Source organism: Rhinoraja longicauda, chromosome 18, assembly GCF_053455715.1.
Source record: "Rhinoraja longicauda isolate Sanriku21f chromosome 18, sRhiLon1.1, whole genome shotgun sequence".
NCBI classification, from domain to species: domain Eukaryota; kingdom Metazoa; phylum Chordata; class Chondrichthyes; order Rajiformes; family Arhynchobatidae; genus Rhinoraja; species Rhinoraja longicauda.
The window spans coordinates 40845037-40904704 of NC_135970.1; the positions used below are offsets into that span (position 1 = coordinate 40845037).

Here is a 59668-nt window from a genome sequence, read left to right on the forward strand (position 1 = left end):
TCGTTTTAAACCAGCATCTGCAGTTTTCTTTCACAGACACAAAGTGCTGGAGTAACTCAGCGGGTCGGACAGCATCTCTGAAGGAAAAAGATAGGTGACGTTTCGGGTCAGGACTTTGATGAGGGGTCCAGACACGAAACATCACCTATCCTTTTTCTCCAGAGATGCTGCCCGACCCACTGAGTTACTTCAGTGCTTTATTACCGTCTCCGGTACGCGGTTGGCATTGATGGCACTGCCCTGAGCTGGTTCGCTTCGTACCTCAAAGATAGGAGTTTCGCCATCAACATAGGCAGTTATTCCTCTGCTCCAGCTAGCCTCTCCTGCGGAGTTCCACAAGGCTCCATCCTAGGCCCCATTCTCTTCTCTCTATACATGCTCCCCCTTGGCCAAATCATTCAAAGGCACGGCATTTCTTTCCACTGCTATGCCGATGACACTCAGCTTTACCTCCCCCTGAAACCCAACAACCAGTCAAATTTAAACAGTGTCTTACACGGTAGCGCAGCGGTAGAGTTGCTGCTTTACAGCGAATGCAGCGCTGGAGACTCAGGTTCGATCCTGACTACGGGTGCTGTACTGTAAGGAGTTTGTACGTTCTCCCCGTGACCTGCGTGGGTTTTCTCCAAGATCTTCGGTTTCCTCCCACACTCCAAAGACGTACAGGTGTGTAGGTTAATTGGCTGGGTAAAGGTAAAAATTGTCCCTAGTGGGTGTAGGATAGTGTTAATGTGCGGGGATTGCTGGGCGGCACGGACTTGGTGGGCCGAAAAGGCCTGTTTCCGGCTGTATATATACGATATGATATGATAGAACTTCCTCCAATTAAATGAGAGCAAGTCTGAGGTCATCCTATTCGGCCCCCCCGACTCCATCAAATTGATAACAGGCAGTCTTGGAAGTCTATCCTGCCTAGTCAAACCGCATGTCAAAAACCTCGGCATGATATTTGACTCTGCATTAAAATTTGATAAGCAAGTCAACGCTGTGGTAAAAGCCAGCTTCTTCCAACTTCGAACCATAGCTAAAATCAAACCTTTCCTCCAATTCGACGACACAGAAAAAATCATTCACGCTTTCATTTCCTCCCGCCTAGACTACTGCAACTCCCTATACACTGGGATCAGCCAATCTTCCCTGTCCCGCCTGCAACTGGTCCAAAACGCCGCAGCGAGACTCCTGACGGGTACCCGTAAAAGGGACCACATCACCCCGATTCTGGCCTCTCTCCACTGGCTCCCTGTACGGTACAGAATCAACTTCAAGCTCCTCCTATTCACGTATAAAGCCCTAAATGGACATTCCCCCCCCTACATCAAAAATCTTCTAACCCCCCTCTCTAACTCCAGGTCCCTCAGGTCGGCCGACTTGGGGCTACTCACTATCCCGCGGTCTAGGCTTAAGCTCAGGGGTGACCGCGCTTTTGCGGTTGCAGCTCCTAGACTGTGGAACAGCATCCCTCTCCCCATCAGAACTGCCCCCTCCATCGACTCCTTTAAGTCCAGGCTCAAAACCTATTTCTACTCCCTAGCGTTTGAGGCTCATTGAGGAGGCGCTGTGAACTGTTTGCGTGCTACTGTATGTTTCATTTTTTTTTCCATTGGAACCTAATCAGATGTACAGCACTTTGGTCAACGTGGGTTGTTTTTAAATGTGCTATACAAATAAAAATTGACTTGACTTGACTTTATTCCAATCTAAAATAATGTAGCTGGTATCAGGTGAGAGTAATTGCAGGGGGAGGTGGGTGGGAGGATGTTATTTGGCAGCTCTCAGTTTCGGGCAATGGATATTACACCTAAGGACTGTCATGATTGTGGAGCTGGCACAGTTCATGATACATTTATAGATTGCAGGTGGGAAGGATTAGCGCTGAGGATGTGAAACAAAAATGATGTTGCAGGTTCTGAAATTGCTGCCTTTAGATTTAAGTCCCCATTGAACACTTGCATTTTGTCTGATTTTTCTATAACAGGTTGCTTTGGCCCATCAGATGGGGCTGGACTGTATGACATGGTGAGGGGCAGGAGGGACATGGTGGGGGGCAGGAGGGACATGGTGGGGGGCAGGAGGGACATGGTGGGGGCCAGGAGGGACATGGTGGGGGGCAGGAGGGACATGGTGGGGGGCAGGAGGGACATGGTGGGGGGCAGGAGGGACATGGTGGGGGCCAGGAGGGACATGGTGGGGGGCAGGAGGGACATGGTGGGGGGCAGGAGGGACATGGTGGGGGGCAGGAGGGACATGGTGGGGGGCAGGAGGGACATGGTGGGGGGCAGGAGGGACATGGTGGGGGGCAGGAGGGACAGGAGGGACATGGTGGGGGGCAGGAGGGACATGGTGGGGGGCAGGAGGGACAGGAGGGACATGGTGGGGGGCAGGAGGGACATGGTGGGGGGCAGGAGGGACATGGTGGGGGGCAGGAGGGACAGGAGGGACATGGTGGGGGGCAGGAGGGACATGGTGGGGGGCAGGAGGGACATGGTGGGGGGCAGGAGGGACAGGAGGGACATGGTGGGGGGCAGGAGGGACAGGAGGGACATGGTGGGGGGCAGGAGGGACATGGTGGGGGGCAGGAGGGACAGGAGGGACATGGTGGGGGGCAGGAGGGACATGGTGGGGGGCAGGAGGGACATGGTGGGGGGCAGGAGGGACAGGAGGGACATGGTGGGGGGCAGGAGGGACAGGAGGGACATGGTGGGGGGCAGGAGGGACATGGTGGGGGGCAGGAGGGACAGGAGGGACATGGTGGGGGGCAGGAGGGACATGGTGGGGGGGCTGGAGGGACATGGTGGGGGGGCTGGAGGGACATGGTGGGGGGCTGGAGGGACATGGTGGGGGGGCTGGAGGGACATGGTGGGGGGCTGGAGGGACATGGTGGGGGGGCTGGAGGGACATGGTGGGGGGCAGGAGGGACATGGTGGGGGGGCTGGAGGGACATGGTGGGGGGCAGGAGGGACATGGTGGGGGGCAGGAGGGACATGGTGGGGGCAGGAGGGACAGGAGGGACATGGTGGGGGGGCTGGAGGGACATGGTGGGGGGGCTGGAGGGACATGGTGGGGGGCAGGAGGGACATGGTGGGGGGGCTGGAGGGACATGGTGGGGGGCTGGAGGGACATGGTGGGGGGCAGGAGGGACATGGTGGGGGGCAGGAGGGACATGGTGGGGGGCAGGAGGGACATGGGACGAGGTGAGGGGTTTAAAGATCGCCGCTTTATTCATTCTATGTGAAAGGATTAGCAAGATGGTTGGTGTGAAAAGGAATGAGCCACACACTGTTTAATAAGAAAATAACTGCAGATGTTGGTACAAATCGAAGGTATTTATTCACAAAATGCTGGAGTAACTCAGCAGGTCAGGCAGCATCTCAGGAGAGAAGGAATGTGCGACGTTTCGGGTCGAGACCCTTCTTCAGACTGAAGAAGGGTCTCGACCCAAACATCGCCCATTCCTTCTCTCCTGAGATGCTGCCCGACCTGCTGAGTTACTCCAGCATTTTGTGAATACACACACTGTTTAATAGTTTGATAGTACCTTAAAACCTGATTTAGGGTGTTCCAGTGTTAATATCACCTCACCGCACTGCTCCCTGAGACCACTCTCCAAGGGTAACTGGACGAGGAAGGGTCTCGTCCCGAAACGTCACCCATTCCTTCTCTCCAGAGAAGCTGCCCGTCCCGCTGAGTTCCTCCGGCATCTTTGGTTTCCACCAGCATCTGTAGTTCCTTCCCACACAGGCCAAGGAAGGGGGTTCGGGCTTTAATTTAATCCTCACGAACACAAACGCTGCTGTCCATAACCAATTATCAAGCTCCAAGCCCTGTTCACGCCCTAAACCGTTGGTAAAAGCTGTCCTCAGAAAGATCGAATGTAAAGTGAACGATGCAACATTAACGCGGTTAGCCATGTGGTTGCTTCTGTGAGATGAGGTAATTGATATATAATACAGTTTGCAGAGTGGAGCACCTTCAGAAAAGCAAGAAGCAGGTCATTACCTTTGAGTGAACATTGCAACTGTCATGCTGTTTGCAGGAGAGTACACTAATACACGAGCTTGGACGCAATCCAGTAAATCCTGACCCCCCAGGCTAATAAATATGACATGTCAGCTGGGGAGAGCCCGTCCTCCCACCCAGAGTATTTAACAGCAGCAAAGCCTCAGCCACAGTGAAGGTTGGATTGGATGCACGATCTCCAGTTAGTTTAGTTTTAGTTCAGAGATACAGCGGCGGGCACAAGCCCTTCGGCCCATTGAGTCCGGGCCGACCAGCGATCCCCATACCCTACTAGCACACACAACACACTCGGGACAACTTACAGTTTTTTACCACAGCCAATTAACCGGCAAACCTAAACGTCTTTGGAGCGTGGGATACAATAGACAATAGACAATAGACAATAGGTGCAGGAGGAGGCCATGCGGCCCTTCGAGCCAGCACCGCCATTCAATGTGATCATGGCTGTTCATTCTCAATCAGTACCCCGTTCCTGCCTTCTCCCCATACCCCCTGACTCCGCTATCCTTAAGAGCTCTATCTAGCACTCTCTTGAATGCATTCAGAGAATTGGCCTCCACTGCCTTCTGAGGCAGAGAATTCCACAGATTCACAACTCTCTGACTGAAAACGTTTTTCCTCGTCTCAGTTCTAAATGGCCTACCCCTTATTCTTAAACTGTGGCCCCTTGTTCTGGACTCGCCCAACATTGGGAACATGTTTCCTGCCTCTAACGTGTCCAACCCCTTAATAATCTTATACGTTTCGATAAGATCCCCTCTCATCCTTCTAAATTCCAGTGTATACAAGCCTAGTCGCTCCAGTCTTTCAACATATGATAGTCCTGCCATTCCGGGAATTAACCGAGTAAACCTACGTACAAACTCCGTACAGACGGCACCTGTAGTCAGGATGGAACCCGGGTATCTGGCGCTGTGAGGCAGCAACTCTACCGCTGCGCCACCGTGCGCTACCTACCCCCAAATGTAAACAGGAAAACAGGACCTGAGAGGTTTAATCAGTAATTTATGGCACAGGGGTTGGACACGTTACAGGCAGGAAACATGTTCCCAATGTTGGGGGAGTCCAGAACCAGGGGCCACAGTTTAAGAATAAGGGGTGGGCCATTTAGAACGGAGATGAGGAAAAACCTTTTCAGTCAGAGAGTTGTGAATCTGTGGAATTGTCTGCCTCAGAAGGCAGTGGAGGCCAATTCTCTGAATGCATTCAAGAGAGAGCTAGATAGAGCTTTTAATGATAGCGGAGTCAGGGGGTATGGGGAGAAGGCAGGAATGGGGTACAGATTGTGAATGATCAGCCATGATCACATTGAATGGCGGTGCTGGCTCGAAGGGCCGAATGGCCTCCTCCTGCACTTATTGTCTTTTGTCTAGAATGTGGCCCTTTGCCCCACCATGCCCCTCCTGGTCAAAAATAGGTGAATTTCACTTCTGGGCTCTTGGTCAGTGGTACTGCAGCTGACAGCTAATTAAAGGTGGCAAAATATCCTGCACGATAATTCACAAGGCTGTGTTCTCAGCCCCTTACTCTCCTCCCTGAACACTGTTGGCAGCACTGCCACATTCTCCTCCATCTCCAGTCAGGGGCGGCACAGTGATGTAGCGGTAGAGTCGCTGCCTGACAGCGCCAGAGACTCGGGTTTGATCCTGTCTACGGGTGCTGTCTGTACGGAGCTTGTATGGTCTTCCTGTGACCGCGTGGGTTTTCTCACGGTGCTCCGGTCTCGTCTCACACTCGAAAGACGTACAAGTCTGTTGGTTTATTAGTTTTGGTAAAAATTGAAGATTACCCCTCGTGTGTAGGATAGTGCTGGAAAGAAAACTGCAGATGCTGGTTTAAATCGATGGTGGACACAAAATGCTGGAGTAACTCAGCGGGTCAGGCAGCATCTCTGGAGAGAAGGAATGGGTGACGTTTCGGGTCGAGACACTTATTCAGTCTGAAGAAGGGTCTCGACCTGAAACGTCACCCATTCCTTCTCTCCATGGATGCTGCCTGACCCGCTGAGTTACTGCAGCTTTCTGTGTTTACCTGTAGGATAGAGATTGCTGGCTGGTGCAGACTCCGTGGTCCAAAGAACCAGTTTCCACGCTGCACCGATAAAGTCTAAAGTCCAGTTCCTTGCGTCTGCCTTATTTCATTTGGTTGTCAGGGATGGAATGTTGAACTAATCAAGCATCTGAGGAGGAAGAAACCAGAGTTACTATCTCAAGTCAATGATTTGGCCCTGGTCTTCCTGTTGACAGATTTGTTGTGCCTGCAAATTATTTCTGTGTGCACTTCAGTTGAAACAAAAAACGGAAAGGTTGGATTTTTTACCTCAAATATGAATTCAGTATTCCTTATTTTAGTTTTGATTAGTGTAGAGATACAGCGCAGAAACAGGCCTTTTACCTCACCGAGCCCACACCGACCAGCGATCCCTGCACACTAACACTATCCTACACACCCTCAGGACAATTTCATGGGAAGAACGTACAAACTCTGTACTGTACAGAGAGCACCCGTAGTCAGGATCGAACCCGAGCCTTTAGCATTGAAGGGCTGCAAGTCTACCACTGTGCCACCATGCCACCAACATTTATTTATGGACAGGTACATGGATAGGAATGGTTTGGAAGGCTATGGACCAAATGCAGGCTCTTGGCATGATCCCAGTTTGGCAATGTAGTCGGCATGGCCGAGCGAGGTTGAAGGGCCTGTTTCTGTACTGTCTGACGTCATAGTTGTGGGGGGGGGACAAGGAGTCACATAATTATCAGCAGTGGAAGACACGTTGACTGGTGAAAGATTAAATGGGCCTCGGGGAAGTGCAGAGTGAACCTTTCTGGGCGGATTAACATGTGAGTGTGACCAGTGGAACCTGAATTGGAAGTTTCTCACCTGCTGCGGTAATTCGAGCCGTTGTACGCCTTATTCAGCGAGGAGTTGATCAACAGGATTAATGGTGCACTGATAATTAAATGTGGGGATTCAGGTAAAACCACCCAGTGCAGCTCCACTGGTACTTGGAGGCGGACGGTGATGAACTGAGCTGGGACCGCAGGCTTGACCGCGACTGTTATACGTTTAAATGATCAACCAAATGTGAGGATCACAAAATGCTGCAGTAACTCAGCGGGTCAGGCAGCATCTAGGAGAGAGGGAATGGGTGACGTTTCGAGTCGAGACCCTTCTTCAGACTGAAGCAAATGTGAGTCTGGGTTGAGCACCTCCAGAGATGCTGCCTGACCCGCTGAGTTACTCCAGCATTTTGTGAAACCAAATGTGAGGAAGGTTTGGATTTATTTTCACAATTTTCACAGCGGCAAGGTGTTTCAGAGCACTCACCACCAATGAAGGGGTTCTGATGCCCAGTCACATGTGGGAGATGTGGGAATGACACCCTGTGCCTTTCCATCCAAGTCTCACACAGCATTCCGACTGTACTCACAGTCAAGCACCATTCTGACTGTACCAAGAGTCACCCAACACCCTGACTGTACCCAGTCACACACCACCCTGACTGTATCCAGAGTCACACACTACCCTGACTGTCCTCACAGTCACACACCACCCTGACTGTACTCACAGTCGCACACCACCCTGACTGTACTCACAGTCACACACCACCCTGACTGTACTCACAGTCACACACCACCCTGACTGTACTCACAGTCACACACCACCCTGACTGTATCCAGAGTCACACACCACCCTGACTGTATCCACAGTCACACACCACCCTGACTGTACTCACAGTCACACACCACCCTGACTGTATCCAGAGTCACACACCACCCTGACTGTACTCACAGTCACACACCACCCTGACTGTATCCAGAGTCACACACCACCCTGACTGTATCCAGAGTCACACACCACCCTGACTGTATCCAGAGTCACACACCATTCTGATTGTATCCAGTTACACACCATTCTGATTGTACTGACGGAAGAGAGGTAGAAGGAGAGACGGGAAAAGAGGGAGGGTGGGAAGAAGGGGGGAGAAAAAGAGGTGCCCATGAAGCATGCATGCCATACGCTTTCTCTACCATTCTAAATATGGATACTAAAGAAGAGGCGTGCAGAGCGGTCCCTCAACAAGATGAATCATGTCTTGTCATTGAATGAGTTCTCTGAGGGCGCGGAATGACGATGGAAATTCACAGCAAGGTGAGAGCTGATTCCCACGGTGGAGATCAGAATGAATGGGGGAGCCCTGTCTCCGTCTCCATCTTCATGTTCACCACCCCCACTTCCTACACCCATCATCAGTGACCAGACCGTCTGTCTCCTGGGCCCTGGTTTAAACGGGTCTTTGACTCAGTGCCACAGTTTTGGGAGCTTGCTGCTAAAACAATGACTGCAATATTTTCTCCACAGAGCAAGAATCCATTACTTTTTTAAGGGTAGCAATTATTTTGAAGTTGAAATCAGCATTAGAAGATTCTTCAACAAATTCAACGTAGATTCCTGTGATCGCAGAGCTTGTTAATATGACATTGCCCTGTGGCAGGTTGGATCTTTAATTGGAGACCCATGGAGAATGTTTGTTGTAGAAATTGGCAGTGAAGATGGTTCTGTGCTGGGGCAGGGATTGAGGGAATTGGAACAAAGCTCATTGATGCTGACCATTTTCTTATCAGTCTGAAGAAAATCACCCATTCCTTCTCTCCTGAGATGCTGCCTGACCTGCTGAGTTACTCCAGCATTTTGTGAATAAATACCTTCGATTTGCACCAGCATCTGCAGTTATTTTCTTACATTTTCTTATTAGGTCGTTGCTTAATTTGGCTGCTGCTTGCCTTCAGTAAAACGCTTGAATTTGTGAATCATTGTCGCTGGGACGGTTGGTATCTGAGTTCTGTCTCCCAGAATCCTGGTGCTGGATCCTAGCATCCGTACAGGATCCTAGCATCCAGCGACTGGACTCCAGCGACCATCCTAGATGGAGTCATTCAAGAACAGGAGCCCAACATCCATGTGGGAGCCCAACAGCTGTGGACTGATCCCAGCATCCTTGGTCTGGATCCCTGCATCTGGACTGGAGTTCCAGCAATACTTTGGGGAAAAAAGGCACAAAGTGCTGGTGTAACTTAGCGGGTCAGGCAACATCTCTGGAGAACGTGGATATGGAATGATTCGGGCCATGATATTTGTTCAGGCTACTTTTCAACTTTCGACTCCAGATCCAAGTATCAGAGCCCAAACCTGAACACTGGATCATCTAGACTGCCAACTTCTATCCACAAACGTTCTCCACAGGTCAAAACAGGCATAAATTGGTGGAGTCATTCAGTGGATCATGCAGCTCTGCAGGAGTCCATGGCTAGGTGATGTTTCGGGTCGGGACCCTTCTTCAGATTCTTTCCGAACTGAAATGCAAGTCTGAAGAAGGTGTCCCGACCCGAAACGTCACCTATCCATGTTCTCCACAGATGCTGCCTGACCCGCTGAGTTACTCCAGCACTCTGTGAAACGTCACCTATCCATGTTCTCCACAGATGCTGCCTGACCCGCTGAGTTACTCCAGCACTCTGTGAAACGTCACCTATCCACGTTCTCCAGATATGCTGCCTAACCCGCTGAGTAACTCCAGCACTCTGTGAAACATCACCTATCCATGTTCTCCACAGATGCTGCCTGACCCGCTGAGTTACTCCAGCACTCTGTGAAATGTCACCTATCCATGTTCTCCAGGGATGCTGCCTGACCCGCTGAGTAACTCCAGCAGTCCGTGAAACGTCACCTATCCACGTTCTCCAGAGATGCTGCCTGACCCACTGAGTTGCTCCAGCACTCTGTGTCTTTTGTTGTAAACCAGTATCTGCCGTTCCTTGGTTCTCCGCAAGTCTCCAGTACTCCAATATTATGGATCCAATCTGCCCTGGGACTGTGTTATATTAACAAGCTCTTCCAGGGGACTTGCTACAACCACAGTAATCTATGATGAATTTATTGGACAGGCTTCAAACATTGATTTCAACTTCATTATAAATACTAATTTAAAAAATATGCTAGATATTTACCCTTGGGAGAATTTAATTTGCTTTTGAAGTTATGTAGTTTATTGTCATCCCTTAGGTTATTTCTGGCTGGTCACATACTCCAACATTGCAGCCAATGTTGTGGGAAGCTATATCTTGTCATGTGCTATCTCCTGGTCAGGCAGCATCTGTGAGGCAGCAGGATGGTCGATGACTCACTGTCTCTTGTCATAGGATCATAAGTGATCGGAGTAGAATGGGGCCATTCGGCCCATCAAGTCTACTCTGCCATGGCTGATCTATCTCTCCCTCCTAAATCCATTCTCCTGCCTTCTCCCCATAACATCTGACACCCGTACTAATCAAGAATCTATCTATCTCTGCCTTAAAATATATCCACTGACTGACTTTGCCTCCACTGCCTTCTGTGTCAAAGAATTCCACAGATTCACCACCCTCTGACTAAAGAAATTCCTCCTCATTTCCTTCATAAAAGAACGGAGATGAGGAGGAATTGCTTTAGTCAGAGGCTGGTGAATCTGTGGATTTCTTTGCCACAGAAGGCTGTGGAGGCCAAGTTAAGGCAGAGATAGATAGATTCTTGATTAGTACGAGTGTCAGAGAAGGCAGGAGAATGGGGTTAGGAGGGAGAGATAGATCAGCCATGATTGAATGGCAGCGGAGACTTGATGAGCCGAACGGCCTAATTCTGCTCCTATCCTTTATGACCTTATGACCTTATGACCAATATTGAGCTAATGAGGGAAACATGGGGAGTGCTGCTCTGGATTTTGCTGTGCCATTTCCTTTAAGGATAGTACTAAAGTACTACAGTACCAGGGCACTGGAGGTTAGTACCAGTGTACTATAGTACTAGTGGATTGTACCAGAGCACCATATTACCAGAGTGAGAGGCACTCAGAGTTGCTGCCTTACAGCGCCTGAGACACGGATTCGATCCTGACTATGGCGGCACGGTGGCGCAGCGGTAGAGTTGCTGCCTTACAGCGAATGCAGCGCCAGAGACTCAGGTTCGATCCTGACTATGTGCGCCGTCTGTACGGAGTTTGTACGTTCTCCCCGCGACCTGCGTGGGTTTTCTCCGAGATCTTCGGTTTCCTCCCACACTCCAAAGACGTGCAGGTATGTAGGTTAATTGGCTGGGTAAATGTAAAAATTGTCCCTAGTGTGTGTAGGATAGTGATAGTGTGCGGAGATCGCTGGGCGGCGCGGACTCGGTGGGCCGAAGGGCCTGTTTCCGCGCTGTATCTCTAAAGTCTAAAGTTTAAGGTCTACTCTAGTACCAGAGTACCAGATCCCCAAATCTGCATGTTAACCCCCGATGTGGAAGTCCTGTGCCAGGAGCTCGGTGCCCCAAAGTTCAAGTGCTGGATCTGAGCATTGTATTACAGCAGTGGACAATGATGTCCGATTATTGGGATCCGAGCACAGGTGTCTGATGGCCACCTGAGTACTGGGGCACTGGAGCCGGGGCATCAGATTTATCTCATCGTTTCAGCGGCCCACTGATATAATAACTCCAAAGGTGCCCCAGAGGACGATTTCTTCCAATCTCTTGACTTGACTTGACAATTTACAAAAGCCAATTAACGTACAAACCTGCACGTCTTTGGGATATGGGAAGAAACGGGATCACCCAGAGGCAATGCCTTCTCAGGGATCTGAAGTGGACCTCAGGCTGGCAATCACATCTCTTGTCATCTCATATCCTTCTACCAGTGGCTTGACATAGTCGGGGGGGGGGGGGTGGAACAGGACTCGGCGTGAGATCTGTACGCTGCCATTCATTAGGGCGCGAGTTAAATTGTCACCTCTTTTGGAAGAAAAATAATGAAAAGAGCATCCTTTAACATTAATATCAAAGGGCCTAATTAGCAAGTCTGCTGAAAAGCAGCCAGGTGCCTCGAGGGTGAAAAACAGAGTGTGTACTCATTAACCTGTACACACCAGGAGGGTTGTTGGCAATTTTGCTGAGAGCGGAAATGACATAATGCGAGCCTGCTAATGCAACATCAGAGATATATGCTGCTGTGAGCAAAGCATCCTGGCTGCCCCCTCCCCCCTCCCCCCGAAAGGCCACAGAGTAACAAGAAAAGCCCTGAGATGGGGGTGCACTCTGTGACAATAAACACTCTTGCAGCTAGTCTCGGGGCGGCTGGGTTAAGACTCACGGTTACCCAAACTTTAAAGGGGAATCACTCATTACTGCAGCTTCATAGAGACACTCACCATTCCAGGAGCAATCCACTGTAGTTGGATATTAATTAAATTTATTAAACAAATAACACAGTGGCCTGGGGAGGCGGGGGTCCATCTGTTTGCTTTGTGAATTGATCTCTGTGGAAATGGATTTTGAATGGTAGTTAAAGTTCAGATGCAAAGCTCAGCAGATGGGACTCGTGTCTCCAGTGAGGAGTTTTGGAGCCGGTCCAACCTCTATTTCTCCTCCAGGAGACTGTGAGACGGCATTGATATTCCCGTTTTGTTTATCTGAATGAGGTTTGAAGTCTGATTGATCTTGTTGGAGTGATGTGTCCTGGCTGATCCCAGTATCACCTGTTTGTTGAGAAGAAACATCAGGAGACTGTTAGCAGAATTCAACCCTCTTGACTTAATAGTGGCTAAATATACATACATACACATACGCACATACCTAGAATGTGTGTGTACATATATATATATGTCTATATATACCCACCAGGTGCTTATACATATGCGTGTGCGTGCGTGTGCAGGTGTGTGTATAAATATATATACACGCGCACACATCAATATATATGTGTGTACGTGTGTATATATTTATACAGGCAACTGCACACGCAAACGCACACACACGCACACGCACATGCATAAGCACACATATGTGACCCTCCTATACAACATGATCACTGTGTGTCCACACACAAAGATACACAGAGTGCACTCCATCTATGTTCATATCCATGCCCAGACTAAGGAGGCCCCTTATCAATACAGATTTGCATTAGGGTCAACAAGAGGGATGGACCTCGAATATATAGACAATAGACAATAGACAATAGACAATAGATGCAGGAGGAGGCCATTCGGCCCTTCGAGCCAGCACCGCCATTCAATGTGATCATGGCTGATCATTCTCAATCAGTACCCCGTTCCTGCCTTCTCCCCGTACCCCCTGACTCCGCTATCCTTAAGAGCTCTATCTAGCTCTGTCTTGAATGCATTCAGAGAATTGGCCTCCACTACCTTCTGAGGTAGAGAATTCCACAGATTCACAACTCTCTGACTGAAAAAGTTTTTCCTCATCTCAGTTCTAAATGGCCTACCCCTTATTCTTAAACTGTGGCCCCTGGTTCTGGACTCCCCCAACATTGGGAACATGTTTCCTGCCTCTAACGTGTCCAACCCCTTAATTGTCTTATACGTTTCGTATAAGATTATACGTATATATGTAAAAGCTCCTGGTGGTTGTGGGCGTGTGTGTGTGTGCGTGTGTGTGTGTGCGTGTGTGTGTGTGCGTGTGTGTGTGTGTGTGTGTGTGTGTGGGGTGTGTGTGTGTGTGGGGTGTGTGTGTGTGGGGTGTGTGTGTGTGTGTGTGTGTGTGTGTGTGTGTGTGTGTGTGTGGGGGGTGTGTGTGTGTGTGTGTGTGTGTGTGTGTGTGTGTGTGTGTGTGTGTGTGTGTGTGTGAGTGTGTGTGTGTGCGTGTGTGTGTGTGTGCGTGTGCGCGTGTGTGTGAGTGTGTGTGTGTGAGTGTGTGTGTGTGCGTGTGCGTGTGCGTGTGCGCGTGCGCGTGCGCTTGTGTGTGTGTTGTTCAATTCGGAAGTGATACCAAAAAGCTCCTTTCAGCTCATTGTGTGTGCTCTGATCATCAAGCACCATTTTACAGCGGCCCCACACTAATCCCAGTGTGAAGCAGGCCCCAAGCTTAAAATGACACATATTCATTTCTTCCAGAGATGCCACCTGACCTGCTGAGTTCCTCCAGCACTTTGTGTTTTACTGAAGAATCCAGCATCTGCAATTTCCCGTTACTCTAGTCCCATTTTATTCCTCCAATCGTTTCATCAACTCTTGCCACCCGCCAGGGGCAACATACACTGGACAATTAACCTCCCAACCTGCACGTGTCTGGGTTGTGGGAAGAAACCAGAGTACCCAGGAGAAACCCACATGGTTAAACGTAGAACGTGCAAATTCCACAGACATCACCGGAGGTCTGGATTGAGCCCGGGTCATGGGGGCTGTGATGTAACAGCTCTACGGTGCCTCACCAATTATATTTATGGTTTTGCGTTTCCCCATCCAAATGCAACTCAGGTCTCTTATTCAAACTTTCTTCATGGGATGTAGATGTAATTAAGGTCGGCATTTGTTGTCTGTAATATGGAGCAATGTGGCGTGTTTGTTCACCGAAGCTAACGCACCACATGACCCTCCTATACAACATGATCGCTGTGCGTCCACACACAAGGATACACAGAGTGCACTGCATGCAGTTCATATCCATGCCCAGACCAAGGAGGCCCCGTGTCAATACAGGTTTGCATTAGGGGTCAACCAGAGGGATGCACCTAGAATCTTAGCTTGCATAAGCTGGGTATGTCAGCCATTTTCCTATCCTAACATACCTACAATCATAGAGACAAACAAGTTGTTGACATGGAAACAAGCCTTTCAGCCCATGCCCATCAAGATGACATTCGGGGTGAGTCCCATTTGCCCACATTTGACCCAAAGCCTTCTAAAGCCCATGAATGAACTAGATGAATCTTAATGGTAATTTCTTGGTCATTATTATTAACATTAGCTCTTTATTTCCCCAGCCGGGCTGGTGGGGATATGTATGTACGGCCTCTGGACATCAGACCAGTTTTAAACCTGTGGCCTAGATTTCCCCAGTTTGTTCATTCCCTGATACCATTGAGGGATTTTCACCCGTGAACTCATCTCACTACTCTCCCCCAACACCAACCTGTATTGTGCAGCACCTCCACATAGCCACACATCTCAGGAACATCTTCACCCAAATAATGGCACCAAGAAGCAGAAGGAGATAGGTTTAGATCATATCATATCATATATATACAGCCGGAAACAGGCCTTTTCGGCCCACCAAGTCCGTGCCGCCCAGCGATCCCCGTACCTTAACACTATCCTACACCCACTAGGGACAATTTTTACATTTACCCAGCCAATTAACCTACATACCTGTACGTCTTTGTAGTGTGGGAGGAAACCGAAGATCTCGGAGAAAACCCACGCAGGTCACGGGGAGAACGTACAAACTCCTTACAGTGCAGCACCCGTAGTCAGGATCGAACCTGAGTCTCCGGCGCTGCATTCGCTGTAAAGCAGCAACTCTACCGCTGCGCTACCGCTAGGTTTTGGTTGATTATTGTCATGTGTACCGTGGTACAGTGAAAAGGTTTATTTTTGCGTACTATCCAAACAGGATGGTGCAGCGATAGAGCCAGAGACTAGGGTTCAATCCGGATTACGGGTGCAGTCTGTAAGGAGTTTGTATGTTCTCCCTGTGACTGCGTGGGTTTTCTCCGGGTGATCTGGTTTCTTCCCATATCCCAAAGACGTACAGGTTTGTAGGTTAATTGGCTTCTGTAAATTGTCAAGTCAAGTCAAGTCAAGTTTATTTGTCACATACACATAAATGTGCAGTGAAATGAAAGATTACCCACAATTGTCCCTAGTGTGTGTAGGATAGAACTAGTATATGGGGTTTAGATTTTTTTTTTAGAGATACAGAGCAGAAACAGGCCATTCGGCCCACGGGTCCGCGCCGCCCAGCGATCCCCGCACATTAACACTATCCTACACCCACTAGGGACAATTTTTACATTTGCCCAGCCAATTAACCTACAAACCTGCACGTCTTTGGAGTGTGGGAGGAAACCGAAGATCTCGGAGAAAACCCACGCAGGTCACGGGGAGAACGTGCAAACTCCGTACAGACGGCGCCCGTAGTCAGGATTGAACCTGAGTCTCCGGCGCTGCATTCGCTGTAAGGCAGCAACTCTACCGCTGCGCCACCGTGCCGCTCATGCGGGTGATCGCTGGTCGGCGTGGACTTGATGGGCCGAAGGGCCTGTTTCTACGCTCTATCTCTAAATTAAACTAAAACTAAAGATCAGATTTACCATACCTACTATATATGACTATGTATACTAATAATTTTACTGAACTCTATGCAAAAATGGAATCTCACTGTACCTTGGTACATGTGGCAATAAAGTACCATTAAACTATTGAACCATTGAATCATCAATATAATCAAATCAAACGCACGCACAACAAGTAGAACAAAGGGGACATGACAGATTTGGTTAAAATGGAAGGTAGACACAAAATGCTGGAGTAACTCACCGGGTCAGGCAGCATCTCTGGAGAGAAGGAATGGGGGACGTTTCAGATCGAGACCCTTCTTCAGACTGATGTCAGGGGAGGGGGCGGGACCAAAGATACTAGAGGAGCAAGATGAACCACTCCGTCGAAATCGCCTATACTGAAGTGTAGTACGCAAAGGAGCGTAACGTCCGCCATTTTAGTAAGCAAAACCCGCCGTTCGCTCTGCCTCTCGCAGTGTAATCAGTGTTTTGGGGGAACAGTGTGTGTGACGATACCATAAAAATGCAGAATATATCTCATCTATCAATTCACAGATTTTTGCTATTTTTCTTTTAAAATGTTTCTGCAAGTTTCTGCCTACTAAAATGGCGTCATGACATACTGCGGTTTTTAGGGTCGAGTGGTCTATCTTGCTCTGCTCTATTATGTTTGGGCGGGACAAAGATAGGATGTAGTCGGAGACAGGAAGACTAGTGGGAGAACTGGGAAGGGGGAGGGGATAGAGAGGGGAAGTAGGGACTACCTGAAGTTAGAGAAGTCAATGTTCATACAGCTGGGGTGTAAACTACCCAAGCGAAATATGAGGTGCTGTTCCTCCAATTTGCGGTGGGCCTCTCTCTGACAATAGAGGAAGCCCATGACAGAAAGGTCAGATTGGGAGTGGGGAGGGGGAGTTGAAGTGCTGAGCCACCGGGAGTTCAGGTAGGTTAAGACGGACTGAGCGGAGGTGTTCAGCAAAACGATCGCTGAGCCTGCGCTTGGTCTCGCCGATGTAGAGAAGTTGACACCTGGAACAGTGGATGCAGAAGTTGAGGTTGGAGGAGGTGCAGGTGAACCTCTGCCTCACCTGGAAAGACTGTTTGGGTCCCTTGGATGGAGTCGAAGGGGGAGGTAAAGGGACAGGTGTTGCATCTACTGTGGTTGCAGGGAAAAGTACCTGGGGAGGGGGTGGTTTGGGTGAGAAGGGACGAGTGGACCAGGGGGTTTCGGAGGGAACGGTCTCTGCGGAAAGCAGAAAGGGGAGGAGATGGGAAGATGTGGCCAGTAGTGGGATATTTTTCCAGAATGTTTTTCTCAGCATTGTAGTGCATCAGTTATGTAGATAAAGTCCAATGTCCACAAAGGGTTCCTTGTGTTTGAATCAGACTTATTTAATTTAATTCCTTTGTTGTTTAATTTAATTTTTTAATTATTTAGACTTAATTCCTAGCTTATGGAAGGACTGCTCAGAAGCCTGATGTGAGAGGGGAAGAAGATATTCGGGGAAGTCTGCATGGTGTAACAGCAAAGAGAGATGGGGGGAGAGGCTGAGGAAAGGGATTTTGGGTTCAGTCTGAAGAAGGGTCTCGACCCGAAACGTCGCCCATTCCTTCTCTCCCGAGATGCTGCCTGACCTGCTGAGTTACTCCAGCATTTTGTGAATAAATACCTTGGATTTGGGAGCGAGGCAGCTGAAGGCATGGCCAATAGTGGAAAAGTGTCAGAAGTGTACGGTGGCGCAGCGGTAGAGTTGCTGCCTTACAGCGAATGCAGCGCCGGAGTCCCGGGTTCGACCCCGACTACGGGTGCTGTCTGTATGGAGTTTGTACGTTCTCCCCGTGACTTGCGTGGGTTTTCTCCGAGATCTTCGGTTTCCTCCCACACTCTAAAGACGTACAGGTATGTAGGTTAATTGGCTGGGCAAATGTAAAAATCGTCCCTAGTGTGTGTAGGATAGTGTTAGTGTGCGGGGATCGCTGGGCGGCGCGGACCCGGTGGGCCGAAGGGCCTGTTGCAGCGCTGTATCTCTAAATTAAACTAAATCTCCCAAGTCGGGGACGTGGAGGCAGGGAGATTGGATGGAAAGCAGAGATCCTGCAGGGCTGCACAACCAGAGGAGGTGGCAGAGATTGGGAGGTGCACGGCCTTGGGGGAATGTGAAAATAATGATCAGGAGCCATTGTAGGTCAGTGAACTGAAGGCCGACTGACAATTGGGGTGAGTTAGGGAACTGTCCGCGGACTCTCGGTTGAGCTCATGGTTATGGAGGGACTATGCCATTAATCTGACCAAGGAGAAGGTTGGAATAGTCACGTCAAAACCCACTGCAAAATCACGCAATTCATCTGGGATTTATTTCAGTTCTGTTCCCATCACTTTCCTCTCAAAAGAAACATTTTGTTATCTGGGCTTGATGTGAAGTAATTACTAATTAACATTTTTGGCTCGGTCCCAATATTTACTTTTGCTAAAAGCAAGTCTAGTAATGAGTCAGTGTTCTGAGTCTCGGCTTGTGGCAACACTAATCAATTGTGTATGGATCGAGTCACCGTGCAGATTTCCTCCTGCTGTTCGAGGCATCACTTGCACTCAGTCGAGGGTGGCAGTCCAAGGCAATGTGCTGGAAAGGCATTTTGAATGTGGCAGCCTGATTACAAGCAGCGATCTCGATATCTGCAGTGTCAGTACGTTTTAAAGCAACGCTATTTGGCGCTTTCCACAACCAGTGCGCTGAAAACACAAAAGTCAGCTGAAAGAAAGGCAGATTTGAATCTACCTCAGAGGACGTATTTACTTTCAGGACTTAATAAGATCTGATTGCTGTTTTCTCCCTTTTTTTCTTTAGTATCACAAATCCCATTCAATGATACAAAAGCTTGAAAGCATGTGCCAATATATTTGCGAAAAGCTTCTTCCGCCCTGTTAGCAGACTACCGAACAGTCCTCGCATAAATTAGCGGGGAATCCCGATCTTCCAATCTACCTCATTCTGGACGCTGGACTTTTTCTCTGTAACTGTAACCAAATGGGGTCTTTCTTCTTCAGCCAGAGCCACTGGGTACTCCGCTCTGCCACCCCTGATGTGTCCTTGTTGGCCTTGCGTAGGGCTTGTCCGCTGATCCCCAGATCCTTCCTCAGTCTTATGGTAGATGTTGCCACGAATCCTCGACATCCAACTTCTACCGGGCAGATCTTTGCTCTCCAGCCCCGCCGTTCTGCCTCCGCTGCAAGCTCTGTATATCACAGTTTCTTTCTTTCGAAGGCTTCCTGCACAGCATCCTCCCAAGGGACTGTGATCTCCACAAGATACAACATGCGCTGAGAGTTCGACCAGAGGACAAGATCAGGCCTGTTTCCGCGCTGTATCTCTAAAGTCTTTCTAAAGTCTCTAAATCATATATATGGTTGTGGCGTGCCCTTGTTTAGTTTAGTTTCATGTAGTTTAGAGATACAGCACGGAAACAGGCCCTTCGGCCCACCGAGTCCGTGCCAACCAGCGGCCCCCGCGCACTAAGACTATCCTAGGGACAATGTACAATTATACCAAGCAAATTAGCTGACAAACCTATACGTCTTTGGAGTGTGGGACCAAACCGGAGCACCTGGAGAAAACCTGCACAGGTCACGAGGAGAACGTACAAACTCCGCACATACAGCACCCGTAGTCAGGATGGAACCCGGGTCTCTAGCGCTGTGAGGCAGCAACTCTACCGCTGCACCACCCCTTGTGCCTCCTGCACCTTTTCTGGGTGGTAGGGCGGGAGAGTTCGGGAGCTGCTGTCATGGCATACTGTGGACGACACACACTGTAAAACCACCCTATATTGCTGGCAGAGGGGGAGAATGTTCAGGATGCCATGAATCAGGTGCTAAAGAAATGAAAACAATACTGTTGGCACTCAGAGCAGTTGGCGCAGACGGACTTATAACGGACCTCTCAACCCTCCCAGAAGGTGCTGTCCAACGTTGTCAGTCTGAGGAGGAGCGGCAGGCAAAGGAGAGCAAGGAAATTGCCTTTGCAGGCAAGAGGCACATGTCTTCAGTGTAACCTCAGCTAATGTTCAGCAGTACTTGCATTGGCAATGGCGGAGTACCATGTTAGGAATCAGTCATCAGGAATCAGTCTGAAGAAAGGTCTCGACCTGAAACGTCACCCATTCCTTCCATCCAGAGATGCTGCCTGTCCTGCTGAGTTACTCCAGCATTTTGTGTCTATTTTCGGTGTAAACCAGCATCTGCAGTTCCTTTCTAGACATGTAAAGAAGGTCTGTTTGGAGGCCCTGTGTCCACGCTGTGTGACACAATGATCGGCATCACAATCTTTTCGTTTTATTCACCATCAACTCGATACATTTTGCTTGGTTTGCTTTTGTGCACCTTTCCAAACTTTCCTTTCTACACAATAGGACTCATCTGTCAAGATCATTTCCACAAGTGGAAACGTGTTGTCGCGACTAATTTACTGAGTAATTTGTTGATGCGTGAAGCATTCTTTCACAGCTAGGGGGTAGCTGTTATGTTAACGGAAACTGGGACTATTGATCCTGAGATTCAAGTCGCATCACACCAAACCAATGTGAGTAATTCAATGAATCTGGAATTGAAAAAGATACTCTAGCATCAATAATGGTTTTAACGTCCTTCAAGGGAAGCTTGATGATGTTGCCACGACTTGTGAGCCTGTGCTATAGGGAGAGGTTGGGCAGACTAGGATTTTATTTCTTGGAGTGAGGGAGGCAGAGGGGTGATCCACGGATGCTGCCTGACCCACTGAGGGGATTTTTTTTATTTTTTTTAGAGATACAGTGCGGAAACAGGCCCTTCGGCCCACCGAGTCAGCACATTAACACTATCCTATACACACTAGGGACAATTTTTACATTTACCCAGCCAATTAACCTACATACCTGTACGTCTTTGGAGTGTGGGAGGAAACCGAAGATCTCGGAGAAAACCCACGCAGGTCACGGGGAGAACGTACAAACTCCGTACAGATGGCGCCCGTAGTTAGGATCGAACCTGAGTCTCCGGCGCTGCATTCGCTGTAAGGCAGCAACTCTACCGCTGCGCCACCGTGCCACCCACTTTGTGTTTAGCTCAAGACACCAGCATCTGCAGTTCCTAGTGTCTCCAATTGATGAATTGATCTGTTTTCAGTATTGAGTGGGGATTAGTGCAGGGTGAGGAAGGAAACACTATGTTTTTTCATGGGATAGTTTGGGTCCGTCAAAGAGAACAGATACTTTAACATCTTGGTTAAAGGTGGAACGTCCAGCCATGTGATTCTCCCTCCAGAACATTCTGGCGTCTCAGCTTTGATTACCCAGCACACCAACCTTATGCCTTCTGACGTAGAAGGGCGACCAAACAAGCCAAGAATTTTTTTAACAAAGATATTCAAAGGCAATGCAGTAGCTGATAATTATTTTGTTGACTAATGGACGTTTTAACTCCTTGTTGCCTTAGGTGACACATCATGAGATTCTTGGCCCATCTCAGCTTGCTCCGGCCCTTCGCCACGGCTGTGAGGCGTAGTGGCGTGTCCCAGGCCACCGACTCCGAGAACCACTACCGGCTGCAAGGGATCTACCCTTACTTCCTGCCCATTCAGACACGTTGGCAAGACAACGATCAATACGGTCATGTTAACAACATCATCTACCATGAGTACTTCGACACGCTGGTCAACCATTATCTTTTGAGGTAAGGAAACACCACCATTCAGACACCATTCACCATTCACCACTTCCCTCCACCTAATGATGCTGAAGTAAAGGGTTTAATGTGACAATAAAGGGTTTATTGTTATCAGTGACATAGAAGAGTTAATTCTTTTGAACAGTTTATCTCTTATCAGTTGTAATTAAATGTGCTTATAATAAATTATTTGGTGTAATTAATGTAAAAATCTTCTTGCCTGTACTGTTATTAGAACCAGATGCTGAAGGATCAACAATATTACAACATGGCGGGGTAGCCTTGCCAGCTGCCTAACTGTAATTACTTTAATCTCAGCTTGTTATCTAATTATCACCTTTGTAAAGGGAATACTACCCTCTATTGCATGCTGATTGTTTCAGATGATGATGAAGAGTTTAAAACAGCTGTCAGAAATCTGGGGCATAACTGGATATCTCGAGTACAAGGAGGCTGTGTTGAGGCCTAGCTCAGGCCTGCCCTGCCTCCCATATAGGGTTGCCAATTGTCCCGTATTAGCCGGGACATCCTGTATTTTGGGCTAAAGTGGTTTGTCCCGTACGGGACCGATTTGTCCCGTATTAGGCCCAGACAGCGATGTAGGCCCAGACAGCGATGTAGGCCCGGACACTGTAGGCCCGGACACTGTAGGCCCGGACACTGTAGGCCTGGATACTGTAGCCCGGGGCCCACTGTAGTCCCAGACAGTGTAGGCCGGGCGCCGCGTAATGGAGGTTGCATAGCAACCCGCCTCCCTGCCCGGGCGGCCGCCATTGGTGGAGCGGGAGCATGTGGCCGCTGGCTCGGTGAGGTCACGTGGGCTGCGGGGCGGTGCCGTCACCTTGTCCCTTATTTGGGAGTGAGGAAGTTGGCAATGCTACCTGCCTCCCATAGGAGGCCTGCAGGCTTTGAGCAGCCTGGTCTCCTCTGATCAACAGCGGAAAGAATGTAGGCCTCAAGGTGGAGCAGAGTTTAGCTCTTGTAGAAAATGCCCTTGGCTTGAACCAACCTGAATGAATGAATGAATGAATAAGTTTATTGGCCAAGTATGTACACATATAAGGAATGTGCCTTGGTGCTCCGCTCGCAAGTAACAACACGAACATACAGTGAACAATTAAGTAACCTTATCACCAGCCTCGTGTGGCTGATGCCCTGTGGATGTTTACTGGGAGTGGAGTGAAGGAAGATGGTCCAGAGAGTAGGAAGATCAAGCCTCAGTTACTGCCATTGATCAACTCACACACAAAACACTTTTGCTGCTCAATTTAATGTGGAAACTAGATATATACCTGTAAATATGCTTTTTTTCAGCTTTCTCCCCCCACCAACTACAATGAATCTGAGAAAAGGTCCCGATCTGAAACATCATGTGTAGGAAGGAACTGCAGATGCTGGTTTAATCTGAAGATAGACACAAAAAGCTGGAGTAACAGTGGACGCAAAGAGCTCTATGGGCTAATGGAATCAAGGGATATGGAGTGAAGGCAGGCACAGGTTACTGATTGTGGATGATCAGCCACGATCACAATGAATGGCGGTGCTGGCTCAAAGGGCCAAATGGCCTCCTACTGCACCGGTTTTCTATGTTTCTATGTTTCTATGTAACTTAGCGGGACAGGCAGCATCTCTGGAGAGAAGGAGACGCTGCCTGTCCCGCTGAGTTACTCCAGCTTTTTGTGTCTATCTCCGACCAGAAACATCGCCTGTCAATTCTCTCCAAAGCTGCTTCCTGACCCAGGGAGCTCCTCCAGCACTTTGTGTTTGCACAGAATAAACACGCATGCCACCTGAAGCTGGACAATGAAAACTGATATCCGTTGTTACACGGCTAGAAAAAAAACACAATAAAAATGATTTGAACCAAATGTTTATCAGTGCATTTTCTCTTTCATTATTTATACTTTGGCTTCAAGCAAAGTCAAACAATTATACAATTGACTGCAAATAAACAGCTTTTCTCATTTCCAGCAAAAAGCTGCAATAACTCAACAGGTTAAGCAGCATCTCTGGAGAACATGGATAGGTGATGTTTTGGGCTGGGAGCATTTTTCAGACTAATTGTATTCGGAGGAGAAAGGTGGAAGAGCAGGGAGAAAGCTCCCCCCATTACAATCAGTCTGAAGACCCAAAATGTCGCCCATCCAAGCTCTCCAGAGATACTTCCCGACCCGCTGAGTTACTCCAGCATTTGGCTTTTTCAGCACGAGATTCCAGCATCTGCAGTTCCTTGTGTTGGCCATTTGTTCTGACTCCAGTTTTGCTGTACATCAGGCAGAGCCAGGCTGAAGTTAACCAGATCTCTGTCTCAGCTGTGGTCAGCATCACCTGCACTCTGTTTCAGCGGGCATTAATACTTGAAAGGGAATGCCCAGAGTGTCAGCTGAATTAAAACACCTTCAGTACTTCAAACTAGAAAGCACACTTTGCAACTCAGAGCTGCAATTCGTTTGATAAGGATTACTTCTGTCACTGAAGATTAACGTACAGGTGCAGCAAGCTGTTACGAAAGCAAATGGTACGCTGGCCATTATTGTAAGAGGATTTGTGTACGAGAAGTAATGTCTTGCTGCATTACAGAGGGCCCTGGTGAGTGTGCACGAACGAGTCTGGTCTCCCTACTGAAGTATGGATACACTAGCAATAGAGGGAGTGCTACAAAGAGTCATCAGATATTCCCCTGGGATGGAGGGTTAGTCCTAATATAAGGAAGTATGAGCAGGAATAGGTCACTCGGCAACTCGTGAGCCCCTCTCTTCAAAATGCTATTAACATGTCTCCTTTCCTACTAGAGGCTCAAACACCTTGACCACAGCCATCAAAGATGCTTCCCACTCCAACAGTTGTAAAATCTGGCCATCAGGTTTTGCTTCCTCCCACTGCCTACAAGTAGAAACTGAAGGATGAGGACCTGGTGCAAAACTTCATGCAGTGCTGGACTTAGGAAATGGTCCTCGTCATAGGAGCTCCTGCACGACTGCTTTGAGTCACTGGACTGGTCCATATTCAAAGACTCAGCGGCCAACCTAAATGAGCACACCACGGCCCTCCCAGGCTTCATCACTTTGTGCCAAACTAGTCCGACTAGGGCTCCACCCGAAACAATAGACAATAGGTGCAGGAGTAGGCCATTCGGCCCTTCGAGCCAGCACCACCATTCAATGTGATCATGGCTGATCATTCTCAATCAGTACACCGTTCCTGCCATCTCCCCATACCCCCTGACTTCGCCATCCTTAAGAGCTCTTGAATGCATTCAGAGAATTGGCCTCCACTACCTTCTGAGGCAGAGAATTCCACAGGTTTACAACTCTCTGACTGAAAATGTTTTTCCTCATCTCCGTTCTAAATGGCCTACCCCTTATTCTTAAACTGTAGCCCCTGGTTCTGGACTCCCCCAACATTGGGAACATGTTTCCTGCCTCTAACGTGTCCAACCCCTTAATAATCTTATACGTTTCGATAAGATCCCCTCTCATCCTTCTAAAAGCCAAGTCTGAAAAAGTGTTCTGACCCGAAATGTGGCCCATCCATGTTCTCCAGGGATGCTGCCTGAACCACTAAGTTACTCCAGAATTTTGTGCCTTTCTTTGCTACAAAACCAGTATCTGCAGTTCCTTGTTGTGACAAGTCAATCCGAGCGTTACCTAACCGGAAACCATCGAGCAGGGGTGGGCAACCTTTTTGTTACTGTGGGCCGCATCATGAATTAATGAACATCATTTAATCAATCAATTAATTAATTAATTAAACATCATTCTGAAGAAGGGTCTCGACCCAAAACGTCACCCATTTCTTCTCTCCGGAGATCATGCCTGACCTGCTGAGTTACTCCAGCATTTTGTGTCTACCTTCGATTTAAACCAGCATCTGCATTTTTTTTCCCTATGAATTATTGAACAAGCAGCGGGCTGGTTAGTTTACATAAAAAATAAACAGTATACTTATTTTATTAATACACAACTTATTATATTTTGCATTAAAAAATTAAAGGTTAAAACTTATAAAACGATTTGTCCTTAACCAAGGTTCACCATTTGTGATTAAATACATATTTAATTCATAATTTATTTCTATTAAAAATCTTTTTCATTTGTAAAAATACAAAAAAACTTTACAATGTAAACATTTTAAACATTCATTATTGAAAAGTGGAAAGTCCACATAAAAAGGGAATAGTTTGTTTCAATTTAAATATTTAATAAATCCATTGAGAATGTTTTAAAAGCTTATCAATGTTGGGGGTTCACATTTGCTGTCAACATCGTTCCCTCCCAACTCTGAGGCTGAGTGATCAGAGGCAATGCCCATCCCGTCCGCGATCGCCCGGACTCCGGTCCACGTGTTGGAGGTGGCCGGGTGGGGGGGGGGGAGGGGAGTTACAGTGGATGTCGGGAGTGTATTGCAGACCAGTGGGCGACCGCTTCCCCTGTGAGTGGCCGGATCGCTGGCAGCTCACCCCCACCTCACGCACGTGATATAATATTCTTCATTTGATTTTTTTTTCGACCTTTTAAAACTGCAAAAAATCATTATTAACTCACGGGGCTGTACAAAAACCAGGCAGCGGGCCGGATTAGGCCCACGGGGCCGTTGGTTGCTGACCCCTGCCATTGAGGAACCGTGAGATCCACTCCCCAGTGTAGACCAAATCTGAGCCTTTCAAGTTGGGTGACCCCCAACCTGTTCAAGACATTTGGGTATGACCTTTGCTGGGCCATCAGGGCCACCGTGAGATGACTCCAGAACACACGAGAGTACCAGGCCAACCACCGCATGCCCATCAATTGTGGCACAACCCGCATGCTGCAAAGTGAGTGAGGCTGAATGGTTGGGAACATCCCGGCCCTCCTCGATCAGCTCAGAGCATTCTATAGGCGTTTGGAATGCTCTGCCAGGAGTGTTGGTGGAGGCAGGCACGACAGGGGAGGCCTTGAGATCGGCACAAGGACATACAGGGAATGGAGGGATGTGGGCACGTGCAGGCAGAGGAGGTCAATTTAAGTTGCCATTTTGCTTGGCACAAACACTCTGGGCTGAAGGGTCTGTTCTGTGCTAAACTCTTCACTGTTCTGTGTGTGGTCATCGTTTCACCATGTGCGCCTCCATTAATACAAGTTAAGTACGATGTGTGTGGGATGATGGGGAAATTGACCACTCTCCGATCATGGGACAAGATTACTCTGATGCAAATATTATTGGAATAGATGCAAGCATATTTAGTTCCAATTTCTTTCCATCCCTACTGTAGGGTTGTTTGATTGTTGTAACACCCCTTCATTATATATTGATGATGCCTAAGTAGAGATGGTTTAAAGCTTCAGGTTTCTAGGAGTAAATATCACTAGCGACATGTCCTGGACCAGCCATATCGAAGCAATAGACAATAGACAATAGACAATAAGTGCAGGAGTAGGCCATTCAGCCCTTCGAGCCAGCACCGCCATTCAATGCGATCATGGCTGATCACTCTCAATCAGTACCCCGTTCCTGCCTTCTCCCCATACCCCCTCACTCCGCTATCCTTAAGAGCTCTATCCAGCTCTCTCTTGAAAGCATCCAACGAACTGGCCTCCACTGCCTTCTGAGGCAGAGAATTCCACACCTTCACCACTCTCTGACTGAAAAAGTTCTTCCTCATCTCCGTTCTAAATGGCCTACCCCTTATTCTTAAACTGTGGCCCCTTGTTCTGGTCAATGGTCAAGCAAACACACCAATACTTTCTTAGAAGGCTGAGGAAGTTCGGCACAACTCTCACCACAAGTGCACCATATAAATCATTTTATCGGGATGCGTCACATCATGGTTTGGAAACAGCTCCATCCGAGACGGGAAGAAATTGCAGAGAATTGTGGACACAGACACACAATAGTCACACGAAACCAACATATCTTCCATTGACTCCGTCTACACTTCACGCTGCCTCGGCAAGGCCAGGAGCATAAACAACGACCAGTCTCAGCCCGGACACTCCCTCATCTCCCTTCTCCCATTAGGCAAGAAGCACATAAATGTGAAAATCACACCTCCAGATTCAGGGAGAGTTTATTCCCAGCTGTTATCAGTCAACTGCACCATCCTATCAACTGCTAGAGAGAGGCCCTGACCGACTATCTATCCTTGGACGATCTTCAGTCGCACTTTACTGGACATTATCTTGCACCATACTTTATGCCTTCTATCCTGTACAGTGTGGACGGTTCGATTGTAATCATGAATGGTCTTTCCACTGACTGGATAGCTTTTCACTGTACCACAGTACACGTGACACTAAACTAAACATACTTATTTAAATCAAATTACATTGCTGTTCCTTCCTCCCGAAATGTAGCTGCCTGTGTTAGTCTGCTTGGATAATCCTATACTTTTTTGACTTATCGCTACTAAATCGCTCTCATTACCAGGGATTGATCTGATTTCTGGTTGTTAAGCAGCTTAGTTTGCATGACTTCATCAATCATTCTAGTGGATAAATTCACATTGGCCTGACTTGCCAAATGAGGAATGGGGTTCCTGTTCCACTGTAAGAGTTTTTAAACGCAGAGGAAAGGAGTCAAAGAAGACTTTTGAATATCTGCAGAATCTTTCCCAGTGGTGCAGCGTAGTGTTGCTGCCTTACAGCACCAGATTCCTGGGTTCAATCCTGACTACAGGTGCTGTCTGTACGGAGTTTGTACGTTCTCCATGTGACTGCGTGCGTTTCCTCCGGGTGCCCCGGTTTCCTCCCACACTCCAAATATGTGCAGGTTTGCAAGTTAATTGGCTGCTGTAAAATTGTCTCTCGTGTGTAGGACAGAACTAGTGGATTGTTGGTCGGCGTGGACTCGGTGGGCCGAATGGCCTGTTTCCATGCAGTGTCTCTAAACTAAACTAAAATATCACAATCAAATATTTTTGAAGTGTGGTCACTTTTGCAATGGAGGGTAGGGCATGCCAGGATATTTGTACATTTGTAGTAGATTCATAAAGCACGGAAACAGGCCCTTCAGCCCAACAAGTCCATCCCAACCAAGGTGCCCCTTCCAAGCTAGTTCCCATTTGCCCCCATTTGGCCCGAACTCTGCTAAACCTTAACTATCCATGTGTTTGTTCAAGTGTCCTGCATCTTAATTGCTTCAAACTCAGCGAAGACAGACACAAAAAGGTGGAATAACTCAGCGGGACAGGCAGCATCTCTGGAGGGAAGGAATGGACAACATTTCGGTTTGAGACCCTTCTTCAAACGCAGCCTGTTGATCACTTGTTCACTGGTCTAGTTTAGTTTGGAGATACAGTGTGGAAACAGGCCCTTCAGCCCACCGACTCCGCACCGACACAGTTAAACCTACTGGTTTAACTATGATAGCTTCAAAAGAATTCTGGTCCAGAGGGTATGCACAGAATCAAGAGCTATATCTTTGTTCAAGGGGAAACATTGAAATGGTGTTGCATGTAGAAGTGTGTGCTGACTTGGTCTTCTACAGGCATCTATAGAGTCTGAAGACTGGTCTCGACCCGAAACGTCACCTGTTCCTTTTCTCCAGAGATGCTGCCTGACCCGCAGAGTTACTCCAGCGCGACCTTCCACAGGACATCAATTTCATGCACCACACCAGGCAAGCCTCTAAGTGACACAAATCTCCAAATTTCAATGCAGTTAATTGTGTATACAGACACAAAACTCCGGAGTAACTCAGCGGATCAGGCAGCATCTCTGAAGAAAAGGAATAGGTGACATTTCGGGTAGGATCCCTTCCTCAGACTGAAAATTAGAAGTGGGGGGAAGGGAGGAAACTGAATGCAAGAAAAGTCCAGGAAAAAATCAGGACCGGTGACAAATGACGTCCCGAAGGCTCCTTCCTCCTAATCAGTGAATTGTGTGTTGTATCTTGAGCTCACGTGCAAGGTGAAAAGTTACCCATGTGTCATTCTGTCTTGGTCAGATGTTTTAAAGGAACCATCCACAACTCTGCATTTTGTTGCGATGTTGGCGAGTGCAAGATGTGGGCATCGGAACTTTAGATGGTCTCACGTTAATCGAGAACGCAACATGGCAAACTGAATAGCAGTGAATTGGAGTGGTTGTGTTCGGAGACTTAGAGGATATATGTTTACACGCGGCATATGTGGCCGCAGATGAGCAAAGACAAGGCTGGCTGTGATGATGAGGAAGCGTGAGGTGTAGATGGAATCGTTGGAGGGGAGGCTGGTTGGTGTCATAGACTGGGACACATGCACCACTCTGCAGTTCCTCACAGTTTGGGCAGAGCAGTTGCCGTACCAAACTGTGATGCATCCCAATGATATTTTTAGATTTAGATTTAGATTTAGAGATACAGCACGGAAACAGGCCCTTCGGCCCAACGGAGTCCGCGCCACCCAGCGATCCCCGCACATTAACACTATCCTACACACACCAGGGACAATTTTTACATTTTACCCAGTCAATTAACCTACATACCTGTACGTCTTTGGAGTGTGGGAGGAAACCGAAGATCTCAGAGAAAACCCACGCAGGTCACGGGGAGAACGTACAAACTCCGTACAGATGGCGCCCGTAGCCAGGATCGAACCTGAGTCTCCGGCGCTGCATTCGCTGTAAGGCAGCAACTCTACCGCTGCGCCACCGTGCCGCACATATGCTTTCCATGATGAGACACTCTGTTTTTGGAGATGGTCAGTGTCTAGTCTGGCTCTTTAGTGAAATCACTGTTACTTGCCACTTATCCACCAATGCTTTAACATTCATTACTTACATTACTTCATTTGTTGAAGAGCAGTAAATGGGATTGAAAGTTGTGCAGTTTTCATCAAATATCCCCACCTCTGACCATACCTTGTACCTTTAGAAAAGAGATAAGGAGGAATTTATTTCATCAGAGGGTGGTGAATCTGTGGAATTCATTGCCACAGACGGCTGTGGAGGCCAAGTCAATGGGTAGTTATAAGGCGGAGATTGACAGATTCTTGATTGGAAAGGATGTCAAAGGTTATGGGGAGAAGACAGGAGAATGATGTTGAGAGGGAAGAATAGATCAGCCATGATTGAATGGTGGAGTTGACACCAATTGGCCGAATGACCTAATTCTGCTCCTATGACATGAACTTATGAGCTTATGATGGAAAGGAGGTCACTATCAAAGCAGTTCAAAATGGTTGGCTTATAGACAATAGGTGCAGGAGGAGGCCATTCAGCCCTTCGAGCCAGCACCGCCATTCAATGTGATCATGGCTGATCATTCTCAATCAGTACCCCGTTCCTGCCTTCTCCCCATACCCCCCGACTCCGCTATCCTTAAGCGCTCTATCTAGCTCTCTCTTGAATGCATTCAGAGAATTGGCCTCCACTGCCTTCTGAGGCAGAGAATTCCACAGATTCACAACTCTCTGACTGAAAAAGTTTTTCCTCATCTCAGTTCTAAATGGCCTACCCCTTATTCTTAAACTGTGGCCCCTGGTTCTGGACTCCCCCAACATTGGGAACATGTTTCCTGCCTCTAACGTGTCCAACCCCTTAATAATCTTATACGTTTCGATAAGATCTCCTCTTATCCTTCTAAATTCGGCTCAGGACACTGTCTTGAGGAACTACAGTAACCTCTCTGTGTGTCGGCACCTCGAACACAGGGAAGTGCACAATTTCAGTCTGAAGAAGGGTCCTGATCTGAAAGGTCGCCTGCCCATTCCCTCCACAGATGCTGCCTGACCCACTGAGTTCCTCCAGCATCTGCAGTTCCGTGTGTCTCCAAGGACCCAACTTGGTTCCCCTTCAGGCACAGGGCTCACAGGGAAATGCCGATCGCATCCCTCAATCAATATCGCATCATTCCCACTGCGTTGGAACAAAGAAAACAAGTCTTTAGCTGAAAAGACTCTGGTTGAGCCCAAGTGAATGGAAGAGTGAGCAATGGATTTCAGCAAAGGACGGGGGTGGCACAGTGGTGCAGCGGTAGAGTTGCTGCCTTACAGCACCAGAGACCCGGGCTCCATCCTGACTACGGGTGCCGCCTGTATGGAGTTTGTACGTTCTCCCTGTAACCGCGTGGGTTTACTCCAGTTTCTACCCACACTCCACAGGCGTGCAAGTTTGTAGGTTAATTGGCTTCAGTAAAATTGTAAGTTGTCCCCAGTGTGTAAGATAATGTTGGTGCACAGGTTGGTGTACATCACTGGCCAGCGTGGGCTCGGTGAGCCGAAGGCCCTGTTTCCATGCTGTATCTCAGCAGCCTAAGGTCTAAAGGAGTGAGTTCTTCCAAATAGTCTGTGGCTTGCCACTGTCATCATAATACTGTCCGTGTTAAGCATTCACACTGCCTCTCCGAACTGGTCTAAATGCATACGAAGATGCATTGAAGCCTTTTTTACTAATGAGACATTTATGTCTCATCTGGAAAATTTATAGTGCCTTGTACCTTTCTCAAATAAATTGTTACAGACTAAAGTGAGAGTCAATAGGATTTTAATGTCATAATTTCCCAGAAAATTCAGGGTTGAACGAACATCACTCTTAATTACTGCGGGAAATTTTCTTTCCATATTGTTGATGCAATAAATGTTTCTTAAGAATAAGATAACAGTAGAGCTCTCGGTAATTGTAGCCCTTTGAGTAAATTTAATTTAAATTAGAACGGCAAAGAGAGACAATTTTTTGACAAGGTTTAGAAAATACAAGCGGAGGCAAATGCCTTGGAAAGGATCCTTGATCCTGCAAGGAGGTTATATTGTTCTTGTAATTTAATAAAATGGAATTGCAATGAAATTCATGCTCATTAATTCATACATGGTATGAAAATCTGAGCCATAGGTCCTGGGTATTTAAGGCTGGAATACTCCTTTCGGACTGCTATTTAATGCAGCTCGCCATTGACCCTGGGGAATATACTCAACAGTCCCACCAAAATTAAATTAGTTCAGAGAGGGCATTCTAATGAACAAGCAGTTAAATGATCTATGTCCAATCAGCCTAGTTGCTTTAGCAAGGCTGCCCCAATAAATGTCTCTCTTTAGCGGTCTAAGTCTGACATCCCTCCTGCTGCCAGGCCTCACTAGCTTTGCAATAACTCCCCGTTAGAACGTGCAGGAAGCAACAGCACTCAGTCCACCGAGGCCTATTGCAACTCCTGATTGCTAACCATTTAAACTCTCCTTCTCATTCCCGCACTGACCTTTCTGTCCTGGGCCTCCTCCATTGTCAGAATGAGGTCTCACGCAAATTGGAGGGGCAGCACCTTGTATTCCACTTGGGTTGTTTACAAACATACTGACCATTGAATTCACCGATTTTAGGTCACCTCCAGCAAATGCCCCTCTCACTCCCTTTCCTGCCCCTAACGGCCCCATCAAGCACTTCAAGAGGGCAGCTTAGTTTAGTTTAGAGATACAGGGTGGAAACAGGTTCTTTGACCCACCGAGTCCACACCAACCAACGATCACCCGGACATTTGCTCCACCCGGACATTAGATCTATCCAATAAATTAGGAACAATTTACCAAAGCCAATTAACCTACAAACCTTTGGAATGTGGGGAGAAACCGGAGCACCCGGAGGAAACCCTCTTGCTCAGAGAGAGAATGTGCAAACTCCATACAGACAGCACCCGTGGTAAGGATTGAGTCCGGGTATCAGGCGATGTAAGGCAGCAACTCTACCGCTAAACCACCTTAGTGGTCCAAAGTTCACCACTATCTTTATAAATTCATAAGTTCTAGGAGCAGAATTTTGCCATTCGGCCTATCAAGTCTACTCTGCCATTCAATCATGGCTGATCTATCCTTCCCTCTCAACCCCATTCTCCTGCCTTCTCCCAATAACGGTGGCGCAGTGGTAGAGTTGCTGACTTACAGCGAATGCAGCGCCGGAGACTCAGGTTCGATCCTGACTACGGGTGCCGTCTGTACGGAGTTTGTACGTTCTCCCCGTGACCTGCGTGGGTTTTCTCCGAGATCTTCGGTTTCCTCCCACACTCCAAAGACGTACAGGTATGTAGGTTAATTGGCTGGGCAAATGTAAAAAAAATAAAGAATTGTCCCTAGTGTGTGTAATGTGTGTTAATGTGCGGGGATCGCTGGGCGGCACGGACCCGGTGGGCCGAAGGGCCTGTTTCCGCGCTGTATCTCTAAATCTAAATAAAAAATCTAAATAACCCCTGACTCCCTAATTAATCAAGAATCTGTCAATCTCTGCCTTAAAAATATCCATTGACTAGGCCTCCACTGTCGGTGGCATTGAATTCCACAGATTTACCACCCTCTGACTAAAGGAATTCCTTCTCTAATGGTATGTCCTTTTACCCTGAGGCTGTGGCCTGTGGTTCTAGACTCTCCCACCAGTGGAAACATCCTCTCCACATCCACTCTATCCAAGCTTTTCTCTATTCGGTACATTTCATAAGATCATAAGTGATATTAGAATGAGGACATTCGGCCCATCAAGTCTTTTTCCGCCAACCAGTCATGGCTGATCTATCTCTCGCTCCTAACCCATTATCATATCATATCATATCATATATATACAGCCGGAAACAGGCCTTTTCGGCCCTCCAAGTCCGTGCCGCCCAGCGATCCCCGTACATTAACACTATCCTACACCAACTAGGGACAATTTTTACATTTACCCAGCCAATTAACCTACATACCTGTACGTCTTTGGAGTACATTCTCCTGCCTTCTCCCCCTAACCTCTGACACCTGTACTAATCAAGAACAATCATGTTTCAATAAGGTCCTCTCCAAATGGGGTTATTTTAAATGCAGCTTCATCTGAGAGCGATGGCTTGCAAGGAGAGGCACATCTCACCTCCTCCCTCAGCCAAAGGCTCCCTTCTCAGGCCGTTGGACGAGGGAGGTTCGGGGCCAGCTCTGCCTCAGTCCTGGAGCAGCAGCAGGCCGAAATCCCTAGGGACCTCCACCTGGAAACACGGGCAACAGCTGGAGCTTGCTCAAGGCAGCCTTATCCGTTGGGTTGTCAACCTGGTTTAGCCTTGACGTTGACTGATGGGGCTGGACCGGTGAAGGGGGGGGGGGGGGGGGGGGGGGCAGGGAAGGCAGGGCAGAGTGGAACGGCATAAATTAATTGCTACATTAGGGGGAAAAAAATGTTGAGAGATAATTATTGCTGGGTTTCCTGTCAGGGAGGGAGGGAGGGAGGGAGGGAGGACTGACCTCATTAACTTGCCAATTGTACACAATTCAATTACTTGGAGATACAAAGTATATTTTTAATTACCTCAGCCGCTTGGGCTCCTTTCATCTCGATTTACATCGGAGCCTTCAAAGCTGGGGCGAGCTGAACAGATTTTCTACTGCGTGTCAGAAAAAAAGGAAGGGAAGTTGCTCTCTGGGAAGGCACTCAGTTTTGCCTGCAGGGATAGAGAGCTGGGCGACTGCCTCATCCCTTCACTCCTTTCCCTCGTCGCTCCCCCTCCCTCCCCCCTGCCCCCCCCTCCCTCCCATGATGGTTCTGAGATTCAAGCCCCAGAGGAGTTCATTTGCTTCTGTCTCCTGGCTCCTGGCTCCTGGCCCCTCTGTCCCCCACTGATGCCAGAACTTGTAGCCGGGGGGCATCTAACTGCAACACCAGTGCCACTGGGAGAGTTTAATCTTAATGGAGATGTCTTAGCAATCTCCTGCTCTATTTTTGCAATACTCTGCCTGAATCACTCTACTACTGTTAGTCATAAGGCATGGAGACGGGCTCTTCAACCCACCTCCACATCTCCAAATGAATGAATGGATAAGTTTACTACTGGCCAAGTATGTACACATACAAGGAATGTGCCTTGGTGCTCCGCTCGCAAGTAACAACACGAACAATTTAGAATAAAGCACAAAACATTAAAAAAACATTCAGAATACAACATTACAGTTTAAACATGTGAGTGAAATAAACCAGAGCAAAAAGAGACCACAGACTTTTGGTTATTGAGTCGAGCTACTACCCACGGAAAAAATCCACACCAATCAGCCATCTATGTTAATCCCTTTCATGTTATTCTCATACATCTCCAACCTTCTTCCCTCCAGTGTCAGCAGCTCTTACTCCTTAAGATGTGATAGATATTCCTCAGAACAGGCTACCCACCTCGAAATGTTTACAATCCTTCTAGAATCCTTTCATACTGTGCCCTGAACGTACCTGACACTAGCTTGAGGTAGGGCTCATTATTGTCCTCAACCAAGATTCTGCCACTCATCTACACACGGGGTAATTTACTGCGGGCAATCAACGGTCTGAGGAATGGCGGCACGGTTTGGCAGCAGTGAGTTGCTGGCGTACTGCGTCACAGACCCGGATTTGATGCTGACTGTGGGTGCTGTCTGTATGGAGTTTGCATGTTCTCTCCGTGACCTGCGTAGGTTATCTCCCGGGAGCTCCGGTCTCCTCCCACATTCCAAATACATACAAGTCTGGAGGTTAATTGGCTAGGTACAAATTGAACATTGTCTCTAGTGTGTGTAGGATAGTGTTAGTGTGTGGGTGTTGCTGGCCGGCACGGACTGGGTGGGCCGAAGGGCCTGTTTGCACGTTGTATCTCTAAACTAAACTAAAAAAACTAGACTGGCCGACACCAGGAAGCTTAATGTGTTGGTGATCGCCATCATTAAGCCAATTCAACTCATCCTATCGCAAAACATTCCCTTTGTTCTACACATCCTTCCCCCATAACTAACTTCAGTCTCTATCTTTCACAGTTCTGACAAAAGTTAATGGACCATAGAAACATAGAAAATAGGGGCAGGAGGAGGCCATTCGGCCCTTCGAGCCAGCACAGCCATTCATTGTGATTATGGCTGATTGTCCACAATCAATAACCCGTGCCTGCCTTCTCCCCATATCCCTCGATTCCACTAGCCCCCAGAGCTCTATCTAACTCTCTCTTAAATCCATCCAGTGATTTGGCCTCCACTGCCCTCTGTGGCAGAGAATTCCACAAATTCACAACTCTCTGGGTGAAAAAGGTTTTTCTCACCCAAAGCATTGACTGTTTCTCTTTCCACAGATGCTGCCTGAGTATTTCTCGTGATTTTGGGTCGGTAGGTGAATTGATGACCGTAAATTATTAGTGTGTAGGTTAGTGGTAGAGTTGGCGAGGAGTTGTGGAGGTTGGAGAGGTATGGGAATAACAAAAATGGGATTAATGTAGATGGCTGCTTGGTGGTGAGTATGGTGGCAATGGACTGAAGGGCCTGTCTTTGTGCCCTGTGACTCTCAGGTAAGAGAGAGGTTGGGCTGAGAATTACAAAAATACAACGGGAAACTTGCTAATGGATTCTCTCGAACGTCTTCATTCAGACTAGATAGACACAAAAAGCTGGAGTAACTCAACGGGTCAGACATTGTATGTCACTCGTTTTCACTTAGCTGGCAGCTAACAATGGCCTGTTTCCTTTTATCATCATTACCTTTTTGCATAACTTTCATTCATTTGTAGTATACTGATACTGATTGAGGTACTGATTGAAAATGATCAGCCATGATCGCATTGAATGGCGGTGCTAGCTCGAAGGGCCGAATGGCCTACTCCTGCACCTATTGTCTATTGTCTATATATTTGTCTATTTCTCTCGTTTCCCTTTCTCCTATCTCTCAGTCTGAAGATGGATCTCGACCCGAAACGTCACCTATTCCTTTTCTCTAGAGATGCTGCCTGACCCGCTAGGTTACTCCATCTTTCTGTGTCTATCTTCGGTTTAAACCAGCATCTCATAATTATCATAATCATAATCAAACTTTATTAGCCAAGTATGTTTTGCAACATACGAGGAATTTGATTTGCCATTCAGTCATACCAATAAAAAGCAACAGGACACACACAATACATTTTAACATGAACATCCATCACAGTGACTCCTCCACATTCCTCACTGTGATGGAAGGCGAAAAGAAAGTTCAATCTACTTCCCTTCTTTGTTCTCCTGTGGTCAGTGTCTGACTCCCCGTGATCTGTGTGGGTTTTCCTCGGGTGCTCTGGTTTCCTACCACACACCAGAGACGAGCTGGTTTGTAGGTTAATTAGCTTCGGGAAGAATTGTAAATTGTCCCTAGTGTGTAAGATAGTGCTTGTGTACTGGGGCCGCTGGTCAGTGCGGACTCGGTGGGCCGAAGGGCCTGTTTCCGCACTGGATAACTAAACTAAACTAAACTAAACTTAGAAGGGTCCAGGTCCAAAACGTTACCTGTCCATGTCCTCCGGAGATGCTGCCCGCTGAGTTACTCCAGCACTTTGTGTTCTATGCAACATTTCAGCACCTGCAGTTCCTTGCGTCACTCTTTATTCAAACAGACTTGCCTAGAAATTTGTCCAATGTTAGTCATGCTAAACAGGCGTGTGGTGATGACAGCATGTTCTGCTATATCTCTGAAACTCATTCCACTGACTTCAGTGCAACTGAATTTATGAAGGAAGAAATGACATTGTTGAATTATGCAACAGTGTCAGTGGTTCAATGTTCATGTTAATCACCAACAGTGTTGATGATTTTACATAGAGTATAAAACAGTACAACACACAAACAGACCCTTCGGCCCACACTATCCATCCCGAACATGATGCCAAGTTAGACTAATGTCCTCTGCCTGCACATGGTCCATATCCTTTCATTCCCGGTATATCCATGTGCCTATGGGCGGCACGGTGGCGCAGCGGTAGAGTTGCTGCCTTACAGCGAATGCAACGCCGGAGACTCAGGTTCGATCCTGACTACAGGCGCCGTCTGTACGGAGTTTGTACGTTCTCCCCGTGACCTGCGTGGGTTTTCTTCGAGATCTTCGGTTTCCTCCCACACTCCAAAGACGTACAGATGTGTAGGTTAATTGGCTGGGCAAATGTAAAAATTGTCCCTAGTGGGTGTAGGATAGTGTTAATGTGCGGGGATCGCTGGGCGGCACGGACCCGCTGGGCCGAAGGGCCTGTTTCTGCGCTGTATCTCTAAATCTAAATCTAAATCTATCTTCTTCTTCTTTTGTGTCCATCTTCAATGTTTCAAATGTTACATCGCTGTCATCGTCCGTCCTGAAAAGGACGCAGGCTTCCGGCGACAATCAGTGGGAGCCATCACTTGTACAATAGATGATGGTGGTCGCAGAATTAGCTCAGGACACTTCCAGTTTGCAGCCCCGCGACACGGACACTTCTGCTATGGGGCCTGTGCCTATCTAAAAGCATCTTCAACGCTACTATTTTATCTGCCTCCAACACCACCCCTGGCAGCACATTCCACACACCCACCGCTACGTAAAATAAAGTGGCCCCACACATTAACTTTAATGTTTGCCCCTCACACCTTCAAGCTGTCCCGCTGGGTGGCTCAGTGGTGGAGTTGCTGCCTCACAGCGCCAGAGACCAGGGCTCGATCCTGACCACAGGTACTGTCTGTACGGAGTTTGTACGTTCTCCCCGTGATTGGATGGGTTTTCCCTGGATGCTCAGGTTTCCTCCTACACTCCAAAGACGTACAGGTTTATCATATCATATCATATCATATCATATATATACAGCCGGAAACAGGCCTTTTCGGCCCTCCAAGTCCGTGCCGCCCAGCGATCCCCGCACATTAACACTATCCTACACCCACTAGGGACAATTTTTACATTTACCCAGCCAATTAACCTACATACCTGTACGTCTTTGGAGTGTGGGAGGAAACCGAAGATCTCGGAGTAAACCCACGCAGGTCACGGGGAGAACGTACAAACTCCTTACAGTGCAGCACCCGTAGTCAGGATCGAACCTGAGTGTCCGGCGCTGCATTCGCTGTAAAGCAGCAACTCTACCGCTGCGCTACCGTGCCGCCCTTTTTGTTCCGCCTTTGTTTATAGGTTACTTGGCTTTGGTAAAATCTGTAAATTGTCCCAAGTGTGTCGGATAGTGTTGGCTTGTAAGAGGGTCGCTGGTTGGTATCACAAAATGCTGGAGTAACTCTGTGGGTCAGGCAGCATCTCTGGAGAGAAGGAATGGGTGACGTTTCGGGCCGAGACCCTTCTTCAGACTGGTTGGTGCGGACTCGGTGGGCTGAAGGGCCTGTTTCCGCGGTGTATCTCTGAACTAAACTAAACCTTAAAGCCGTCTTTGACATTCCCACCCTTGGAATTCCCAGCCAACTATCTGCCGTTATCAAAATGTTGTCTATGGGGGTTTGCTGTGTGCCAATGCCCTGAGGAGTCTCCATCCTGACAACAGTGACTGGACTTCAGAAATGCTTTGAGATGGGCTGGAAGGATTGTGAAAGAAACAACGCCTGCAATTTTTGAACCCTCTGTACAACTATAATGTGCTACTCAGTGTACATCATGTGACACACCTGCCTCGTTACCCTGCACACTGCGACAATTAAATTCACTCGCCTCGCAAACTTTAAATTTTTATAGTTATTAAAAAAGAAGCCATTAAATTATTTTAGTGTAATCAGACAATACGAGAGGTAATCATGTTTTGGTACACGTGCATTTTAATTTCCCCAGTGACATGGAAATGAATTTTACTAACATGTTAATTTTGTGTGTTAATCAGTAGCTCCGAGCTGGATAAAAAGGATTTGCTCTGTAAAACTGTTTGATATTGAAACAGGTCCTTCCGACCCCATCAAAATTGCCTTTATTCCCCTAAAGACGGGTAAAGTTAATTAAGCACTCAATAGGTTTATAGTGCTTAAATTAAAATATATTACCCGCATTGTGTAGTCATCAAATTAAAGCTTACTCTTCCTGGCTACATGACTGTCTAATGTGCTTATCAAAATTCATGATGTATTAAGTGGGATTTGCTGTCAGTCCCATTACAGCCTATTATTTAACTGGCCAGTAGATGGCAGTGCCCTCTGTAAATTACCCCTTGGAGAAAATCAAAGGAGTCTGCATTCTTATAGCGACTAGCACAGCCTCAAGGAGCCCTGGCGTACTTTAGAGCCAATGAGGTGCTTTTGAAGTCTTCTGGCTGTTGATTTGCAGGTGAATTCAGCAGCCTCTGTGTCCACGGCAATCGTCCAACCACCATCTTGTGAAGTGTGTGGTGGTTATTACTTACCCAGTGGTGTTCAGGGAGTATCTTGGGATCTTGCTTGTCTCCTCGGGCAGTGGCTAGGGAGCAAAGTTTAAGGTTAATCTCAAAGTCAGCACGGTGGCATAACAGTAGCTCTGCTGCCTTACAGCGCCAGAGACCCGAGTTCGATCCTGACCATGCGTGCTTGTCTGTACGGAGTTTGTACGTTCTCCCTGTGACCTGCGTGGGTTTTTTTCCAAGATCTTTGGTTGCCTCCCACACTCAAAGATGTACCGGTTTGTAGGTTGGTAAATGTAAAATGTTCCCTAGTGTGTGTGGACTAGTGTTAATGTGCAGGGATCGCTGGTCGGTCTGGACTCAGCGGGCCGAAGGGCCTGTTTCTGTACTCAATCTCTAAACAAAACTAAACTAAACTAAACTTTGGCATGGATGTTTTTATGACTTGAAAGCTTGGGGTATAGGGAGAGGTTGGGCAAGCTAGGATTGTATTTCTTGAAGCGCAGGAGGCTGAGGGATGATCTTATTCGGTGTATAGGACCAAGAGGGGAATGCATAGGGCCCAGAGTCTTTTACCCAGAGTTGGGAAATCAAGAACCAGAGAACATGGGGAAAGATTGAATAGGAACCTTAGGGGCAACTTTTTCACACAAAGGGTGATGTGCATATGGAATGACCTGCCAGAGGAGGTAGTTGAGGCAGTTACAATTACAATGTTTAAAAAGCTTTTTGACAGGGACATGGATTGCAGTATAATGTGGATAAATGTGAGGTTATCCACTTTGGTGGCAAGAACAGGAAAGCAGACTATTACCTGAATGGTGGCCGATTAGGAGAAGGGGAGATGCAACGAGACTTGGGTGTCGTGGTACACCAGTCATTGAAAGTAGGCATGCAGGTGCAGCAGGCAGTGAAGAAAGCGAATGGTATGTTGGCATTCATAGCGAGGGGATTTGAGTATAGGAGCAGGGAGGTTCTGCTGCAATTGTACAGGGCGTTGGTGAGACCACACCTGGAATATTGTGTACAGTTTTGGTCTCCTAATCTGAGGAAAGACATTCTTGTCATAGAGGGAGTACAGAGAAGGTTCACCAGATTGATTCCTGGGATGGCAGGACTTTCATATGAAGAAAGACTGGATAGACTCGGCTTGTACTCGCTGGAATTTAGAAGATTGAGGGGGGATCTTATAGAAACTTACAAAATTCTTAAGGGGTTGGACAGGCTAGATGCAGGAAGATTGCTCCTGATGTTGGGGAAGTCCAGAACAAGGGGTCACAGTTTAAGGATAAGGGGGAAGTCTTTTAGGACCGAGATGAGAATGTTTTTTTTCACACAGAGAGTGGTGAATCTGTGGAATTCTCTGCCACAGAGGGTAGTTGAGGCCAGTTCATTGGCTATATTTAAGAGGGAGCTAGATGTGGCCCTTGTGGCTAAAGGGATCAGGGGGTATGGAGAGAAGGCAGGTACGGGATACTGAGTTGGATGATCAGCCATGATCATATTGAATGGCGGTGCAGGCTCGAAAGGCCGAATGGCCTACTCCTGCACCTATTTTCTATGTTTTTATGTTTCTATGTTTCTATAGGAGAGGTTTAGAGAGTTATGGAACAAATGCAGGTAGGTGAGACTACTGTGATGGGACGTGTTGGTCAGCGTGGCCAAGTTGGGGCGAAGGTCCTGTTTCCGTGCTGTATCATTCTATGACTCTAACTGGCTTTTTTCATCGCAAGTTGCAAGGTTCGGCTCTCTTGCTCATCGCCAGCTGGCCAAGTCTCATGCTCGTGGCTGACAGTCCAGTGCAGCATTGAGGGTAGACACAAAAAGCTGGAGGGACAGGCAGCATCTCTGGAGAGAAGGAATGGGTAACGTTTCGGGTCTGAACCCGAAACGTCACCCTTTCCTTCTCTCCAGAGATGCTGCCTGTCCCACTGAGTTACTCCAGCTTTATGTGTCCATCTTCGGTTTAAACCAGGGTCTGGGGTTTCTTCTTATGCAGCACTGAGGGTGTCAGAGAATTGGAGAATGTCAGAAATCTGCCCCCTGAAGGGTTTGGAAACACACAGCAACATTATTCTGCGGCTGAGTTGGAATCATGATGAACAGTTGTTGATTACTAAGTATCATTAAAACAGATCACCTGGTTGTTGCTGCCTCTAATGGCAAGCCCCTTAGCAGCATCGATGAACTTGGGGTCCAAGTCCACAGCCTCCTGAAAGTGGCAACACAAGATGCTTGCCTTCTTCAGTCGAGACATTTAGTGTAAGAGTCAGGAAGACATGCATAACTTTGGGTGAGACACATTTGGAGTACTGGGCACAGTTTTGGTCACCCTGTGACCAAAGTTCCGGGAATACCGGAAGTACGTGGGTGCTTTGGAAAGGGTGGAGAAGGGGTTTCTATGTAGTCACATCCTGCATGATCGTCATTAATGAAGCTTGCTTATCTTGGGGGGAAGAGCATAGATATTCAGAGTTGAACATTCTGGGGTTCACTTTCAATCAAGAGAGGGGACATGCAAAGAAACCTAGGGTGGGGGTGAGGTTGGGGTGGGGGGGGGGGTGGGGAGGTTGGGGTGGGGGGGGGGGGGGAGGTTGGGGTGGGGGGGGGGGAGGTTTGGGGGGGGAGGGGGTTGGAATTCCAGAGCTGGGGCTCCAAAGGGCTGGAACTCTCATTATGTGTGTAGGAAGAAAAACGTTTCATTAACTGACTGCACAGTACCAAGGGCAATTTACTTTCAATTTATTACAGCTGCAGTCCCATATTAGGAAAGCACAAATGAGTGCAAAGACAACCCTAATGACCAGAGAATTCTATTTTACGATCAAATGAAATTAGAAATGGGCGCCCTGCACCTTATATTTTGGCACTCATTTAAGCAAAGGATTTAAGGCCTGCTTCCACTTTGTCAACACCTTGTAAGGCGTATCAAATGAGGAGAATGTTAACACAAGCCACTCAGCTTGGTTACAGCTGTAATTGCATTTATTAAATACATGTCACACCAAGCTGATGAATGCTGTACGGAATTAACCACCATTTAAAAAAAAAAATCAAAGCACAGCTATTATCAATTCTCTTTTAAAGCACGTTTTATTTTAGACTAGAGTTTAATTAAGTCATGTCTCTCATCATCAGTTAATTTTAACGAATACTACTAATGATTAATCGGTTATTGGGAAGTAATCTTAAAATGTGGTGCTGCTTTGAATCAAAGTTTAACCATCAAGGTTGTGGCTTTGCAGCATCCCCGTAATGCACGCCTCACCACTGGAGCATCAAAACAGTTTCAGTGAGGGGGGAGAGAGAAGCAGAGGAAGGGAATGCCACAGTTACGGTCTTGGCAACTGTAGTTACACAGGCCAGGGAGGAACAATGGCATTCAGCAAATATGTTGGGATGTGTGCTGTAGGTGTATGGCGATCTCGGAGCGTTTATTGGGCTACGTCCATTGCATCTATTACAAAAATACAGCTTGCATTCGACTGAGCAGTCCACCATTTCCTCGCCTCTCCCTCTCCCTCTCCCATTCCTTCAGCCGTTCCCTCTCCCTATCTTTCTCCTTCGTCCTCCCCCCATTCTTTTCTCCTCGCTCTCTCTCCCTCTCCCACTCTTTTTCCCACATCCTTTCCCATTCCCCCTCTCTCTTTCTCCCACTCCATCTCCCTCCCTCTCTCCTTCTCCTCCCTTTCCCTATCCCACCATCCTCCCTGTCCCACACCCTCTCCCATTCTCTCTCTTCTGGTCCCATTCCATTTCCCTCTCCCTCTCCCACTCTCACCCTGCTCTTATTCTCACTCCCACTCCCCTTTTCTCCTCCTCTCCCATTCCTCTCCCTCTCCCATTCCTCTCCCTGCTCTTACTCCCACTCCTTCTCCCATTCCATTCCCTCTTCTCTCTCTCCCATTTCTCTCCCCAGTCCCATTCCCACTCCCCCTCCCTCTCCCGTTCACCTTCCCACTTCTCCTCGCACTCTCCCTTCTATCCCATTCTCTCCGCCCTCTTACTCACACTCCCTCTCCTCAGTTCCGTTCCCTCTCCCACATGGATATCTCTGCACTGCCCCGATGTCAGCATGAGAACAATCTTCTGAGACACAGGAAACTACAGATGCTGGAATACTGAGCAACACACACAGTGCTGGAATAACTCAGCGGCTCAGGCAGCATCTGTGGAGGGAATAGACTGAAGACATTTCGGGTCGGGATCCACTTTCAGACAGAACATCTTCTGACCAGGCACTCTTCAAAGTCATGGGCTCATTATTGAGTTCAGCATCTTCTGATAACAATTCTAAGCCACCCATTTACACGTCCGTACGTTCTTCCTGTAACCGCGTAAGTTTTCTCCGGGTGCTCTGGTCTCCTCCCACATTCCAAAGACGTGCAGATCTGTAGGTTAATTGGCTTCTATTAAAAACTTCCCCAGTGTGTAAGATAGAACTAGTGTCCCAGTGGTCGCTGGTCGGCGTGGAATCGGTGGGCCAAAGTGCCTGTTTCCACGTTGTATTTCTAAACCAAATTCAACCCAATGGGCTGTAATCCCAAGGACTCTCTTCACCTCAGTTATTCCTTCTCCCCTCTTCCGTCTGGCAGACGATGGAAGAGAGGAGAATGTAGCACCGGAGACCCGGTCGGCAGCAACTCTACCGACACGGTGGCGCAGCGGTAGAGTTGCTGCCTTACAGCAAATGCAGCGCCGGAGACCCGGGTTCGATCCTGACTATGGATGCTGTCTATACGGAGTTTGTATGTTATCCCCGTGACCTGCGTGGGTTTTCCCCGAGATCTTCGGTTTCCTCACACACACCAAAGACATACAGGTTTGTAGGTTAATTGGCTTTGTAAATGTAAAATGCCCTAGTGGGTATAGGACAGTGTTAATGTGCGGGGATCGCTGGTCTGTGCGGGCCCAGTGGGCCGAAAGACCCTGTTTCCGCGCTGTATCCCTAAACTAAACTAAACTAAACTAAAGATACAAAAGTGTGAAAGCACATTCCACCAGACTCAGGAAGAGCTTCTTCCCATCTGACAATAGACAATAGACAATAGACAATAGACAATCGGTGCAGGAGGAGGCCATTCGGCCCTTCGAGCCAGCACCGCCATTCAATGTGATCATGGCTGATCATTCTCAATCAGTACCGCATTCCTGCCTTCTCCCCATACCCCCTGACTCCGCTATCCTTAAGAGCTCTATCTAGCTCTCTCTTGAATGCATTCAGAAAATTAGCCTCCACTGCCTTCTGAGGCAGAGCATTCCACAGATTCACAACTCTCTGACTGAAAAAGTTTTTCCTCATCTCCGTTCTAAATGGCCTACCCCATATTCTTAAACTGTGGCCCCTGGTTCTGGACTCCCCCCAACATTGGGAACATGTTTCCTGCCTCTAACGTGTCCAACCCCTTATTAATCTTATATGTTTCGATAAGATCCCCTCTCATCCTTCTAAATTCCAGTGTATACAAGCCTAGTCGCTCCAGTCTTTCAACATACGACAGTCCCGCCATTCCAGGAATTAACCTAGTAAACCTACGCTGCACGCCCTCAATAGCAAGAATATCCTTCCTCACACACTTCTGTTATCAGACTTCTGAATGATTCTCCCACAAGCTAGGGTTTAAGCCCGATCATCCAACCTACCTCATTGTGGATGTTGGACTTTTTCTCTAGAAATGTAATGCAACACTATTGAATACTATATTCTTCTCTTTGGTATTTTTCTCCTTACTCTACCTGTTGTACTTGTGCATGGTGGGATTATATTCACGTGTAGTATTATCTGATTTAGTCGGATAGCATGTCTGCCAAAGCTGTTCACTGTATCTTAGTGCACATGACAATAATATACCAATATCAACATACAGATATTTAGTGTTAGAAGGAACTGCAGATGCTGGTTTACACCAAAGATAGGCACAAAATGCTGGTGTAACTCTGCGGATCAGGCAGCTTCTCTGGAGTAAAGGAATAGGTGACGTTTCGAATGGAGACCCTTCATGAGGTCCGATGAAGGGTTCGAAGAGAAACAATAGACAATAGGTGCAGGAGGAGGCCATTCGGCCCTTCGAGCCAGCACCACCATTCAATGTGATCATGGCTGATCAATCTCAATCAGTACCCCGTTCCTGCCTTCTCCCCATACCCCCTGGCTCCGTTATCCTTAAGAGCTCTATCTAGCTCTCTCTTGAATGCATTCAGTGAATTGGCCTCCACTGCCTTCTGAGGCAGAGAACTCCACAGATTCACAACTCTCTGACTGAAAACGTTTTTCCTCATCTCCGTTCTAAATGGCCTACCCCTTAATCTTAAACTGTGGCCCCTGGTTCTGGACTCCCCCAACATTGGGAACATGCTTCCTGCCTCTAACGTGTCCAACCCCTTAATAATCTTATACGTTTCGATAAGATCCCCTCTCATCCTTCTAAATTCCAGTGTATACAAGCCTAGCCGCTCCAGTCTTTCAACTATACAGATGTTTAGTATCCGTCAGGCAAGGCAGCAGCCAAAGAGCCACCGGAGCTGCAATAGTCAGCTCACCCTTGGCACAATGAGTGCTCTGCGAGGAAATCCATGGTTCATTACAGTGACAGGAATCAGAAGGCACACGCATGAAGCACGCTGTAAACATGGGTGCACTGATGCCCCAGATACCACAGCGTCTCAGGGCCCCGTCTTGTCGGAGCGCCTGTGAGGCCACACTCTTATCTACTGAGAGAGTTAATTGCCGAGTGTCCCCACAAGCCAATTGTGGGACTTGATCTTTCCCTGGGGACTGGAACGCAATAGGATAATGTCCTTTTCCCAGAGACACGAGTGTCAATTTGGGGACTTAATGTAATTTGCTGATATGATATTAAAAAATAGCATTAAAGTAATTACATTGTGCACGGAGTAATATTTCACTGGGAAGAACTCATTGGTAGCTTGTCCTTACAATAACCTGGTCACTTTTAATGGCCTGGAAGAAACTGGCTGGCATTGTAGGTTAATGTATTGTAGGTTCAGTTTGTGTCATTGAGCCACTGTTGTGCTGAGACTGCCAGACTTACTCTGTAAATAAGACTCCGAGCTGGCTGGCAATCTTAATCCCTTCTCGCCAGCCTCTGACAGCTTCGATGTAACTGAACTACTCTCCACCAAAATAAGTTGTGTTCGTTTAGTTCAGTTTAGAGATACAGCGCGGAAACAGGCCCTTCGGCCCACTGAGTCCGCACCGACTGGCGATCCCCGCACACTAATACTACCCCACACACACTTGGGACAATTTACACTTACACCGCGCCAATTAACCTACAAACCTGCACATCTTTGGAGTGTGGGAGGAAACCGAAGATCTCGGAGAAAGGCCACATGGTCACAGGGAGAGAACGTCAAACTCCATACAGACAGCACCCGTAGTTGGGATTGAACCCAGGTCTCTGGCGCTGTAAGGTAGCAACTCTACCGCTGCACCACCAGGCCATCCTGGATGTGGATTGTGTGCAGTTGTGCACATACCATTACAAGGCTGTGAAGACTTTGGAGAGGCTGGAGTACATGTTTACCAGGATGCTGCCTGGATTCGAGTAGATCTTAGTTTCATTCAGTTTAGTTTAGATAATTGTCAAGTGTGCCGAGATACAGTGAAGAGCCTTTTCGTTGCATGCTAGCCAGTCAGCGGAAAGACCATACAATGATTACAATTAAGCCGTCCACAGATACAGGATGAAGGGAATAACATTTAATGAACATTTAGTTAAATAACACCCAGTGAAGTCTGATTAAAGATAGTCCAAGGGTCTCCAGTGAGGCGGATGGTAGCTCAGGACCACTCTCGTATTATTGATAGGATGGTTCAGTTGACTGATCGCAGCTGGGAAGAAAGTGGGAAGAAAGACGTAGGACAAACCTGGATAATTTTCTCTGGAGCACTGGAGGTTGAGGGGAGACCAGATAGAAGTGTGTATGAAGTTATGAGAGGCATAGATGTGGTAGACAGTCAGAACCTTTTTTCTAGGGTGGAAATGTCAAAGACTAGAGGGCGTAGCTACAAGATGAGAGGGGTAAAATTGAAAGAATACATGGAGGCAAGATGTTCACATAGGGAGAGGTGGGAGCTTGGAAGGCACAGCCAGGGGTGGTGTTGGAAGTAGATATGATACTGGCAGCTAAGAGGCTTTTAGATGGATATGTGGGTAATGGAAGGAGATGGGTCATGGTCAGGCAGAGGAGATTAGTTTAGCTGGGCTTCATATGGGAACAGACGTCGTGGGCCAAGTGGCCTGTTCCTGCGTTGAACTGCTCTCTGTTCTGTTCTGAAGCCAATTAACCTCTGGCTGCATCTCCAACGAATGCAGGGAGCAATAGATGCACAGCCAGATCCCATGGGCAAAATAGGGCAATGGCCAGTGAATCATTTAGAGTCATAGATTGATACAGTGTGGAAACAGGCCCTTCGGCCCAACTTGCCCACGCCGGCCAACATGTCCCAGCTACACTCGTCCCACCTGCCCGCGTTTGGTCCATTTCCCTCCAAACCTGTCCTATCCACCCGTGTTCCCCCCTTGGGTCAGACTGGAGACCATTCACATGTGAGACGAGCATTGATAATTTTTGCAGAACAGATGTGGCTGCCCACAGAGGTGCCATTAAATGTGCAACGTTGAGACCAGCAGGAGGGTGTCAAGGAAATGAGAGGGCACCAAGGAGGTCATTCCTGGTACTTTGAGGACTTGAATTGCCTGGAGAGATTAGATGGGATGGACCTTCTTTTGCCTGGAGAGTAAGAGGCTTTATTGAAAGAGATCCATTGGCCAGATACCAGGAGGATCTCTCTGCAAGATACAGTCAGGCAACCCTTTGTATGTACCATGATGGTCTTCAGTTCAAAGTACCTCAAGACCACGTTGAAGTATTGGCTGAGATTTTGTGCTGAGATCTCTGCAGTGGGACTTGAATTCAGCCTTTGGTTGACAAGGCAGGAGTGGTAACCAGTACATCGACTCCCAGCAGCATTACTGTACTGGGAGCCGAGAGACGTCACGATGCCTCCCAGGGCACTCCCAGTGTCTCCAGAGCCCATGGCTCCTTACTTCTTTGCTTCTGCAGAAATGTCTCACAATCGTGCAGCTGGTGGAGCTGCTTCTTCACAGCGCCCGTGAAACGGGTTCAATCAGACTCAGAGTCTGAAGAAGGGACCTGATCCGAAACGCACCTATCCAAGTTCTCTCGCGATGCTGCCTGACCCGAGTTACTCCAACGCCTTGTGTCTTTTTAAAAATATATTAATGAGGGCGGTTAAAACGATAGGGAAAGCAAACAAAGGAACACATAGAAGCTGTGAAATGTCAGTCACTGCTGCAGCTGAAACCAGAATCCAGACTTTGCAACATTCCCAGTACAACTGAATACCAAGAGGAGAAGCATGTGCTCTGAGATAGTTGGACTTTGATGTGGAGACCAGAAGGTTGCAAGGTGGCCATGCTTGAGGTGAGCTGCTGCTCATCTGGGTGACATCCGGCTTCAATGGAAGGCGGCCACAGACAGAACGTCAACTGCTGGGACAAATGCTGGCCTGTACTACCTCACCCCAGCTGTAGGAGGAGCAGGCCCAGTCAAGAGAGTCAGTCAGAGAGTTGTGAATCTGTACTTTTCAGTCAGAGATTTGTGAATCTGTGGAATTCTCTGCCTCAGAAGGCAGTGGAGGCCAATTCTCTGAATGCATTCAGGAGAGAGCTAGATAGAGCTCTTAAGGATGGCGGAGTCAGGGGGTATGGGGAGAAGGCAGCAACGGGGTACTGATTGAGAATGATCAGCCATGATCACATTGAATGGCGGTGCTGGCTCGAAGGGCCGAATGGCCTCCTCCTGCACCTATTGTCTATTGTCTAACTGCAGCCAACAGACATGGAATGGGAAGTGGCTAGTCCACCCCTTGAGGCCGGTCCACCTTTCAATGGCTGACCTATAGAGTCAAACAGCATGAAAACAGGCCCTTCGGCCCAACATGTCCATGCCTAGCAACATGTCCCATCTCCACTAGTCCCACCTGCCTGCATTTGACTCATACCTCTCTCAACCTATCCTATCCATGTGCCTGTCTAAATGTTTCTTAAACATTGCAATGGTGCTTGCCTCAACTCCCTCCCCCGGCTGCACGTGCCGTAAACCCACCAACCTTCGTGTAAAGAAGCTACCCCTCTGGTTTCTATTAAATCATTCCCCCCTCAAATTAATCTTATGTTTTCTGGTTCCCGATTCCCTATTCTGGGCAAGAAACTCTGTGCGTCTATTCTTCTCGTGATTATATACACCTCAATAAGATCATCCCTCATCCTCCTGCGTTCAAAGGAATAAAGTACTAGGCCGCTCAACCTCTCCCTAGAGCTCAGGTTTGACCCAGATCCCTTGATATTGGTTACGAAAACACGGTCAATCTCGGATGTGAGATTGTGAGATTGGGAGTTGCTCAGCGTCAGTTCCAGTTTGTGGAAGAAAATTTCAACCTTCCACCATGCTCCACATGGAGAATAATTTCCCAGTGTCACTCATGAAAGGCCAGAGCAAGTCCATAGTCTCAAGTTGTCCAACAAGTAGAACAAGCAGATAGATAGACATGAAGTGCTGGAGTAACTCAACAGATCAGGCAGCATCTCTGGAGAAAGAGGATCGGTGACGTTTCGGGTCAGAACCCTTCTTCAGACTCACTCCAGCACTTTGTGTCTGTCTTCAGTGTAAACCGGCATCTGCAGGTCTTTTCTACACAAGTAGAACAAGCAGCTCTTTAATTCCCCCATCAATTCCACTTATTATCTTGGAAGCAGCAGATGCTGGTACAAATCAAAGGTATTTATTTGCACAAAATGCTGGAGTAACTCAGCAGGTCAGGCAGCATCTCATTGGCTAATGATTTGGACAAGGGAAATGAATGCAACATCTCTAAGTTTGCGGATGACACGAAGCTGGGTGGCAGTGTTAGCTGCGAGGAGGATGCTAGAAGGCTGCAGAGTGACTTGGATAGATTAGGCGAGTGGGCAAATGCATGGCAGATGCAATATAATGTGGATAAATGTGAGGTTATCCACTTTTGCGGCAAGAACAGGAAAGCAGAGTATTACCTGAATGGTGACCGATTGGGAGAAGGGGAGATGCAACGTGACCTGGGTGTCATGGTGCACCAGTCATTGAAAGCAAGCATGCAGGTGCAGCAGGCAGTGAAGAAAGCGAATGGTGTGTTGGCATTCATAGCAAGAGGATTTGAGTTTAGGAGCAGGGAGGTTCTGCTGCAGTTGTACAGGGCCTTGGTGAGACCGCACCTGGAGTATTGTGTGCAGTTTTGGTCTCCTAACCTGAGGAAAGACGTTCTTGCCTTAGAGGGAGTACAGAGAAGGTTCACCAGATTGATCCCTGGGATGGCGGGACTTTCATATGAGGAAAGACTGGATAGACTGGGCTTGTACTCGCTGGAATTTAGAAGACTGAGAGGGGATCTTATAGAAACATATAAAATTCTTAAGGGGTTGGAGAGGCTAGATGTGGGAAGATTGTTCCTGATGTTGGGGGAGTCCAGAACCAGGGGTCACAGCTTAAGGATAAGGGGGAAGTCTTTTAGGACCAAGATGAGAAAACATTTCTTCACACAGAGAGTGGTGAGTCTGTGGAATTCTCTGCCACAGAAGGTAGTTGAGGCCAGTTCATTGGCTATATTTAAGAGGGAGTTAGATGTGGCCCTTTTTGCTAAAGGGATCAGGGGGTATGAAGGGAAGGCAGGTACAGGCTACTGAGCTGGATGATCAGCCATGATCATATTGAATGGCGGTGCAGGCTCGAAGGGCCGAATGGCCTACTCCTGCACCTATTTTCTATGTTTCTATGTTTCTATGAGAGAAGGAATGGGTGACGTTTCGGGTCGAGACCCTTCTTCAGACTGTTTAATGTGCTATGTTGTAGAGACACACAGTAAAGGATTTTCAGACCATGGGGCACAGGCATTTGAAACCACAGACTAAATGTTGCCTGCTCCCTCTGGAGAGAGCTCAATCTACTGATAGGACTCTCAGAAGATTCTTACCGTAGGAACTGTTGGAAGTCTGTGTGGACAAGTCTCTCCATTGTGTTCCTGATGGTGGAGAGTGGCTGGTGATCACTGAGAAAACTTCTGCCTTTGGGCCGAAGGGGCTATTTCCATGCTGTGTAACTAGATTGGTAATGGTATTGATTTTGTTATTGTCACATGTGCTGAGATAGTGAAAGACTTTGTTTTGGACGCTTCCACGCAAATCACACCAGATATGAGCGCATTCGTGAGTGAAAAGGAGGAAATAAACAGAGTGAATTGAGATTTAAAGGAATGTGATGGTAGATGTGGATAGTTCTGCTGGGGCCAACACGCAAACTGTCACCCAACTCTGCCGCCATCTTGTCTTCATCTATAAACACCCACAATGTTCTGGTTCCACAACTGTTGGAGATGGGGAATTCCCCAAAGAATTGCCACCCTCTGCCAGTAGAACTTCCTTCAAACCTCATTTTCAAATAACCACTTCAATCTTATAGATAAAGGGAATTGCAGATGATGGAATCATGAGCAAAGTGCAAAATACTGGAGTAACTCAGCAGGTCAGGCAGTATCTAAGGAGGGAATGGATTAACAATAGACAATAGACAATAGGTGCAGGAGTAGGCCATTCAGCCCTTCGAGCCAGCACCGCCATTCAATGCGACCATGGCTGATCACTCTCAATCAGTACCCCGTTCCTGCCTTCTCCCCATACCCCCTCACTCCGCTATCCTTAAGAGCTCTATCCAGCTCTCTCTTGAAAGCATCCAACGAACTGGCCTCCACTGCCTTCTGAGGCAGAGAATTCCACACCTTCACCACTCTCTGACTGAAAAAGTTATTCCTCATCTCCGTTCTAAATGGCCTACCCCTTATTCTTAAACTGTGGCCCCTTGTTCTGGACTCCCCCAACATTGGGAACATGTTTCCTGCCTCTAATGTGTCCAATCCCCTAATTATCTTATATGTTTCAATAAGATCCCCCCTCATCCTTCTAAATTCCAGTGTAAACCTTAGAGACAAAATGTTGGAGTGACTCAGCAGGGCAGGCAGCATCTCTAGAGAGAAGGAATTGGTGACTTTTTGGGGTCGAGACCCTTCTTCAGACCTTCAGTTCGTTAGATAGTTAGTTTAGTTAGTCAATTTAGTTTATTGTCACGTGTACCGAGGCACCGTGAAAAGCTTTTGTTGCGTGCTAACCTGTCAGCGGAAAGACAACACATGATTACAATCTGTTGCTGAATCTAGAAGTGTTTTCACACTTTTATAGCTTTTGCCTGATGGGAGAGGGGAGTGGCCGGGGTGAGACTCATCCTTGATTATGCTGGTGGCCTTGCCGAGGCAGCGTGAGGTGTAAGTGGAGTCACTGGAGGGGGGCAGGTTGGTCTGTGTGATGGTCTGGGCTGCGTTGCACCCACAATCCGCTGTAACTCCACTGAGTGATGTTAACACTTCTCCTTTTGTGCTTCAGGTACTGCGGGCTAAATGCCAATCGCCAGACCTCGGCGATGGTGGGGTTTATCGTGAACTGCCAGTGCACCTTCCACACGGCCCTGACGTTTCCCCAGAACCCGCTGGCAGCGCTGGGGGTGGAGCGCGTCGGCCGCTCGAGCGTGTGCTGCCGACTAGCCCTCTTCAAGCCCTGCCGGGGCCGAGCCTCCCTGCCCTTGGATTACGACCTCCTGTCGGACGGCTGCCGTGCCAACAGCCCCCTGCTGGAGGGGTTCGAGAACACGGCCTGCACCACCGGAATCACCACCCTGGTCTTCGTCGACCCTGCCACCGAGAAGCCCAAGGAACTGCCCAGCCACTTCAGGAAGCACCTTGAAAGGATCCAGGTGAAGCCAAGAGCTTCCTGCTGAATGTCCTCGCATCTCAACCAGTTACAAAGAGTGCCATCGCCTTCTCTTCAAAGCTACATTTTGTGATTGCCAGGCAAATAGTAGAGGTAGGGCATTGCCCAGAGAAAAACTGTGCCAACCTTTACCCGCCTCTTGTTTCACCAGGGCATACAGACTTTTACAATCTGTGCATGTCAGACTGAAATCCCTGATCATGTTTAGGTTAGAGATACAGCAGCCCACCGAGTCTGCACTGACCAGCGATCCCCACACACTAGCACAATCCTACACACACCAGGGACAATTTAACCAAAGCCAATTAACCTACAAACCTGTACGTCTTTGGAGCTTTGGAGTGTGGGAGAAAACCGGAGATCCCAGACAAAACTCATGCAGGTCACAGGGAGAACGTACAAACTCCATACTCGACAGCACCCATAGTCAGGATCAAGCCCGTAAGGCAGCAACTCTACCGCTGCGCCACCGTGCCGCCCTAATGTACCTGGAAGAGTTAAACAGGCGATGATGCCTCATGGAAAAAATAGCTTCTTGGCAGAGAGCTATGCAAGTGCAGAAATCATTATCTTTAGATTAACAGATTTCTAATTCGTTTAGTTGAATTTAGTTTAGAGATACAGCATGTCAATATCTATGCCAACTAACATGTCTCACCTACAGTCCCATTTACGGGCGTTTTGTCCATTTCGCCCTAACCCTTTCCTACCCATGTACCAGCCCAAGTGTCTTCTAAATATTGTTATTGTACCTGCCTCAATTACTTGTGTAGGAAGGAACTGCAGATGCTGGTTTAAACCGAAGATAGACGCACAAAACTGGAGTAATTCTGTGGAATTCTCTGCCTCAGAAGGCAGTGGAGGCCAATTCTCTGAATGCATTCAAGAGAGAGCTCGATAGAGCTCTTAAGGATAGCGGAGTCAGGGGGTATGGGGAGAAGGCAGGAACGGGGTACTGATTGAGAATGATCAGCCATGATCGCATTGAATGGCGGTGCTGGCTCGAAGGGCCGAATGGCCTCCTCCTGCACCTATTGGTCTATTGTCTATATTGTCTATAACTGAGCGGGACAGGCACCAACTCTGGAGAGAAGGAAAGTGTCTCGATCCGAAACGTCACCCATTCCTTCTCTCCAGAGATGCTGCCTGACCCGCTGAGTTACTCCAGCATTTTGTGTCTATCTCTGGCAGTTTGTTCTACACAAGAAACAATTCTGTGTGGAAAGGCTACTCCTCTTAAATCTTTCCCCTCTCACCTGAAACCTATGCTCTCTAGCTCTTGATTCCCCCACTTTGGGAAAAAGACTGCACTCATCCAGTCTATTCCCCTCATGACTTTATACACCTCGACAAGATCTAGATTCAATCATTTGAAATCTGTGCCCTTGGATGTTTGACCCTTCAGCCAATATGGAAACATTTGCCCATTATCTAAACCATCATCATTTTAAACCATCGAACCCATTGGTTGCTATAAGGCGAACAATCCCAAACTGGAGCTGTATTCCCTCACGCCTAGAACTATCCCACCAAGTCACTTCTATCTGGAACCGGTGGAACTGAACCCGTGGTTCACAGCATAGCTCTGATAATTCTAGGTTAATACTAGGTTAATTCCCGGAATGGCGGGACTGTCATATGTTGAAAGACTGGAGTGGCTAGGCTTGTGTACACTGGAATTTAGAAGGATGAGAGGGGATCTTATCGAAACATATAAGATTAATAAGGGGTTGGACACGTTAGAGGCAGGAAACATGTTCCCAATGTTGGGGGGAGTCCAGAACCAGGGGCCACAGTTTAAGAATATGGGGTAGGCCATTTAGAACGGAGATGAGGAAAAACTTTTTCAGTCAGAGAGTTGTAAATCTGTGGAATTCTCTGCCTCAGAAGACAGTGGAGGCCAATTCTCTGAATGCATTCAAGAGAGAGCTAGATAGACCTCTTAAGGATAGCGGAGTCAGGGGGTATGGGGAGAAGGCAGGAACGGGGTACTGATTGAGAATGATCAGCCATGATCACATTGAATGGTGGTGCTGGCTCGAAGGGCCGAATGGCCTTCTCCTGCACCTATTGTCTATAATCCATTATCCAAATCTTCAGAAATCCCACTGGTTCAGTTCTGGCTCGCGTGATGTTCCCTGTGCTCCCTTCAAGTCTCAGTTCAAACACAATCTTCAAATCTACCAGCTGACTGGAATATTTACTGTTACACTTTGTAATGTCTAAAGTATTTTTGAATTGTGCTGGGATATTAATAGGGAATAACATACAATAGTTCAGAAAATCTGGCGGCTTGGCACTACTTAAGTTCTGACCATGCCCGATTAGCAGAGTTTACCTGTTTAAAGACTGAGCAGAACTGCCCTCATCCTGTACTGTCTCATTGTTGTCCTTCATCGATTTGTAAACAGGAGCAAGTCCTCACTTTGTGCTGTGTCCCATAGAAACATAGAAAATAGGTGCAGGAGTAGGCCATTCGGCCCTTCGAGCCTGCACCGCCATTCAATATGATCATGGCTGATCATCCAACTCAGTATCCCTTACCTGCCTTCTCTCCATACTCCCAGATCCCTTTAGCCACAAGGGCCACATCTAACTCCCTCTTAACTATAGCCAATGAACTGGCCTCAACTACCTTCTGTGGCAGAGAATTCCCCTCCTGTTTAAGCTGAAATCTTGACTTGCGGATCAGAAATGAAATGGCAACAACCTTCATTTGCTTTGATTATGTCATACTGCCCTTATATGTTCCAGCGACAAAGTTTCAAATTTAGAATCTGATTTAGAACTGAATAACGTTTGCCTCAAACCAAGCAATTTCTCACTTACCTGTTGCTGCAGGTGCTTACGGCAAAAGCTAGACAATATTGTTGAGTACTAACACATTGTTCATTTGTATTTCTCTTGAATGCACCAATAAAACAGTAAGTTTCTCACAAACAATAAAGCTTCAGTGATTTTCATTTCCTACACCTCTTCATGCACCGTGAACAGGGATCAGTATGGCAGAGTTTCTGTACAGATTGGTAAACAACTCTCTTCAAAGAAACCTTGAGATCATATCCAGCTGAATATGTGAAATTGATAAGTTGGATAGATACGATCTCCTGTCTTGGATCCTTGCATCCAATCCACCTGCTTGGATTCTAGCAGCAATCAACACCAAAGATACTGGAGGAGCAAGATGATTTCCACTCCGTCGAAATCGCCCATACTGAAGCGTAGTACGCAAAGGAGTGGAACAGCCGCCATTTTAGTAGGCCAAACCCTGCCGTCCGTTATGCCTCTCGTAGTGTAACCAGTGTTTTGGGGGAACAGTGTGTGTGATGATACCATTAAAATGCAGAATACATCTCATCTATCAATTCACAGATTTTTGTTATTTTTCTTTTTAAACGTTTCTGCAAGTTTCTGTCTACTAAAATGGCGCCATGGCGTACTACGGTTTTTAGGGTCGAGTGGTCCATCTTGCTCTGCTCTATTATCTTTGTTCAACACTGCCTTGAATTCTAGAATTTGTTGGAATTCTAGCACACGATCTAGAAATCTAGCAGAATCCTAGAATCAAGAAGCTTCCAGCTGCTGCGTGTTCTACCAACAACATGGAGTGGCGCTATTCCATTAGGGGCATGGAATACAGAAGCAGCACTTCCCTGCACTGCCTCCATGATCATTAATATCCATTGATCTCTGTTTGAAGAAAGTTCAGTGACCAAGTCTTTGTGGCACTCTTTGATGAAGAATTTCATCAATTCACCACCTACTGGTTAAAGAAATTTCTTCATTCAGTCCCAAATGACCAAGCCTTATATTTGGAGATGGCCCCCTGATCTTAGACATCCTAGTTAGAGAAATAGCACCTCCACACCCATCTGCCAAGCCCATTAATGTTTCAATGAGATCAACTCTCATTCGTTTCATCTCACCCCAGTTGTAACTTCTCCTGTGGCAAACCTGGCGTTCGAAGGGTTAACGTTGTGAATCTTTGCTCCACTCCCTCTAGCTCTGCATTAAAGTTTGACAAGCAAGTCAACGCTGTGGTAAAAGCCAGCTTCGTCCCATAGCTAAAATCAAACCATTCCTCCAATTTGACGGCATTGAAAAAATCGTCCACGTATTCATTTCCTCCCGCCTAGACTACTGCAACTCCCTCTACACTGGGATCAGCCAATCATCCCTGCCCCGCCTGCAATTGGTCCAAAACGCCGCAGCGAGACTCCTGACGGGTATCCGTAAAAGGGACCACATCACCCCGATTCTGGCCTCTCTCCACTGGCTCCCAGTACAGTACAGAATCAACTGCAAGCTCCTCCTATTCACATACAAAGCCCTAAATGGGCTTGCCCCCCCCCCCCCCCCATATCAAAAATCTTCTAACCCACCACTATCTCCAGGTCCCTCAGGTCGGCCGATTTGGGGCTACTGACTATCCCGCGGTCTAGGCTTAAGCTCAGGGGTGACCGCGCTTTTGCGGTTGCAGCTCCTAGACTGTGGAACAGCATCCCTCTCCCCATCAGAACTGCCCCCTCCATCCACTCCTTTAAGTCCAGGCTCAAAACCTATTTCTACTCCCTAGCGTTTGAGGCCCTCCGAGGGGTCGCTGTGAACTGTTTATGTATGTGCTGTTATGTTTGTGTGCCATTGAATGTTCGTTTCGCAGTACCTGAACTGATGTACAGCACTTTGGTCAACGTGGGTCGTTTTTAAATGTACTATACAAATAAAATTGACTTGACTTGACATAGAACAGGCCGTTCAGCCCACACTGTCCATGTTGAACAGGATGCCAAGTGGGACCAATCACCGTGCCAGCACGTTCCAGGCACCCACCAACCTTTGTGTGAAAACTTGCCCCCACCACCTCCGTTAAATTTGCATCCTCTCGCATTAAAGGTTGTGCCTGTCTACCCTATCTATGCCTCTCATAATTTTACACTTGAAACAGCTTGACTCAATCCCTAAAGACGCCTTCCGTTGTATTTTCCCCTTCTATTT

At 47.7% G+C, this 59668-nt stretch overlaps 1 protein-coding gene across 1 annotated transcript; it reads left to right on the forward strand.

Moving 5' to 3' along the window:
• The first annotated feature begins 19983 nt into the window (after window positions 1-19983).
• LOC144602182 (uncharacterized) lies at window positions 19984-54680 on the forward strand. The gene is made up of 3 exons (XM_078414917.1): window positions 19984-20150; window positions 21606-21809; window positions 54290-54680. Exons 1-3 carry the CDS (start codon window positions 19984-19986, stop codon window positions 54678-54680), a joined length of 762 nt encoding a protein of 253 aa, XP_078271043.1.
• The last annotated feature ends 4988 nt before the right edge of the window (window positions 54681-59668 follow it).

What these genes read in the sequence shown, in the direction of transcription:
- LOC144602182 (XM_078414917.1), top strand. Translation starts at nt 19,984, where the DNA reads ATGAAAACAATACTGTTGGCACTCAGAGCAGTTGGCGCAGACGGACTT. An exon ending in AAGAGGCACATGTCTTCAGT is followed by an intron (nt 20,151 to 21,605) that starts GTAACCTCAGCT and finishes GGCCCATCTCAG; the next exon opens with CTTGCTCCGGCCCTTCGCCA. An exon ending in GTCAACCATTATCTTTTGAG is followed by an intron (nt 21,810 to 54,289) that starts GTAAGGAAACAC and finishes TTTGTGCTTCAG; the next exon opens with GTACTGCGGGCTAAATGCCA.